The sequence below is a fragment of the Gossypium hirsutum genome, chromosome D05 (assembly GCF_007990345.1).
Source record: "Gossypium hirsutum isolate 1008001.06 chromosome D05, Gossypium_hirsutum_v2.1, whole genome shotgun sequence".
Taxonomy (NCBI): Eukaryota; Viridiplantae; Streptophyta; class Magnoliopsida; order Malvales; family Malvaceae; genus Gossypium; species Gossypium hirsutum.
The window spans coordinates 58,851,233-58,923,321 of record NC_053441.1 but is presented as its reverse complement, the minus strand read 5'-3'; the positions used below and the strand labels follow the sequence as shown (position 1 = coordinate 58,923,321).

At 33.2% G+C, this 72,089-nt stretch overlaps 6 protein-coding genes across 7 annotated transcripts in view; all 6 read left to right on the top strand.

Annotated features, from left to right (window-relative positions):
• The window catches only part of LOC107902263 (probable disease resistance protein At1g61300), a 3,945-nt gene extending 563 nt beyond the window's left edge, over positions 1-3,382 (top strand). The window contains exons 2-3 of one of the 2 annotated variants that reach the window (XM_041092322.1): positions 54-3,014; positions 3,104-3,382. In XM_041092322.1, the coding sequence (XP_040948256.1) occupies positions 64-3,014; positions 3,104-3,107 (2,955 nt within the window). In that variant the 5' untranslated portion in view covers positions 54-63 and the 3' untranslated portion in view covers positions 3,108-3,382. The remainder of the gene's footprint in view (positions 1-53; positions 3,015-3,103) is intronic. The other variant, XM_041092321.1, reaches the window with a different exon arrangement.
• A 24,870-nt stretch (positions 3,383-28,252) lies between these two features.
• LOC107903618 (probable disease resistance protein At4g27220) lies at positions 28,253-31,933 on the top strand. The gene is made up of 2 exons (XM_016829710.2): positions 28,253-28,320; positions 28,960-31,933. The coding sequence occupies exon 2, from the start codon at positions 28,970-28,972 to the stop codon at positions 31,931-31,933; it is 2,964 nt and encodes a 987-aa protein (XP_016685199.1). The 5' UTR covers positions 28,253-28,320; positions 28,960-28,969.
• Positions 31,934-34,624: 2,691 nt separating this feature from the next.
• Positions 34,625-40,839, top strand: LOC107903619 (probable disease resistance protein At1g61300). Its single transcript, XM_016829711.2, has 4 exons — positions 34,625-34,803; positions 35,192-38,171; positions 38,269-38,356; positions 40,592-40,839. The coding sequence occupies exon 2, from the start codon at positions 35,202-35,204 to the stop codon at positions 38,157-38,159; it is 2,958 nt and encodes a 985-aa protein (XP_016685200.1). The 5' UTR covers positions 34,625-34,803; positions 35,192-35,201; the 3' UTR covers positions 38,160-38,171; positions 38,269-38,356; positions 40,592-40,839.
• A 4,775-nt stretch (positions 40,840-45,614) lies between these two features.
• On the top strand, positions 45,615-59,768 carry LOC121217253 (disease resistance protein At4g27190). Its single transcript, XM_041092779.1, has 5 exons — positions 45,615-47,192; positions 52,749-53,193; positions 53,297-53,310; positions 55,493-55,620; positions 59,555-59,768. The coding sequence occupies exons 1-5, from the start codon at positions 45,615-45,617 to the stop codon at positions 59,766-59,768; spliced, it is 2,379 nt and encodes a 792-aa protein (XP_040948713.1).
• Positions 59,769-59,793: 25 nt separating this feature from the next.
• Positions 59,794-60,426, top strand: LOC107902265 (disease resistance protein RFL1-like). Its single transcript, XM_016828480.1, has one exon. It carries the CDS (start codon positions 59,794-59,796, stop codon positions 60,424-60,426), a length of 633 nt encoding a protein of 210 aa, XP_016683969.1.
• Positions 60,427-60,519: 93 nt separating this feature from the next.
• LOC107902266 (disease resistance protein At4g27190) lies at positions 60,520-66,338 on the top strand. Its single transcript, XM_041092778.1, has 3 exons — positions 60,520-61,271; positions 63,172-66,149; positions 66,238-66,338. Exons 1-3 carry the CDS (start codon positions 60,520-60,522, stop codon positions 66,336-66,338), a joined length of 3,831 nt encoding a protein of 1,276 aa, XP_040948712.1.
• The last annotated feature ends 5,751 nt before the right edge of the window (positions 66,339-72,089 follow it).

Genomic DNA, 72,089 nt, shown 5'->3' with positions numbered 1-72,089 from the left:
ATTCATTCACAGATTTTCATTCTCTGCTACTGGTTTATATGATTGCATTGCAGGGACATAGCAATGGAGCACGTAGAGCCTGTTGTTGGCATTGCAAATTGTCTCGGCACCCCTGTGTGTAAATATTTGCAATATCACAGAAAGCTGAACGATTATGTGAGAAACTTCAAGAGGATGAGAGATGAATTGAATTGCAAAATGGAAGATATAGAGCTGCAATTGAAAGCAGAGCTTCTTCGTCCTCTGGGGAAGATACCAAAGAAGGGAGTTGAAAATTGGTTGAAAGCTGTGAAACAGATGATTAGGGAAGCACAAGTTGTTGAAAACAAAGTCAGTAATGGGAGGTATCTCTGTCGTGCTTGCAACGGGAAGCTGGTTGATGAAAAGACTCGAGAAATGAAGGAATTTCTTGATAATGCTCCTAATGCCTCTGAAGGTCTTGCCATGGATGGTCCAAGTGCTGGGTTGCCACTGCCAACATCAGAACTAGTTGGAGAGGAAGCTGTCAGAAATGAGATTTGGGCATGTTTGATGCAGGAGGAGGTGAGCAAGATTGGGGTTTGGGGGATGGGCGGTGTGGGTAAAACCACTATCATGAAGCATATCCACAATGATCTTTTGAAAGAACAAAGATTCGAAAGAGTAATCTGGGTTACCATATCAAAGGAGTTGAATGTAATGAAGGTACAAGATGATATTGCAAGTGCTTTGAAGTTGAAGGAAGATTTGGCCATAGAAGGAGACAAGCTCAGACGAGCTGCAATCTTGTCAGAAATGCTGAAGAAAGTAGGAAAGCATGTTCTAATCCTAGATGATGTGTGGGATGAAGTCTCTCTAGAAGAAGTTGGGATCCCTGAGCCGAGTGACAGCAATGGCTGCAAGTTGGTGTTGACAACCCGTTCAGAGCATGTCTGTAAGTATATGGTTTGCACGGTGATAAAAGTGAAGCCCCTTTCAGCACAACGGGCATTGACACTATTCTTAAGTAAAGCTGGGCCTAACATAGTGCAAAATCAAACTTTAATGCCAATTTTGAGGCCCGTTGTCGAAGAATGTGCGGGTCTGCCTCTTACAATTGTTGTCGTAGCTAGTACACTGAAAGGAGAAGAAGACCCTCTTATTTGGAAAAACGCACTTAGGGAATTGAAAGAGAGAATAGAAAAAGTGGAAGGAGTGGAAGCTAAAGTGATAGAGCGTTTGAAATTTAGCTTCGATCACTTAAAGGACGAGAAAGAGAAATACTGTTTCGTACATTGCGCATTATTTCCTGAAGATTTTGAAATTCGGAAGGATGTGTTAATTGAGTGCTTGATTGAAGAGGGATTCATAGATGATATGGGTACAAGACAGGAAATGAAAGACAAAGGCCATGTTATTTTGAAGAAGTTAGAAGACAATTGCTTGTTGGAAAATATTACCAATGTACGTGGTCAACCTTGCATAAAGATGCATGATGCACTGAGAGAGATGGCATTGTCGATCACAAGAATGAATCCTCGATATATGATACAAGCAGGTTTGCAATTAGAAGAGTTACCAGAAAAGGAGCAATGGAGTCCGGATATTGAGAAAGTGTCACTTATGTATAACTCCATATCAGAAATTTCCATAGATGTGCTGCCCACAAAATGTCAACTGCTCACAACCTTGTTATTGCAGGCGAACCCTATAAAGAAGATCTCAATTTCTTTCTTCACAAACATGCCTTGTCTTAGTGTTCTCAATTTGTCCTCTACGAAGATCAAAAGTTTACCAAATTCCATCTCTGAACTAAAGAACCTCACAACATTGTTGCTTTGTGGTTGTTCAGAATTAAGAGATCTACCATGTTTTTCGATGCTTCAAGAATTGAAGAAGTTGGATCTAAGTTGGACTAAAATTGAGGAAGTACCTGGAGGCATGGATGTGCTGATAAAGCTAAGATATCTTGATGTTCAAGTGTTCACTCTGAAAGAGATACCCGCTGGACTTTTACCAAAACTCGTTCACCTTCAGCACTTGGCTTTTCATGAGAACAATATAAGAACAAGTCTAAAAGCAGAGGAGATGGAACCATTGAAGAAGTTGGAGTGCTTAACCGGACATTTCGAAGACATCAGTGAATTCAATAAGTTCATCTCCTCAATGCAACAAAGTAAGAAAAATCTCATCAAGTACCAGTTACAGGTGGGCTCATCTTTTATGCTTGCTACAAGAGATAAAACAGTAACAATTGGAGGAGTCCAGAATTGGGAAGGTAAGTTAATTATGCACCCAATTGAAATTCAAGAGTTGAATATTTTAAAGTGCCACTATTTGAGAAGCTTAGTCGATGATAATTCTTCCTTCAAAAATGCTATTTACTTGAGGATTCATGATTGTAAAGGGATAGAGTGTGTTGTTTCCTTGTCCTCTTTTGCCTCTTCTTCCGCTCACCCATTTCAGAGCCTCGAGGTGTTGTATCTTCATGATCTGCCAAAGTTGAGTGCCCTTATTATGATAGATGAAGGAATTTGTTCAGCAACAACATCAACATTGGCTCCGTCTGCGACCTTTTCCCATCTTAAGGAAATTAAGATAGACCGCTGCTCAAGTATGAAGACGTTGCTTCCACATTGGTTGCTTCCAAACCTCCAAAACCTGGAAGAAATATCAGTGGATCATTGTGGTGAGTTAGTAGAAATATTGGGAGTAGAAACATCAGAAGTTGAAGAAAAAGGGAGTGACGCATTAATAAAATTCCATCTTCCCAAATTGAGACTGCTGACATGCTGGGAATTACCAAATTTGAAGAGCATATGCGGCAAAAGTGGAGTGATGGTTTGTGATTCTCTCCAAGTTATAGAAGTTTATGGAGATTGTGATAAACTGAAGAGAATTCCTCCATTTGTTCCCCTCGTTGGCAATGGGCAGCCATTTGCATATGCTCCACCTTCTCTTACCATCAGGTCATGGAAAAAATGGTGGGAATCGTTGGAGTGGGATAACGATCCAAACTTTAAAAATGTTCTTCAACCCCTTTGGAAGCTTTTAAGGTATGAACCATTTATAGTTTAGTTTAGTTTATAAATCTAATTTCTCCATTTTAGTACCATTTCATGTTTTATTTTATATTTGTTTTAAGATGATGTGGCCTCCATTGGTGCCAAAGAAGTAGAAGAGAGTAGCAGGGCGGAAGATGGTGCAAAAGAGAGGATAAAAAAGGTGGGAATAAAAGGAATGATGGAGGATTGAGGAGCTTGAACTAAAGCCCAAACATAAGTCTAGATTTCAAATTGAATTGATGTAACTTGTTAATTGGATTTTAATATTATTTTCATAAAATAACAAATATTATTTTGAGAATATTTTTATTTTTTTACATATTAAAATTTAAATCTAAAACAACACATCCTTTAATACCTCAATTCTATTATTTATATTAATCTATTGGCATAATCTTAATTAGATATGTTTGTATTGATTCTAAACTGAAATTATTTTTCTTAACCTTTATAATTGATTAATATTAAAATATTTGAAATTTTAAATAAATTACTAAAAAATAATTTAAATAAAAGTTAGATTTAAAATGGAATTGAAATTATTACTATAGAATTTATTGGATAAACTACACCGTAGGTAATTCTAAAATAACATTATTTCTATTTTGGTCGCTCTATTTTTTTTTGTCAATTTAGTCACTCTAATTAAAATAATTACTCGAATTAGACATTGGCATGACTTTTTTTTTTTTTTTACTTTTGACTAAAGCTAGGGACTTTTCTATTAGCCCAAAACATTTATTTTTGTTTATTTGCAACACAAGAACCACATATCCTTGTCACCACTTATCCCCTGCTTTCCATCTCTATTGCTCCTCACTGCACCATAAGAACCACGTTTCATTACAATGGTGTACAAAGAGTGTTGGTTGTGTTTTGACTATCGTACAAATTAGTGTAGAAATACAACCGGACAAACTTTCGAGTGGATACTATTGGGAAACTATAGGTGAAGTTGGAGCGAAAAGCACAAGCCGTCATGTAAGGACCTATGGCTATCTTTGGATCTTGCATATCCTTACATGGCGACTGGGGAGATAGATGGATTTTTTCGACAAGGAACTTGGATCCGATATCTAGAGTCCATTTCCACTTATCGTTATTGAATAGCTCAGATTTTTTACCGAGAATCTTCTTGGTTAGAACATAGTCAATAGCTAAACAAGGTGAAAGAGAAGCAACAAGGAAGCTAAAACAATAACAAGCTTGCGAAAGGATTGAGTAGAAACTGACTTCTTCATGGACTCAGTTCGGGATCCAGGGAAGGGAAAAAATCTATCTTTAAGAACAAACGAAAAAAACCAATGGAACCCAAAATTTCTTAGCTAGAAAAGATCAAATAAAGGAGCTTTGAAATAAATTTACCCTTGAGGCTTTGCTACAAGAAAGCATTTTGGACTAATTATAGAGAGGTTCCTAATTTTAGTCAAAAATTAAAAAGAAATGTCATGTCAATAATCAATTAGTGGGTTAACAAAAAATTAAACAGAAGTGACCAATTCAAATTATTATCTAAATTATAGTGACTAAATTAACCAAAAAAATGCAGTGAGTAAAATATTTCAGAATAACTTGTTATGTAGTTTACCATAGAGGTGATCATGGTTGGGTGGCCCGGCCCGGCCCAATGGCCCTCCCAAAATATGGAAGGTTCAGGTAAAAATATAGGTTTGAAATATGTGTTTGGGCAAAAAACGAGACCCGTTTAGAAAATGGGTCGGGCCTCAGGCAAAACTTTTTTGGCCCGGGCCTGGCCTGAATATATAATAAATATATATTTTTATTTTTTTAATTTTAAAGTATTTTTTAAAAAAAATTATTTTTTATTTTTAAAATACAATTTTAGTGTTTATTAAAAAAAATGGGTCGGGCTTAAGAATTTTTTCCCGAGCTGGGCCAGGATAAAATTTTGGGCCCATATTTCAGGCCGGGCCTAGGACGCAAGCCAAAATTTTTTTTCTAAACCTAGCCCGGCCCATGATCACCTCTAGTTTACCGTTATTTATTTACTCATGAATGTGACGTTAAAAGCCAAATGGGCATGGGTCCAACAAATGATTTTGATGATGTGTTGGGTTTTTTATTTTTAATTTTTGGGTAAATCACATCACAAACTATCCTACTATTACCTTCTTCTTTTTTTTCATCCAACTATCAACTTTTTTAATGTGGTCACTATTAATTTTTCTTTTTTGTCATCTAACTATTCTTTTTTAAATTTAATCACCCAACTGATCAGTATTATTTTTTTGGTCTATTTCCATTAAATGGCATTAAATTTCTAATGAAAGGATGATATGGCAATTAAAAAATTAGTATAATAAAAAATTTTACTCTTAACTTTTACATATTATATCAATTATCATAAATTTTTTTTTAAAAAACCTTCAAAATTACAAATGATTTCAATTTGATCATCAAATTTTACCTACCTCTTCCGCTTCCCCACGATCACTACTATGGTTTCCTCCATATCCTCCTCCACCCTTCTCAAAACAAAACAAAAAAAAAAACTTCTCTTTTTTCTTATATGAACCTAATTTATCGTTCAATAGTAGCAGATATGTTCTGTTTGTATGATTTCTGGGTTGACATATTCTTCTCAGCTGAATGCTAATAATAACAATAATATGATGAAACAGTGGAGTAATTTCTGATGTGATGGCCTTCATTTCACTCACTAGTTGCATGTTTATTGTTCATGCACTGATTAAACAAGATTTGAAAAAGGCTAAAAGCATGAGCATGCAACACTGAATTGTCAAATACTCAATACTATAAGATTGAAATGGTGTTATTTTGCAGGAAGAATGAGTGATTTGCAGAATAAAACACAAAACAGGCGAGAAGAAAAGTGGGGTAGCTGCAGCGCAAGGACAAGGCTCTCTCTTGGAACTTTCTTCAATATCTTCAACACCAAAGCAACAACTTGCTTTCGTCCACTGCTTGAAATCCCAATTCCGTTGTTAGAATCTCAAGCTCAAACTTCAGTGCAGGCTGCCCCCAATTCTTTTATAGAAAATGGCCTGAAAAAAGCCTAATAAACCCTGTTATGTATTCAACTAATGGGTTGCAACCCTCCTTTCCAGCCACTCCCACCACTGATAAATTGAAATTATTTGTAAATTTTGAAAGCTAATTTTTTAAAATTATGATTAAATTGATATAATATGTAAAAATTGAGAAATAAATTTATTATTATATTAATTTTTTAACTAACATATCATCCTCCCATTAGAGAGGTTTAAGGCACTTAACCGAAATAGATAAAAAAATATCACGATTAATTGAATGATCAAATTAAAAAAAAATTAATAATTGAATGATTGAAAGGAAAAGAGATAATAACTAGATGTAATTTACCCATAATTTTAAAAAGCGTATAAAAAATACAGAGGAATGGGCTGGTACTTTGAATGGTCCAATGAGAGTAGCAATTGGTGGCTCCGATGCTAATTTAACATGGAATTTTGCACTAAAGCTGATCCCACGGTCATCTCAAAATAATGTTGATCATATTTTAATTTGTCACACTTGGAATAACAAGGCTGCACATTCATAAGATAAATTTTTAAGAATATGAAATGTTATCATTAAGTAACTAAATTTAAGTAAATCAAAATATTTAATATAAAAATTATAAAATTATAATGTCACCAAATTTGTCAGAAGTGTATTACATTTATGGGATATTTTTAATCTTTTTGAGATAAAATTGTTTTTTCAATATGATCCCATTTTTCTCATGGTAATTTTTTTATCTTTATTCTTGAAAAGTCAATTACTATCAACTAGTAATTAAACCGTTTATCACAAAGACAAGTGATCCATGACCGTATTTACTTTTCATTTATCATGTAATGCTGATGAGAGAATATCATTTACCTTTTAGTTGAGCTATGAATTCCATTGCTGAGGAATGATGCTACATACTATAAAAGTCATATACCTAATGTACCAACTTTCAGTTCCTTATCTATTTAAACTCAAATTTTCATTTATATCAAAGTATACGAATCACACATACATAGTCCATCATCTACTCAAGATTAAGGTATGTCACAATGAACGTCACAAATGAATAAATCTACAAGTGAGTTACATCTATATCTCTATTTTCTAAAACTCAATCTCTCCAATACCGAAGATAAAGTATTTCCTTAATTGGATTGGATAGATAACATGTTATCCTTTCAATCAGTTTGCTTATTTTTTTATCAGACTAAAAACATGTTTAGATTATCTATTAATATAAATTATTTTTCCATATTATGATCCAACCATGTAATACCGTTTAGTATTAGTTAAATGTTAGATAATTATTGGGTCAATATTTGCTTTGCGTGCAAAAATCATAAAGAATAATATACAAAGGATATTAATGTAATGAATGAATATTTTATTAAATCAATTTGTTCGAAAAATATAAGTATATATTGACGAAAATACTAAAATAAAGACACTAGATCCAACAATCTCCCATTTGACCTAGTGAAGTAGATAAGTCATATTTCGCATTCCCATATTTTCTACATGTTTCTCAAAACTCCTGTTATAAATTGGTCACTAATGTTTTCGAAATTGTTTATTTTCTTCACTCGTCTGTTAAGTGGCACTTGTTTTAATTGATATAATAATAATTTTAGTCCTCAATTTTTATATTTTCTATCAATTTGACATTGATTTTATACAAAAATTATAAAAAAAATCTCAAAATTATGTATAAAATCTCGAGTAGTTATATCTTTGGCAACTGTTCTTGACGCCATTCGACTTCTAAGATCAAAATTTCTAGTGTACTTTAAAGGAAAACCCACTATCGACGTCACACAGCCGTGTGCCAGGTTATGTGGGTCAAGTCACTTGCAACAATTTTTTCCCATATTTTCAAGTCACTTGCAACAAATTTTTTTTACTCTAACTTAGACTTCACACCAAACCAAACTAATTGATTTGAAACCTTTTTGGAATAATTGGTTGCATTACTACTCGAACAAATAATGTTTTTAATGTCTTTATTTTATTTTGGCCCTTAAATTTTTTTGTGTTTTATCCCGACTTTTTAGAGTTCTTTTGTAAGTGACTTGAAAGGGGGTACTCTTTTTCTCATTTTAATCTCACATGGGTTAGCCGATGGGTTATACGTACAAGACTAAAAATGATTGTTTTTTAAAAATTATATGTTTAATTTTTAGAGTTAGAATTAAATTCACAAATTTTGTAAATTTTGAGGGTCAAATTTTTTGAAATTTTTAGAATTAGAACTAAAATGACAAAATTTGTAAACATTGAGGGATAAATTTGTTGAATTTTTTATATTTAGGATCAAATTGATCAAATGTGTAAACATTAGAGGGCTAATTTTGTTACTAGACCAATAGAAAAGCCCACATTAGTTTAAAGTGACTAAAATATTTAATTTTGAAAAGTTTAGCAACTAAATTAAAAAAACTTAATAGTTCGGTGACCGAAATAGAATAAAAAGCATAGTTGGACAACCATTTTTACAGTTTACGCATAAAAAATAATTTTCAACGTGTTCACATAATCTTTTAATAGATAAAATTTAATGGAGAAACTAATTTACACATTTTAAAATAAATAAGGGTTAATTTACTCGTTTTTTCAATAAAGAAATGGAAAAGCAATCCGCCCTAAGCACATCAATCTTCCTAATACTTTTACCTTTGAGATCCCTTATATTGTTCTAACTTTCAAGTATGCAAATCCAACTTTTTCCCCCTTTTAGGATTTCTTAAAATTTGTTTCCCACATTCAAGGATGCAATTGTAAACATTTCTCCTCTTAGGATCCTTAAAATTTATTTCCCCTTTAAATAAACAATTTCTTATTCTTCCCTAAAAAATAACTTGATTTATTTTAATATATATATATATATACTTCAAAAAGTAACCTTCTAAAATATTTATTTTTAAAATATTTTAATTAATATATATAAAACAATTACATTATAAACTTATTTTGATATGATGTTGAATAAAATATTATCATGATCCTTTACCACTTTCAACAACAGTGTTTTATTTCGTAAACTTTATGTTAAGTAAACTTCAAATTTTATCAAAAAAAAAACATATGTATGGTCCAAATGTAGTATGTGTTTAGATATGATAGATTGGTTGGATGAAAGTGTAATTACTACTGTAATAATTTCACCCTCTTTTAATTACAAAGAATAATAATTTTCCAGACATATTTGGGTGACAGAGTGTAATTTCATATTGTAATAGCCCATTTTTTGCCCGGGCCCAGTACACTCAAAACCCCAGACCCAATCTAAAAACAAAGGCCCGATTACAATGTGGCCCAAATGCCCAAAACAGTTTCTGAAACCCTAAGACAGCAACAGTGGCATTTGGCGCCGCAACCTGAGTCCTTCCCCGCGAGTGCTGTGCCTCCACACGTGTGCGCTCCTCCAAGCATGTACTTGCAAAAGGCAACAAACAGTATAGGCAAGAAAATCAGAAAAATCGCAAATCAAGCAGAGAATAGAATGATTTTTTCCTTTATTTTCTTATTTCATTTTGGTTATAAAAGGCATCTTAACATACTGTAATACGGGAAGAAAGAGGAGATTGATAAAAAATAAATCAAATATCAGTTTCTTTTTAAAGTGATTATTAGAGCTTTTTTTTTCTTTCTTCGATTTATGACTCATTTTCTATATATGCGAAAAAATAAAAAAAAAAGAAGGGAAAGGGATGCTTACCTTTGCCCTCGGATCTGTTTCAAAACGGGTTAAAAACCCAACTCAGAGCATTTTCGGTCGCTGGTCACAGTGGAACTGTGGTGGAAGGGTGGTGGCCAAGGCTAGGGTCGAAACCCTAGCAGAGAAACATCAATTTTTTTTTTATTTTTAGGGCTGCAACTAACGATTTTGAGGGAAAAATTGATTTAAATAGTGGTACCATATGGTACCGTTTTGAACAAGGGTTATAGGCGTTGAAACTACGTCGTATTGGCCCTAACTAGCACAACCCAACCCAATCCAAAAGCAGATCCGCGTGTTTTTGAAGCCTGAATGGGAAATTTATGGTTTTGGTCCTCTCACTTCCATAACAGATTCAATTTGATTTTTTTTATTTTTAATTTTGACCCTGCAATTGTTTTTTTTTGTTTCATTTTAACCCAGATTGCAGCGCTGCGTTTTAGGGGAAAAGGGAATATTTCCCACTAAGTCCCCCATGTTACCCGCGCGTTGCATTTTGCCCCTAAATTTTATTTTATTTATAGATTTTCCTTTAAATTTGTTTTTAAAATTCGATTTAATCCTTATTTCAATTTACTCATTTTTTACTGAAATTTTGTTTAGATTTTTTTTGTTTTAATGTATTTAGTTTTAAATCTAATGTTATTATTATTATTATTTTAATTTTCATTTGTAATTATCTTTTTAATCTATATATATGTATATTTATTTTTTATGTATATATTTATATTTTTTTTCAAGTAATGTTTTTCTCATATTTATATATATATACATATTTATTTTTTTATTTTGATAATGTAGATATTATTTAACTATTTTTAATCTATATACATATATTTTATATATACACATATACATACTTTTTTTTCCTAATGAATATTCTTTTATATTTATATATATATACGCACATATCTATTTTTTTATTTTCCAAAATGCTTAAATATCTACTTATATTTTAACACATATTTTATAATTATATATTTATGTATATATTTCTATACTCTTCTTTATTTTTACAAATATTTGTGTATATAACTTTTTATAATCTAAACTTTATATATAAATTCATGTGTATTCTTCATAGTTTTAATGTATATGTCATATACCTTTATTCTTTATATTTTTTGTTTTTTATTTATTTATGTTTTCATTAATTTTTTTTATCTTGCTCGTTTATTTAATACTTGGTATGTCATTAACTTTTCCTCCATTATGTATATTTGTTTTACTCGCTTTTAAAAAATAGAACTTTTCAAAATAGGGATAATACTCGTATTTAGGATTTTCAAGAAAATTGAGCCCTAACGTATTGGGTTTCGATTTTTTTGTAAAATCTAACAATCGAGGATTGCTCTTTAATCAAACAAAATAAAACTTATCATCGGGAATTCAGTATGTTGTGTCCTAACGTATTGGATGTGACACGTTGATTTGTCGAGATAAAGATTTTTTTTAAAAAAATAAAGGAAATATTGAATGTTTGGGATTTTAAGAAATCGTGCCCTAATGTATTGGGCTGCGATTTCTTTATAAATTTTAAACAATTAGATATTTTCTTAAATTTTATTACACGAGTTTTTGACTAATTCATCGTGAAGAGAATAAAATGTTGTGCCCTAACGCATTGGGTGTGATATTTTTTCTTTTTTCATAATGAGAAGGTCTTAATAAATAATTTAATTTAATTAAGGATCGCATTTTTTTAAACTCTCAACTTCAAGACATTAATTAATCAATTTGGTACCAATTTTTGGGCGTTACGAAGGTGCTAATCCTTCCTCGTACGTAACTGACTCCCGAATCCATTTTTCTAAAACACTTAGACCGAAGCCGTTTTTCAGGTGCTCCAATCACACCGTAATAAAAGATTGGTGGCGACTCTCAATTTTTCCATTTTGAAAAATCGACAACTAAATTTTTGTTCTCAAAAAAATGGTTTCGACAGCTTGGCGACTCCACTAGGGACATTTTTTAAAAAAAAATAAGAGAGTCGAGCCGCAAAGTTGATTAATTTTTGTATTATGGTCGAGAAAGTATTTGTTTTAAAAAAAATTTCATGATATCTTTTTGCATTCATTATCTTCTTGCTTAATGTATTTAAGTATTGTTTGCACTACACATTACATGAGTTGAATGATTTTTACCCTTTAAGTGGGAGCGAGAAACTAGTCCTTCGTGAGGTTTTCACCTCCGTGCAGGGTAGTGGACCGCTTCCGGGATACATCTGTACCTATGTCTTCGTGAGATTTTCATCTCCGTGCAGCCATAGGGAAATGTATTCCCCTAAACTGAACTCGGTCCATATGAGCCTATAATGGGTGAGGATTGAGGAATCTGCTAGTTCGGGTACCCTTGCTCTAGAAGCCAAACCTCATATAATGAACCTTAGGAACTTGCCCTAGGTAGAACTATGCCAAACCCCTAGAGGTCACCCGAGTAGGTACTTTATTTATTTGTTTTTACTTTGTACTAACTTGTTTTTTATGTTGTTTTTATTATGATTGCATTGCATTTTCTTTTTGAAAAAGAGGTGTTGATTCACGTTCAGTTACTAAATAGAGAGCTTTTCATAAGAAAACGGGTTTCTTGATAAAGTGGATGACAATATGGTTGTCCGAATATGGTCCAAGAACACGTGATAAGAGAAGGATGATAATTTAATGGAGGACTACACAACTATGGCTCTGTTGCCCAAGGATTCAAGATGGCAAAGATTATTCGAGAGCTGCTGAACCTTCTTAAAGAGAAGCCAACGAGCATCACGAGGATGAGTGAGTAACAAGTTATGGCCCGGATCAAGCAAAAAGGAGATATAAGAGACGTTTTTTGAAGAGTTCGTGAGATTTATCTTAACGCTCGAATAAAGAAGAGGATTGAATATCTCCGCCTATGAGGGCAAGGCCGTATAAATATCCATTTTATGTAAAGAGATTTGTTTTCTAGTAAAGTGTTCTAAATGGAATTGAATCAGAATCAACATCTCTTTATGCATTCATTGCATGCATTCGCATTGCATGACATCATAAACATTAAAGTCCACTAAAAGAGCCTAATTGATTAAAATCATTCCTTAGTTAATCTGGAAACCAACCAACTTGCCAAACACTGATGCGGTACTCGATCAAAGACTAAAGACATGGACCAAAGGCTAGAACAGTTCAAAAAAGAAATGCAGGATCAGCTTCAACAACAAATGAATGAGCAGCTTGAGAAGATTCAACAAAAATTGATAGATAAAATAATGGAATCTCAGGGGAGTATGATGGTAAAGTTAACCCAACTGTTGACTGAAGGAAGTGATAAGGGAAAGGGTCCCATGGCTGATGTCGAAGAGGGTAATGAGGATGAACCACTCTATCCCCCAAGCTTGACCCCTCAGCATGGGCAGACCTAAGTAGAGGTATATCCACACAAATCCTCTGTCACCATCAAGCCTCAACAGTTTCAGGCCGGTGCTATAACACCAATGAATTTTCAAGCTAGATCAGGCCCTAACCCCGGAGACGACCTTGTTAATCCTAATATCCTTAACTTCAAAAAAATAGCTGAAAAAAAGAAAATGAATGGTGAATTGCCAAAACAGCTCGAAGAAAAGTATAAATGGCTGGAGGAAAAACTTAGAGCGGTGGAAAGTACTGAGAGCTACCATGGAATTGACGCTAAAGAATTGAGCTTGGTTCTGGATTTAGTACTCCCTTATAAATTCAAAATGCCTGAGTTTGAGAAGTACAACAGAACTAGTAGCCCCGAAGCTCATATTACCATGTTTTGTAGGCGGATGACTGGGTATGTTAATAATGACCAACTACTAATACATTGTTTTCAGGATAGCCTCACAGGGGTAGCGTCCAAGTGGTACAATCAATTGAGCCGTACCAAGATTAATTCATGGAGAGATTTAGCACAGGCATTCATAAAGCAGTACAGTCATGTAACTGACATGGTATCTGATAGAATCACTCTACAGAACATGGAAAAGAAATCGGGTGAAAGTTTTAGGCAGTACGCACAGAGGTGGAGAGAGATCACCGTCCAAGTTTAGCCACCGCTCCTGGAAAGGGAAATGACAATGCTATTCATAAATACATTGAAAGCTCCGTTCATCACACATATGTTAGGGAGTGCCAAAAAAAGCTTTTCTGACATAGTCATGAATGGTGAAATGATTGAAAGCACCATAAGGAGCGAAAAGATTGATGCTGGAGGAAATAACAGAAGGCAAGCCTTAAAAGAAAAAAATGAGGTGAACAGCGTGAATACGTATAGCAAATCGGTTATTAATCAGCAGGGTTCGTCAAAACAAGAATCATGTATGAAGTAAGGTACTAAAAAAATCCAGTTCACACCAATTCTAATGTCGTACAAGGAGCTGTATCAAAGCTTATTCGATATGCATGTTGTTTCTCCTTTACATGTGAAGCCTCCACAGCCTCCGTATCCCAAATGGTACGACGCAAGTGCACAATGCGATTATCATGCGGGAATTACGGGACACTCAATAGAGAATTGCATTACCTTCAAAAAGCTAGTTGAAAAATTCATCAACATGGGTATTGTCAAGTTGGATGGCTCATTTAATGCAGAAAATTTGCTACCCAATCATGATTGACAATGGGGTGAATGCAATATATGAAGAGGTGTTGATAAGTGTTCACATACGAAGACACAATTGATAAGGGACCTTGTTAGATGTCTGCCCTTATAATTTGGGAGTGTTCTAAGTAATTGGATTGCGGAAGAAATCTCTGTAGTCTTTAGAGCTTATTTAGAGTAATGTTCAGAACATTCTTGTTGTTTTTAGCCTAAAAATGATAGGAATTCCTTTGTGAAATAGGCTCATGTCTGAACATCATTATTCTAATAAAATACATCTTTGCATTTATTTTTGAGCCAATATTATTTCATTCTTTGTGAGTAATTATACTTTCATTCTTTTGGATTTTCTTCCATATTCATAATTCTATTGCACAAATAATTATTTGTAAATTCACACATTCTTTTGTATATTCTTTTGCACTTACTATGGGTCCCCAAATATCAATGACATGAGTGACGCTGCTACAAACTTAGAACTTTCTTTTCAGCGAGGCATGTGTTTAGAGGGATCTCATGACTTTGAAGATGACATAGATTGTAGCCTATTTTCAGACTTGTTGAGGATGGTAGAACAGGAATGAAATCTTACCTCATGATGAGACAATGGAGATTGTGACCTTAAGGGAACTTGCATAACCGAAGAAACAAAGCAAGACCTTGTTGAGTTACTTCAAAGAGTTCAAAGATGTCTTCGTATGGTCATATCAGGATATGCTTGGGTAAGCACTGACATTGTAATCTGAACAACAATACGATATCAAAAATTTCAAGATTAACATCATGAATGATGCATTTAGAACTCTACTGGGGCAATATCTTTCTTTTGGGCTCATCGCAGCTTGAAGATAAGATTCATTCTCTCTGAGTTTTTAGATTAATTCCGATTGAAAAGAATGTTCAAAGTTATCCATCATGGTCAAATGCGCCAAAAGCAAATGATACGAGCTCATAAAAAGGTTCGCCTTAGAGAATTATTTGAGAGGGACCTGGTATTGAAGAAGATCCTTCCCATACAAAAAGAACTTCATTCCAAGCTGGAAAGGACCTTATGTGGAATGCATTATCTGGAAAAGTGTTGATTTTGATCAGAAGGGATAATAAGGACATGCCTAATCTTATGAGTTCAGATTCAATCAAAAAATATTTCAAAAAAAAAGAAAAAAGAAAAGGAAAAAAGAAAAAGAAAAAGCAAAGTGAGAGGCCAAGGTGAAAATCCACAAAGGACGGCTTGAGACCAAAGGGAATTTGAGTTGAAAACCCGAAAAGGGCGGCTCAAATATTGATCAAAATGGGGCATGGGGTGATCAGAGCAATTCGAATCTTGATCAGATTGGGGCATGTGGTGATCTAGTTATATCTGAATCAACAGGAAAGGGTAGGCGACATCTTGGGGCATCGACAAAGTATTGCAGATCTCCTAAACACATGTTAAACTCGAAATGGTTCTTAGTTGTGCAGAGAAGTTCAAGTTGCGATATCTGGGGCACCCAATTTTCATACTATTGAATTTCTTTTTCTTGGAATACTTCATTCTTTTCCAAGATACATATTCCCAATCAATTTCTTTGTTACCCTTCTTTACTATTTTTGATAATTTATTCCTTTCGAGCTATACTCAGAACTAACTTTATTCTTATCCGAGGTTATGACCTTTTTGCAAGCATGTTGCATTGGAATAATGAATAATCGACTAATAAAACTTTCACAAGGGAAGTTTTGCATATTACTTTAGAAGTATCTAAATAATACAGGAACCTGAAACAGGACTATTGTTTAGAACGCACCATGTTTAAAGGTTGGAAATCTGAAAAGAAAGAGTCTAAATTAGGACTTTCTCTTTGGATTTTGTTGTTAAAAACATTGATTGAACAAAATGACAAAGCTTAAATAAACAAGTAAGCAATGATCACCGACAGTAAGAAAAGGTTTCCTCAGAGAAGAAAGCCTTCATTTATTCATGAGCCTTTGGTACGATACCCTGGGAATGGTGTAAGGGACCAGAGAGATTTAGATCCTGTATCCTTGAATTGTGATAGGAGAGGATCGAGAAAAAGCCATATATTCCTACCTTTGGGTTATAGTGGGAGAATACTGGTACAAATTTTGTGCCCTAATGGATTGAACTTTGAGGTTTACAGTGAGGGGCAAATTGACTAAATGTTTCTTCAGAAAAGACAGTTAAGCAAGAAGACGTCGTAGTACATCAGTGATAAAGCCTTAATAAACTTCAAACAATGACAACCTAAGTGGGAACATTCTTAAAAAAAATTACACATTCGTGCAAACACCATTCACACATGTCTAGTTAGGAGCATTTGATTCATTTTATGTCATCCTAGTCATTAGGCATAATTAGGTTCATTATATAGGTCATGTTCCCCAGAGATCAGATCAGTGAAGATAACAGATCTTACCTTCCTGCACCGACAGCGAAGCAGATCGAAGTCACTCGCTTTGCCTCCCTGGGTTACAGTGGAGCAGTTTAAAAATAGCAGATCTTGCCTTCTTGCACCGACAGCGAAGCAGATCGAAGACACCAGCCTTGCCTCCCTGGGTTGCAGATAAGCAGGTTAAAAATAGCAGATCTTGCCTTCTTGCACCGACAGTGAAGCAGATCGAAGATATCAGCCTTGCCTCCCTGGGCTGCGGCGGAGCAGGTTAAAAATAGCAGATCTTGCCTTCTTGCACCGACAGCGAAGCAGATCGAAGACACCAGCCTTGCCTCCCTGGGTTACGGCAGAGCAGGTTAAAAATAGCAGATATTGCCTTCCTGCACCGACAGCGAAGCAGATCGAAGACACCAGCCTTGCCTCCCTGGGTTGCAGCAAAGCAGGTTAAAAATAGCAGATCTTGCCTTCTTGCACCGACAGCGAAGCAGATCGAAGACACCAGCCTTGCCTCCCTGGGTTACGGCGGAGCAGGTTAAAAATAGCAGATCTTGCCTTCCTACACCGACAGCGAAGAAGATCGAAGACACTAGCCTTGCCTCCCTGGGTTGCAGCGGAGCAGGTTAAAAATAGCAAATCTTGCCTTCCTGCACCGACAACGAAGCAGATTGAAGACACCAGCATTGCCTCCCTGGGTTGCGGCAGAGCAGGTTAAAAATAGCAGATCTTGCCTTCCTGCACCGACAGCGTAGCAGATCGAAGACACCAGCCTTGCCTCCCTGGGTTGTAGCGGAACAGGTTGAAAATAGCAGATATTACCTTCCTGTATTGACAACGAAGCAGATCGAAATCACAAAGCCTTACCTCCCTGGGTTACAGCGGAGCAGGTTGAAAACGCCAGTCTTGCCTTCCTGTACTGACAGTGGAGCAGACTGAAGATAGCATATCTTGCCTTCCTGTACTAACAGCGAAGTAGATCAAAGAGACCAGCCTATCTCCCTGAGCAGCAGTGGAGTAGGTTGGAAATTACAGATCTTATCTCCCTAAGCAGTAGTGGAGCAGATCGAAGTCTCCAGCCTTATCTCCTTGAGCAGCAGTGGAGTAGGTTGAAAATTACAGATCTTATCTCCCTAAGCAGTAGTGGAGCAGATCGAAGTCCCCAACCTTATCTCCCTGAGCAGCAGTGGAGTAGGTTGAAAATTACAGATCTTATCTCCCTAAGCAGGAGTGGAGCATATCGAAGTCCCCAGCCTTATCTCACTGAGCAGCAGTGGAGTAGGTTGAAAATTACATATCTTATCTCCCTAAGCAGTAGTGGAGCAGATCGAAGACCCCAGCCTTGTCTCCCTGAGCAGCAGTGGAGTAGGTTGAAAATTACAGATCTTATCTCCCTAAACAATAGTGGAGCAGATCGAAGATAGTAAATCTTGTTCTCTTGAGAAATTACATCTCCTTAATATTGTAGTGGAGTAGATTGAAGCACTAGCTCCTATACTTCTGAAGATGCAGTAGGAAGGAATGAGGCTACTTAAAGAAGAAGAGTTCCAAGGTCCAGCAAGACCGGGCAAAATTGGGCATTTTTAAAGTCTTTGCTCTGTTCCTGTTACACAACAACAAGCAAAGAGGGGCAGCTGTAATAGCCCATTTTTGCCCGGGCCCAGTACACTCTAAACCCCAGACCCAATCTAAAAACAAAGGCCCGATTACAATGTGGCCCAAATGCCCAAAACAGTTTTTGAAACCCTAGGACAGCAACAGTGGCATTTGGCACCGCAACCTGAGTCCTTCCCCGCGAGTGCTGTGCCTCCGCGCGCATGCGCTCCTCCAAGCATGTACCTGCAAAAGGCAACAAACAGTATAGGCAAGAAAATTAGAAAAATCGCAAATCAAGCAGAGAATAGAATGATTTTTTTCCTTTATTTTCTTGTTTCATTTCGATTATAAAAGCCATCTTAACGTACTGTAATATGGGAAGAAAGAGGAGATTGATACAAAATAAATCAAATATCAGTTTCCTTTTAAGGTGATTATTAGAGCTTTTTTTTCTTTCTTCGATTTATGACTCATTTTCTATATATGCGGAAAAATAAAAAAAAAGAAGGGAAATGGATGCTTACCTTTGCCCTCAGATCTGTTTCAAAAGGGCTTAAAAACCCAACTCAGAGCATTTCCGGTCGCTGGTCACAGTGGAACTATGGCGGAAGGGTGGCGGCCAAGGCTAGGGTCGAAACCCTAGCAGAGAAACATCAAATTTTTTTTTATTTTTAGGGCTGCAAATAACGATTTTGGGGGAAATTTTGATTTAAATAGTGGTACCATACGGTACCGTTTTGAACAAGGACTATAGGTGTTGAAACTACGTCGTATTGGCCCTAACTAGCGCAACCCGACCTGTCCGCGTGTTTTTGAAGCCTGAATGGGAAATTTACGGTTTTGGTCCTCTCACTTCCATAACAGATTCAATTTGATTTTTTTATTTTTAATTTTGACCCTGCAATTGGTTTTTTGTTTCATTTTAACCCAGATTGCAACGCTGCGTTTTAGGGGAAAAGGGAATATTTCCCACTAAGTCCCCCATGTTACCCGCGCGCTGCATTTTGCCCCTAAATTTTATTTTATTTATAGATTTTCCTTTAAATTTGTTTTTAAAATTCGATTTAATCCTTATTTCAATTTACTCATTTTTTACTGAAATTTTGTTTAGATATTTTATTTTGTTGTTTTTAATGTATTTAGTTTTAAATCTAATGTAATTATTTTTATTTTTATTTTTTTAATTTTCATATGTAATTATCTTTTTAATCTATATATATATGTATATTTATTTTTTATGTATATATTTATATTTTTTTCAAGTAATATTTTTCTCATATTTATATATATACATATTTATTTATTTTTATTTTGATAATGTAGATATTATTTAACTATTTTTAATCTATATACATATATTTTATATATACACGTATACATACTCTTTTTTTCCTAATGAATATTCTTTTATATATATATATATACGCACATATCTATTTTTTTATTTTCAAAAATGCTTAAATATCTACTTATATTTTAACACATATTTTATAATTATAAATATATTTCTATACTCTTCTTTATTTTCACAAATATGTATTTTGTGTATATAAATTTTTATAATCTAAATTTTATATATAAATTCATGTGTATTCTTCATAGTTTTAATGTATATGTCATATACCTTTATTCTTTATATTCTTTGTTTTTTTATTTATTTATGTTTTCTTTAATTTTTTTATCTTGCTCGTTTATTTAATACTTGGCATGTCATTAACTTTTCCTCCCTTATGTATATTTGTTTCGTTTATTTATTTGTTTATATTATTTCAATGCCATTATCGTATTATTATTGTTGTATTTGTTATTTTGATATTTATACATACAACATAACATTACATCATCTTTTTACTCGATTTTAAAAAATAGAACTTTTCAAAATAGGGATAATACTCGTATTTAGGATTTTCAAGAAAATTGAGCCCTAACATATTGGGTTCCGATTTTTTTGTAAAATCTAACAATCGAGGATTGCTCTTTAATCAAACAAAATAAAACTTATCATCGGGAATTCAATATGTTGTGTCCTAACGTATTGGATGTGACACGTTGATTTCTCGAGATAAAGATTTTTTTAAAAATAAAGGAAATATTGAATGTTTGAGATTTTAAGAAATCGTGCCCTAATGTATAGGGGCTGCGATTTCTTCATAAATTTTAAACAATTAGATATTTTCTTAAATTTTATTACACGAGTTTTTGACTAACTCATCGTGAAGAGAATAAAATGTTGTGCCCTAACGCATTGGGTGTGATATTTTTTCTTTTTTCAAAATGAGAATGTCTTAATAAATAATTTAATTTAATTAAGGATCACATTTTTTTAAACTCTCGACTTCAAGACATTAATTACTCAATTTGGTACCAATTTTTGGGCATTACGAAGGTGCTAATCCTTCCTCGTACCTAACTGACTCCCGAATCCATTTTTTTTAAAACTCGTAGATCGAAGCCGTTTTTCAGGTGCTCCAATCACACCGTAATAAAAGATTGGTGGCGACTTCCAATTTTTCCATTTTTAAAAATCGACAACTAAATTTTTGTTCTCAAAAAAATGGTTTCGACACATATGAGATTACAACGTCAAAATGAATATCAAAAATTAAAATAAAATAATCATATGCAATATGTTATTCCAAGAAGGTAGTTGATAATACGATTAAATATCAAGGAAAAATAAATTTCATATGCAATTTTATCTAATTTCTCTAGTATTTATTGTTGGGTTATAGGGACAAGCCAAAAGTTTTATCTTTGTGAGGCCAATTAAATTACAAACCTTTAAATGAGTCAAATTACAATTTTATCTTTGTTAATGCTTGTTATTTTAGAAAGGTAAAGGGTTTAAACTAGAATTTTTTTCATCTTTGGAAGGCCAAACTGTATTTTACCATTAAACTAACTTATAGTTTTAAAAATTTTAAGGGACTAAAATGATATTTTTTTTATTTTAAGGGGATAGGGCCTTTACCTACCCCCCTTGGCACTATCCCTATTGGGTTATTTGATCTTTTAACATTTAACATATACTCTATTACTCTTTTTCATCAACAATTGGCCGCTTACTCTTTTTCATCAACAATTGGTCGCTGAGTTTATTGTCATCTAAATCTGAATTCGTATTTGTGTCATTAAGATTATCACGATCTAATTCTATTTACTTTTTAATGGATCGTCTCAATTCCACCTACGAATGAGGTTATGAGATATGCAACATGCTAATGTAATCCAACCTTATTTTTTTATACTATATCGAAACAATGTTATTAATATAAAAATCTTTTTTAGAATAATATTATATCTCTACTTCAACTTCGATCCAGTTGGACCCTCCAATAGGCCACTGATCAAGGCTTAACAAGTAACATAATTAGGTAAGGATCTTCACTTAGCTATAAATGCCCAAAGGTACCAACATTATTATAGTGGTCTTCTCTAGACTCAAAATTTGAAATATGCTAAACATTCATATTGATCAGGCCCCCTACTTGACTGATTCTTGCATGGTCCTAGAATGGGTGAATTGGTCTTCCTCGACACTACCTCTTCCTCCTTCTCCACTCCCATTAATACTGTGTACCAACAATGATAGAGGTGGCGGTGGATCGAACATGCGCAAAACCCTAGAAATTCACCCTCTCAATATACAAATGAAAAAAAAAACAAATTTTATGTTCAAAGAGCTTGTATTCGTTGCCAAAAGATTTGGAGATTGAAAGATACATAGCTTTTGACACGATTCATGGTAGTTGGATATTTGTGGGCAATCTATTTTTATTTCGGTAGCATATGGTATGTGCTTGCATTTTTCTTTTTCTTTTCGGTTGTGGTGCATTGGTCTTTGAGTGGGGTTTTAGAATACATAATTTTCTCTCTGTACGAATTTTAGTGGAATTTGGGGTTTGATTCTTTGATCATGGTTTTCCTGTTGTGATAGTTGATGGGGTTCAAGTGTATTGTTGCATAGTAAGAATTTCATGATGTTTGCTTGTGGTTATTCTCTTGTTTTATTATAATTCAATGGTTGACTTTGTCATTCAAGGGCTGGATCCCAGTTTGTTTCATTGATTGAACTTCTTGTTGATTCTTAGAGAGCTCGTATGTTTGTATAACAAATGTATTGCCTCTATAGTACATAAAATAAAAGCATAATAGGGGGATGTTAGACATGGTCATGCTGATTCCACTCAATTATACATTAAAGTAGAACATGTCCTAAATACACAAACATAACGTTTGTTAAGTACTTATCAAAACATGTATAAATGAAGAATATCCTGAAAATAGAAATTACAAGAGTTGCCAGGTTCGGAAGATAGGGAATAATGAGCTTCTTTCTGATAACATGCTCTTTGACTTCAACATAAGTTAGCGTGGCTTGCAAATAATGCACCAGACTTGTTAAAATTGCTTATTGCTTTTAATGTAATTCACCACTATTCTATGGTACATGCAAATGCAAAATATGGTTTGCTTGTTACTTGTTCATAGCTTCTCGGCTAACCTTTACAACCATCATTAATTTTTTTTAATTTCCTTTTTACATTGTTGGCTTTTATATTATTGAATGTTGTCACTGAATGTCAAATGTTAGACTGTTTTAAGTTATAATTCGAAGTTGTTGTTGTTTTGTGTGTGCTTTAAATATGTTTGGCTCATTTTCTCCGGTATGATTGTTAGTCTAGAAGAATTAATTGAAGCTATGCTTGTTTATGCGTCTCACTGTGACCAATATCACTGCAGTTTAAATTGCCTATAGCTTGTGTTTTTTTGGTCATCTACAGCCTTTGGTGACTATCAACTAAGACATGATACACAATAACATTATTGCAACTCTTTATCCCAGAGGTGTAATCCCCTGTGTATGTATGTATATCAGCAGAGTGCAACACCCATGCATGTGTATGTTTATTATAAAAAAGAAAAATCGATGGTGGTGAATTAGAGGGACCCGCGAAGGTTCCCACAAGGTTTCTTGCATATGTGTTATTAACAATAAGAAAATGAATGGAAGGGGGACCCTCCCACGAGCATAACCCCGCCTATGTATATATATATATATATATTATATTTTATTAAAAAGAGAGAGAATGATGATTGAAAGTTTTTCATGGACAATTACACTTCACGAACAGTTATTACTCGACATCTTTTCTTTCACACTAACAGGCGATTATACCTCCGTAGACAGTAAACACTCGGTATGCTTATTTGTACTTATCTATACATGAAAATCTATACGAGTTTCAGAAAGGGAACCTATGAGGGGTTCCTACGAGTGGTTCTACCACCTAGCATATATATGTATAGTCATATAGTATATATGATACACAAAGGAAACCCACAAAAGACTCCTACGAATGATTACTTGTTGTCTACATTTATGTAATTCTACTTCCATTATGTAAACCCAAGTCGAGTAAACTTGGTCGAAGGTTGTGATTTGACGTGGCAGGGCCTTACACTCCACGTAATTCTGATCTTCGAGAGCCACAGTAATGTGATCGACTTGTGATTCTTACCGTAAGTCTCCCCCTATGTGTTTAGGAGCAGGATCTATCATAAGCCTTCTGCTCTAAGTGGAGAAAGCACCACCATTTTTCCATAAGTCTCCCCCCATGCATATTGGAACAGAGCCTTTATTACCACTTTTCGTAACCTCCCTTGATGCGTCTTGGAGTAGGACATTAGGGCCCTTCTGTGAATCTTTTGGGCTCTCGATGGAGGTAAGACATATCTTCTCCATTTCAGCCCTTTAGTGAACTCCTTGGGCTCTCGACAGAGGTGAGACATAACTTCTACATTCGGCCCCTTCTGTGAACCCTATAATGACTCAATTTTTAGTGGTGTCAAATTTCCATAAATTGAGTCCATAACTATTAAATATGGATATTTACAGAGTTAGTATAGATGTATTAAAATTTAGTTAGTATATAGATGTATTGAAATTTAGTTAAATAATTTAGTTGAAAATGTGGTTAATTAAGGCCTAGAGACTAAATTGTAAAAGTTAAATCGCTATAGAGTTTTAATTTGATAAAAGTTTGGGGGCTTAGATAAAAATTATCCAAAGGACTAAAATGGTTAATAGACCAATTTTAAATAGATGATAGTGGGGTGTGATCTTGAATATCATTAGATAATATTAATTAAAGATTAATGTTAATTAAACACGATTAAAGTAATTAATTAAGCTTAATTATAAACTAACCTAGCTATATAAACCAAATTTAGTGGAAGGAGAGATGAATATTCATCTTTTTCAACTGGCCAAGGGAGTAAAGCCAAGTAAAAATGCCATTTTTGAAACCTTGTTCATTCGACCAACATTTACAAGTAAGTCTCTAGCCATTTTGTTTTTTTTTTATAGATTTTTTTTTATAATGAGAGCTTGATTAAGCTAGCTCATGTATCAATTTGTTCAATTGGTGAAATTTCGATAAGTTACCATTGTTGAGAATTGAATGAATTAGGCTTGAAATTGATAGAAATTAAGCTTAGGTTATCAAAAGGACTAAATTATAAAACTTGATTGTTAGCCTTTTATATTAGGGACAAAATTGAATAAAATAAATTTTTTTATAAAATTGTGGTAGGAATAGAAAGTATAAGGTCCCTAATGAATACATGTGAAATCAAATTTTATTCCGAAGCTTTAAATCGAAAGTTTTTCTTATCTCAGGTTTAGAACTAAATTGAATAAATTGTAAAATAGGCATGATTAAACTTTAAGAATGTTATTCAACCCCATTGGCATAAATTGTGTAATGTCAACATTTTTATTTATTTGTACTTTATAATCTCATTTCTCTATTTTAATGCAAATTCTTGTATTGTTTTAAGGTGGTGATGAGAAAGTTGCTCCATTGCAGCTTCATTCGGATACCTCTCAAGTTGTTTAGGATGGAGATAACGTGGGGGATAGTGTTAAGGTCACCTTGGATGGTGCTCAAGGGAGTTCCTGGTTTATCTTGCCAGGAGGGTCTTAATTGTTGGATCTACAAAACTCAAGGGAAAACTGCTAGCATAGGGCGTATGAACAATTATAAAGCTCATCATGGGTACGGAGACTCGAATCACCAACTTAAAGCTTATACTGCTTAGCTACATCCATAATACCAGTTGGGATATGTACCAAATACTGGCTCTCGGCAGAGTATGAGAGACAAAACCCTCACCGGGGACAATACGAGCCTATTAATAGGGATTATAAATGGTAAACTTGGTAAATGATATCAAAATGCAATGGTATGATGATATGGAACCACTTGTGTACTGATGTAAATCAAAATGAAGAATTATGTAAATGGTTATGCGTAACAGTTGAATACGAGCCTTGGGGGGCGAAGCAATTGTGAATGACTCAATAGACCTCAAAAAAGTTTTATATGCATGGTGTCCTTGGTTCAAATTTCATTATAGATAATTTTTTATTGATTTATACAGATATGAAAATACGAAAACACCATCGTAATCATATATCTTACTTTACAAATAAAATTATTTTTTCGTATTTTTCTTACTGAGTTGGGACCGATTGATGGGTTAAACCAACTCAGTAAAAGACTTAATACATAATATAGATTCTTATAACGTAAATTATATTCGGAATTTTATAGTTTCTTATAATGTAAAAACTACGTCAAGAAATAGAAGAGGTAAAAAAATAGAGACATGTCATTTTTCTTAAATTTTTTTATATATTCTTTTTAAAGAATGGGTATTGGATATTTTGATATTACAAAGGCTTATGAAATTGACCTTGATGCCATTTTTTTTTAATCAAAAGAATACAAATTAAACATACCACAAAAAAAAATCATTTTTCAAACTCAATTCAAATTTTCATTACATTTAAATTATGTAAAAGCTACGTCAAGAAATAGAAGAGGTAAAAAACAGAGACATATAATTTTTTTAATTTTTTTATATATATATTATTTTTAAAGAATGGGTATTGGATATTTTGATATAAATAATATAGAGAAATTTTGAAGGGTTTAAAAGAAATTACCCTCATTTTCACTCGCTTTATTTAATTTTAAAAATTTTATCTATTTTTATTTAATTTTTAATTTTATAATGTTTTAAAATTTTAAAAATAATTTAAGTCAAATTAACTGAAAATATAAAAAAATTAAGGACTAAAATTATTATTATTTCAATTTAAAAAGTACCATATGTAAGAAATTGTCCAGAGTTGGATCCAAAATTGAATACTGACAACTTCAACAACGCAAATAATTTAGTAATGGGGTGCGAATAACTCTACCTAATACAACCCATTTACTTATATATTTAATTTCAAGGTGTAACATATAATTATGCCTTCTTATACCTATTATTATTAAATATTATTCATTGCCAACTTCAATGATTTTGTTTTGATCTCCAAGGTCTATCACCAAATTTCAAGCATCCTGCCAAGGTAATTTTCTTTCATTTGCTTAACCCATGAAATTGTTTTTCCAACTGTACACCAAACAGCTCCAATCCAACGCGCACTTTTTGAATTGAAATTGAATTAACTTTAAGGGATGATTGTAACTATCCCATATTCAGAAGAGATAATGAATATTGTGTTGTAAGATTTTAACGTTGGTTCATTTCTCATGTTTCCCTTGGTTCAAATCTCGTTATGGATAAATTTTTATTGATTTATAAATATATGAAAAGACGAAAACACCCTCATAATCATATATCTTACTTTGCAAATAAAATCTTGAATATATTGTTGAATAACTAAATAAAGGAAATTATCATTCAATAGAATCCACTAACAAAACAAAACCAAATTAGTAATATTATCAAGTTGAGTTTCATGTCTTTAAAGTAATTGATATGACAAAAGCTTATGATAAATTGAACTTGATGCCATTTTATAGTATAAAGAATACAAAATATACCACCAAATTTTCTTTTTCAAACTCAATTCAAAATTCCATTACATTTAAATTATTTTTCAAAACTCAAATTGTAAAAATAAATTATATTTAGAATTTTATCTTTTTACATCTTGTAATGTAAAAGTTATGTTAAGGAACATAAGAGGTAAAAAACAAAAAACAAATGATTTTGCTTAATGTTTTTTTCTTTTCTATATTTCTTTTAAAGAATGGATATTAGATATTTCGATATGGATAATAAAGAGAAATTTTAGAGGGTTTAAAAATAATTATCCCTCAATTTATTTATTTTTGAAATGTTTATCTACTGTTATTTAATTTTTAATTTTATAATATTCTAAAATTTTAAAACAATTTCAGTACAATGACAATTTGAATTTCAACTATTTTTAAAATACCCAATATGAGATATTTCAAGTTGTAACATATAGTTAGGCCTTCTTATACCATACTTTCCCATTATGATGCTGCTGCTGATGTTGTTGTTACAACTGAGCACCAAGATGACCGCAAAACTTACCCAATAAGATAATTACATGTAAAAAATATTAAAATAAATAATACATTAAATTAAAAAAATATTAATTTAAAGAAAATAAATGTAATTATTTAAAAAATTTTAACTCAGTAAAAAAACTTCTCAGTAAACAAACATATGAAAGATTGAAAACTTTTGAAAGAAAAGAAATATTGAAACAAAGGTTGATGGTAAAGAAATGCTCAAAAATAGAATTAGGGTCATTTTGACAAAACAAGCAAAAATTAGTGATCAAATTTATCATTAAACCTAATTATTATTATTTTTTTGAAGGGACCTAATTATTATTATTTAATGCGAATTATAATGGGTGACAGCAAAGAAAAAAGTAAAAAAAGATGGATCTCTTACTCATGTAATTATTAATTATTTTCGTCTTTTTATACATGTAATTATTAATTATTTTCTCTTTCTTCTTCTGCTTCACATACTTTCCCAGTAATTCCTATCATAATTTGGCTTATTTCTGTTTTCACCTTCTTCTTCACTCTTTTTAATTTCTTTTGATGTCCAAGGTCTATCACTAATTTTCAAGCATCCAGTCAAGGTAATTTTCTGCCATTTGCTTAATGCATGACTATACAATGATTGTTTTTTATTATCAGCTTCTGTTATAGCAGCTAGCTTTGTAAAATAGTCAAGGTAATAAGATCTGAAGCAATGGTTTCCTCTAGTGATTATCAACAGTTTTAGATTTTAAGACAGGATGATCAGCAGCCATAATCTACTATAGATACAAATTAATACGAAAACAGCTATGCTTTGTAAGATAGTCAAGATAATACGATCTGAAGCAATGATTTCCTCTACTGATTATCAATTTTAAGACAGGATGATCAGCAGACATAGTCTACTAGATACAAATTAATACGAAAAGAGCTACCCAGAAGCAATATAATGTTGAAATCTCATGCTGTTGAACATTTTACCTCTTAATATTCTGTAATGAACTCTTGCACATTTGAATCTAGCATGTTATATAGTTTGAGAGATTGATTCTGGATCTACAATGGTGACCAGAATTTCATCATGTTTCTGTCTGCCACTCATCCATAGCTCCATCTAATAGACGCCATTGCTTGAAACTTGCATTCATGCTGACACTGACATATCAATACTTACTAAAATATCCAATTCATTCACAGATTTTCATTCTCTGCTACTTTTTTATATGATTGCATTGCAGGGACATAGCAATGGAGTACGTAGAGCCTGTTGTCGGCATTGCAAGTTGTCTCGGAACTCCTGTTTGTAAATATTTGCAATATCACAGAAAGCTGAACGATTATGTGAGAAACTTAAAGAGGATCAGAGATGAATTGAATTGCAGAATGGAAGATATAGAGCTGCAGTTGAAAGCAGAGCTTCTTCGTCCTCTGGGGAAGATACCGAAGAAGGGAGTTGAAAATTGGTTGAAAGATGTGAAAGAGATGATTAGGGAAGCACAAGTTGTTGAAAACAAAGTCAGTAATGGGAGATATCTCTGTCGTGCTTGCAACGGGAAGCTGGTTGATGAAAAGTCTCGAGAAATGCAGGAATATCTTGATAAAGCTCCTAAAGCCTCTGAAGGTCTTGCCATGGATGGTCCAAGTGCTGGGTTGCCACTGGAAACATCAGAACTAGTTGGAGAGGAAGCTGTCAGAAAAGAGATTTTGGCATGTTTGATGCAGGAGGAGGTAAGCAAGATTGGTGTTTGGGGGATGGGCGGCGTGGGTAAATCAACCATCATGAAGCACATCCACAATGATCTTTTGAAAGAACAACGATTTGAAAGGGTTGTTTGGGTTACTATATCAAAGGAGTTCAATATTGTGAAGTTACAAAATGATATTGCAAGTGCATTGAATGGAAAGATTCTCGAAGAAGCAAACAAGGTCAGTCGAGCAGCAATCTTGTCCGAAATGCTGAAGAGAGCAGGAAAACATGTTCTAATCCTAGATGATGTGTGGACTGAAGTCTCGTTTGAAGAAATTGGGATCCCTAAGCCAAGTAGCAGCAATGGGTACAAGTTGGTGTTGACAACCCGTGTGGAGCAAGTTTGTAAGTCTATGGGCTGTAAGGTGATAAAAGTAAAGCCCCTTTCAGAAGAAGAGGCCTTGATACTATTCTTGAGTGAAGTTGGACCTAACATAGTGCAAAATCAAACTTTAATGCCAACTTTGAAGCTTGTTGTCAACGAATGTGTAGGTCTGCCTCTTACAATTGTCGTCATAGCTGGTACATTGAGAGGAGAAGATGACCCTCTTGTTTGGAAAAACACACTCAGGGAATTGAAAGAGAGAATAGGGAAAGTGAAAGAAGGGGAAGATAAAGTGATCGAGAGTTTGAAAGTTAGCTTCAATCACTTAAAAGACGAGAAAATGAAGCATTGTTTCTTACATTGCGCATTATACCCTGAAGATTTTCAAATTTGGAAGGATGGGCTAATTGAGTGCTGGATTGAAGAGGGATTCATAGATGATATGAGTACAAGACAAGAAATGAAAGATAAGGGCCATGTTATTTTGAAGGAATTAGAAGATAATTGCTTGTTGGAAAATGTCTCGAGTGAAAGAGTGAAAATGCATGATGCAGTGAGAGACATGGCATTGTCGATCACAAGAACGAATCCTCGATATATGATACAAGCAGGTTTGCAATTAGAAGAGTTACCAGAAAAGGAGCAATGGGGTCCGGATATCGAGAAAGTGTCACTTATGTATAACTCCATATCAGAAATTTCCATAGATGTGCTGCCCACAAAATGTCAACTGCTCACAACCTTGTTATTTCAGGGTAATCCTATAAAGAAGATCCCATATTCTTTCTTCATAAACATGCCCTGTCTTTGTGTTCTCAATTTGTCTTTTACAAAGATCGAGAGTTTACCAAATTCCATCTCTGAACTAAAGAACCTCACAACATTGTTGCTTCGTGGCTGTTCTGAATTAAGAGATCTACCATGTCTTTCGATGCTTCAAGAATTGAAGAAGTTGGATCTTTGTGGGACTAAAATTGAGGAAGTCCCTGAAGGAATGGATATGCTGATAAAGCTAAGATATCTTGATCTTCCACTTCTCACTCTGAAAGAGACACCCGCTGGACTTTTACCAAAACTCATTCACCTTCAGCACTTGGGTTTTCATGAGAACAATGAAAAAACGAGTCTAAAAGCAGAGGAGATGGAACCATTGAAGAAGTTGGAGTGCTTTACTGGACGTTTCGAAGACATCAATGAATTCAATAAGTTCATCTCCTCAATGCAACAAAGTAAGAAAAATCTCATCAAGTACTCGTTACAGTTGGGCTCATCTTTTATGCGTGCAACAAGAGATAAAACAGTAACAATTGAAGGAGTCCAGAATTGGGAAGGCGATTTAATTATGCACCCAATTGAAATTCAAGAGTTGATTATTTTAAAGTGCGACTATTTGAGAAGCTTAGTCGATGACAAGTCTTCCTTCAAAAATGCGATTGACTTGAGGGTTTGTTGGATTTGGTGGTGTGAAGGGATAGAGTGTGTTGTTTCCCTGTTCTCTTTTGCCTCTTCTTCCGCTCATCCATTTCAGAGCCTCGAGGTGTTGTATCTTCAATATCTGCCAAAGTTGAGCGCCCTTATTATGAAAGATGAAGAAATTGGTTCAGCAACAGCATCAACTTTGGCTCCGTCTGCGACCTTTTCCCATCTTAAGGAAATTAAGATAGACAGCTGCTCAAGTATGAAGACGTTGCTTCCACATTGGTTGCTTCCAAACCTCCAAAACCTGGAAGAAATACACGTGGAGGCTTGTAGACAGCTAGTAGAAATATTGGGAGCAACAACATCAGAAGTTGAAGAAAAAGGGAGTGATGCATTAATCAAATTCCATCTTCCCAAATTGAGAGAGTTGTCATTCTGGGAATTACCAAATTTGAAGAGCATATGCAGCAAAAGTGGAGTGATGGTTTGTGATTCTCTCCAACTTATCCAAGTTGATGGAGATTGTGATAAACTGAAGAGAATTCCTCCATTTGTTCCCCTTGTTGGCAATGGACAGCCATTTGCATATGCTCCACCTTCTCTTACCATCAGGTCAAGCACAGAATGGTGGGAATGGTTGGAGTGGGATGACCATCCAAACTATAAAAATGTTCTTCAACCCCTTTGGAAGGATAAAAGGTATGAACCATTTATAGTTTAGTTTATTTTTTTTATTTTTATAAATCTAATTTCTCCATTTTAATAAAATTTCAGGTATATTTTGTGATGATGTTGAAGAGAAAGATAAAAGTGGGGGTGGGAAAGAAGGAGGGGGAAGGATAGTGCAAAAGAGAGGAGAAAAGGAATGATGGAAGGAAGAGGTTAAGAGCATAAATAAGAAATCAAACAGCCTCCACTTTTTAAACATTTTCCCTCTCTTATTCTCTTATTCTTCTCTAATATATATATATATATAGTTTCCAAAATAACCTTCTAAATTTTCATACTTATATTTAAAACATTTAAGTTATAAACTTATTTTGATATTATTATAATCTTTTATCTCATTTAACACTAATATATTATTTCGTAAATTTTAATAAATATCAAATTTTATATAATGATATATATTCGAGTAAACTACAAAAATAGTCACTTTTGTTTGTCTCAAATTACATTTTAGTCACTTATGTTTGAAATGTTACGTTTTAGTCACTTACGTTATGACTTTGTTACGAAGTAATCACTTTATCATTAAACTTCATTACCTCCCTAACGTTAGTCTTACATGGCAATACAAATGGGTTTTAAATGTCAACTTGGATGTCCATTTGCTGGGATGAAAATAAGTTTTTAATTAAAAATTTTAATTTGGACTGTCATGTAGAACATCCAAGTTGGCATTTAAAACCCATTTGGACTACCACATAGGACTGTTGTTAGGGAGGTAAAAAGCTTAACGGTAGAGTGACCGCTTCGTAACAAAACGATAACGTAAATGACTAAAATGTAATATGAGGTAAACAAAAGTGACTATTTTTACAATTTTTCCTATATATTCGCTTCAAATTTTAAAGTAAAAAAAATATGGTATAGAAGTTGGCTATCAACCCCTCCATGTCTTGAGACGGTACAGCTCGAATTCAATTTAAATAATAAAAATATTTTATTATTTTTGAACAGTAAAATGAGTCATTTTTTGGATTGACCGAGCTAGGCCAAAAATGGGTTTAGATTTAGAAAAAAATGTAGATTGTTTTTAAGAGTATATCAAGAGTCTAATAATTAAAAATTTTATTGTCTGAAAGGTTCAAATAACGCTAGAAATCTTATCACACGAATATGCGTGTGGAAGTCACGTATTATTTTAATATGAAGTGTTTACCCTTTTTATATTAACAAAGTACAAAATGTTATCTCTTTTATATAATTAATTTATAATTATTTGTCTTTAAAATGATTATGCTATCAATCATTTAAGCATTTTTTTACTAATAATTCTAATAAAAGTTTTAACATTGAAAAGCATATAAGTTAGAAATAATTATAAATTAACTTTTTTAATTTTTTTTAATTTCAAAATATGCAATTTTAAAAATTAACCCATTAGATATCATATTATAGAACTTGTAGTATAATTATATTTTAGTTTATGCAATAGGGTATGTAATCAATAATTTATTTGTATGCTATCAGTGATTATTATTATATCATATTTACATAATGCTGTCATGTCACATCCCAAAAATCGGGATAGTAAATCGGGAGTTAGTGAATTAAAAATCGCAATTAAGTTTTAGAATTAAAACTAAAATGATAAATTTTGTGAGCATTGAGGCTAGATTTATTGAATTTTTTATATTTAAGATCAAATTAATAGAACGTGTAACTATTAGAGGACTAATTTAGTTACTAGACCAATAAAAGAAAGCCCAATCAGCTTGGAATGATTAAAATATTTAATTCCGAAAAGTTTAATGACTAAATCGAAAAAAATTAATAGTTGGATGAACAACATAAAATGAAAAGCATAGATAAGCATTTTTATAGTTTTATAAAAAATAATTGTCAACATGCGCATGATGTGAAATGTTAGAATGTTTTGAGTTTTAATTGGTTATCATCAACCACTCAGTAACTATCAAGTAAGACATTCGCAGTAACGTTATTGCAACCCTCGATCACATGGGGTGCAACACCCCCTCCCAGGCATGTGTATGTTTATTATAAAAATAAAAATAAAAAGAAATTGAACTAGCAATTGAAGGGAATCTCACGAGAGGTGCAACACCCCCTCCCAGGCATGTCTATGTTTATTACAAAAATAAAAAATTGAAATTGAAATAGCAACAGGAGGGTATCCCATAGTTTAATGCCAACTATAATGGCGAACAGCAAAGGAAAAAAAAACTAAAAGAAAGATGGGATTTCTTAATCATAATTCTGCCTTCGTGGAACCTATTACACTTTTGCTTATTTCTATTTTATATATTATCAAGATCAAATTGAGTGAAAGTATAAAATTTAAAAACTAAAATTGTTATTATACCAATTTAAAAAGTACCACTCAACAGTTAAATGACAAAAAAATTAATTTTAAAACCAACTTAGATTCAATGATATAGCATATCGAGAAATTTGTATGTAATTAAAAATTTATTTTAAGTTGAATAAACTTACTTATATAAAAAGTTTAAATAGATTTATTCACATCTTACTAATGTCCATATGTAAGAAATTGTCCAAAATTGAATTCTGACAACTTCAACAATGCAAATAATTTACTAATAGGGTGCGAATAACTATACATAATAATTATGCATTCTTATACCATGCCAACTATTATTATTAAATATTATTTCTTGACAACTACAATGATTTTGTTTTGATGTCCAACGTCTATCACCAAATTTCAAGCTAATTTTCTTTCATTTGCTTAATCCATCACATGCTTTTCTTTGCTTCATTCATGACTTTGCAATGGTTGTTTCTGATTATCTACTACTCTTAGCAGCTAGCTTTGTACGACAGTCAACTTCACCGCTTCAATTTCAGTTCTATTCTCTCAACACTTTTCAGCCACTAAGTCAGGTAATAAGATCTGAAGCTATGATTTCATCTACTGATTATCAACAGTTTTAGATTTTAAGAGTGGATGACCAGCACACATAATCTACTCTAGATAGAAATTAATACAAAAAGAGCTTCCCAGAAGCAATATAATGTTGAAATCTCAAACTATTGAACATTTTACCTCTTCATATTCTGTTGCACACTTGAATCTAGCATTTTCTATTAATTGAGAGGTTAATTCTGGATATACAAATTTCATCATGTTTCTGTCTGCCACCCATCCATAGCTCCATCTAATAAACGCCATTGCTTGAAACTTGCATTAATGTTTACACTGACATATCAAAAAGCCAATACATTCACAGATTTTCATTATCTGTTACTGTTATATATGATTGCGTTGCAGGGACATAGCAATGGAGTATGTAGAGCCTGTTCTCGGCATTGCAAATTGTCTTGGAACTCCTGCTTGTAAATACTTGCAATATCACAGAAAGCTCAATGATTATGTGAGAAACTTCAAGAGAATGAGAGATGAGTTGAATTGCAAAATGGAAGATATAGAGCTGCAATTGAAAGCAGAGCTTCTTCGTCCTCTAGGGAAGATACCGAAGAAGGGAGTTGAAAATTGGTTGAAAGCTGTGAAAGAGATGATTAGGGAAGCACAAGTTGTTGAAAACAAAGTCGGTAACGGGAGATATCTCTGTCGTGCTTGCAACGGGAAGCTGGTTGATGAAAAGACTCGAGAAATGAAGGAATTTCTTGATAACGCTCCTAATGCCTCTGAAGGTCTTGCCATGGATGGTCCAAGTGCTGGGTTGCCACTGCCAACATCAGAACTAGTTGGAGAGGAAGCTGTCAGAAAAGAGATTTGGGCATGTTTGATGCTGGAGGAGGTGAGCAAGATTGGGGTTTGGGGGATGGGCGGTGTGGGTAAAACCACTATCATGAAGCACATCCACAATGATCTTTTAAAAGAACAAAGATTCGAAAGGGTAATATGGGTTACCATATCAAAGGAGTTCAATGTCATGAAGGTACAAGATGATATTGCAGCTGCTTTGAAGTTGAAGGAAGATTGGCCCAGAGAAGGAGACAAGCTCAGACGAGCAGCAATCTTGTCAGAAATGCTGAAGAACGCAGGAAAGCATGTTCTAATCCTAGATGATGTGTGGGATAAAGTCTCTCTAGAGGAAGTTGGGATCCCCGAGCCGTGTGGCAGCAATGGCTGCAAGTTGGTGTTGACAACCCGTTCGGAGCATGTCTGTAAGTATATGGGTTGTAAGGTGATAAAAGTGAAGCCCCTTTCAGAAGAAGAGGCATTGATACTATTCTTGAATAAAGCTGGACCTAACATAGTTCAAAGTCCAACTATAATGCCTACTCTGAAGCTTGTTGTCAAGGAATGTGCGGGTCTACCTCTTACAATTGTCGTCGTAGCTGGTACATTGAAAGGAGAAGAGGACCCTCTTATTTGGAAAAACGCACTCAGGGAATTGAAAGAGAGAATAGAAAAAGAGGAAGAAGTGGAAGCTAAAGTGATAGAGCGTTTGAAATTTAGCTTCAATCACTTAAAGGACGAGAAAGTGAAATATTGTTTCTTACATTGCGCATTATATCCTGAAGATTATGAAATTGGAAAAGATGAGCTAATTGAGTGTTGGATTGAGGAGGGATTCATAGATGATATGGGTACGAGACAAGAAATGAAAGAAAAGGGCCATGTTGTTTTGAAGAAGTTAGCAGAGAATTGCTTGCTGGAAAATATTACCGATGGATGTGGTCAACCTTGCATAAAGATGCATGATGCAGTAAGAGACATGGCATTGTCGATCACAAGAATGAATCCTCGATATATGATACAAGCAGGTTTGCAATTAGAAGAATTACCAGAAAAGGAGCGATGGAGTCGGGATATTGAGAAAGTGTCACTTATGAATAACTCCATATCAGAAATTTCCATAGATGTGCTGCCCACAAAATGTCAACTGCTCACAACCTTGTTATTGCAAGAGAACCCTATAAAGAAGATCTCAAGTTCTTTCTTCATAAACATGCCTTATCTTAGTGTTCTCAATTTGTCCTCTACGAAGATCAAAAGTTTACCAAATTCCATCTCTGAACTAAAGAACCTCACAACATTGTTGCTTTGTGGTTGTTCTGAATTAAGAGATCTACCATGTCTTTCCATGCTTCAAGAATTGAAGAAGTTGGATCTTTCTGGGACAGAAATTGAGGAAGTCCCTGAAGGAATAGATATGCTGCTAAAGCTAAGATATCTTGATCTTAGTGTGCGCACTCTGAAGGAGATACCCGCTGGACTTTTGCCAAAACTCGTTCACCTTCAGCACTTGGGTTTTAATAGACAAATAAGTCTAAAAGCAGAGCAGATGGAACCATTGAAGAAGTTGGAGTGTTTTACCGGACGTTTCGAAGACATCAAGGAATTGAATAAGTTCATCTCGTCAATGCAACAAAGTAAAAAAAATCTCATCAAGTACTCTTTACAAGTGGGCTCATATAGGGTGGGCCCAGCTTTTATTCCTCGTAGAAGAGATAAAACAGTAACAATTGGAGGAGTCCAGAATTGGGAAGGTGAGTTAATTATGCACCCAATTAAAATTAAAGAGTTGTATATTTTAAAGTGCGACTATTTGAGAAACTTAGTCGATGATAATTCTTCCTTCAAAAATGCGATTGACTTGAGGGTTTGTAGGATTTATGATTGTGAAGGGATAGAGTGTGTTGTTTCCTTGTCCTCTTTTGCCTCTTCTTCCGCTCATCCATTTCAGAGCCTCGAGGTGTTGGATCTTCAATTTCTGCCAAAGTTGAGTGCCCTTATTATGAAAGATTCAGGAATTGGTTCAGCAACAACATCAACAGTGGCTCCGTCTGCCACCTTTTCCCATCTTAAGCGAATTGAAGTATACAGGTGCTCAAGTATGAAGACGTTGCTTCCACATTGGTTGCTTCCAAACCTCCAAAACCTGGAAGATATTAGGGTGGGTGCTTGTAGTCAGCTAGTAGAAATATTGGTAGCAGCAACATCAGAAGTTGAAGAAAAAGGGAATGATGCATTAATCAAATTCCATCTTCCCAAATTGAGAGAATTGAGACTAAATAACTTACCAAATTTGAAGAGCATATGCAGCAAAAGTGGAGTGATGGTTTGTGATTCTCTCCAACTTATCCAAGTTGTTGAATATTGTGATAAACTGAAGAGAATTCCTCCATTTGTTCCCCTTGTTGGCAATGGGCAGCCATTTGCATATGCTCCACCTTTTCTTACCATCTGGTCAGACATAGAATGGTGGGAATCGTTGGAGTGGGATGACCATCCAAACTTTAAAAATGTTCTTCGCTTCAGCCCCTGAGGAGGATAAGAGGTATGAACCATTTATGGTTTTGTTTATTTTTTTATTTTGATAAATCTAATTTCTCCATATTAATAAAATTTGATGTATATTTTTGATGTTGGCGAAGAGAAAGATGAAAGGGTTGGTGGAGGGGGGAGGATAGTGCAAAAGAGAGGAGAAAAGGAATGATGGAAGGAAGAGGTTAAGAAGCAAAGGTAAATAAGAAATCAAACTGCCTCCACTTTTTAAACATTTTCCCTCTCTTACCATTTCTTCTATTCTCTTTTTCTTCTCATATATATATATATGTACTTCCCAAAATAATCTTCTAAATTTTTATATTTATAATTAAAACGTTTAAGTTATAAACTTATTTTGATATTATTATGATCTTTTATCACATTTAACACTAATATATTATTTCGTAAATTTTTATAAATTTCAATTTTATATAATAATATATATTCGCTTCAAATTTTAAAACTAAAAAAAAATATATATGGTATAGAAGTTGGCTATAGACCCTTCCATGTCTTGAGACGGTACAACTCGAATTCAATTTAAATAATAAAAATATTTTTAAATTTATATTTAAATATAAAAATATTAATATAAAATTATTTTATTATTTTTGAACAGGAAAATGAGTTATTTTTTGGATTGACCGAACTAGGCCAAAAATGGGTCTAGATTTAGAAAAAAAATGTAGATTGTTTTTAAGAGTATATCAAGAGTCTAATAATTAAAAATTTTATTGTCTGAAAGGTTCAAATAACGCTAGAAATCTTATCAGACGCATATGCGTGTGGAAGTCATGTATTTAATGTCTAAAAATAACATATAATAAATAATAAATAAGATCATGTATTAATTAAAATATATTCCATTTTTATTAATATATTAATAAAATATAAACATATTTTAATCAAAATGATTTAAGGTGAAACAAAACTATCATCATGGTTTTATTTATAATATTATAATTTTTTTATTAATTAAAATGATGTATATACGATTAGGCATTAAAAATAATGATATTTATATATTTTATTACTATATTATATTATATTATTAATTATTTAATTTTATACTATATTATTTCTTATTATTTTATCCATAATTTACTATGTTATGAAGTGTTTACCCTTTTTATATTAACAAAGTACAAAATGTTATCTCTTTTATATAATTAATTTATAATTATTTGTCTTTAAAATGATTATGCTATCAATCATTTATGCATTTTTTTACTAATAATTCTAATAAAAGTTTTAACATTGAAAAGCATATAAGTTAGAAATAATTATAAATTAACATTTTTTTAATTTTTTAATTTTAAAATATGCAATTTTAAAAACTAACCCATTAGATATCATATTATAGAACTTGCAGTGATTATTATTATATCATATTTACATAATGTTGTCATGTCACATCCCAAAAATTGGGATAGTAAATCGGGGGTTAATGAATCGAAAATCGTAATTAAGTTAGATTATTACAATAATTAGGAATTAATTAAATAAAATATTAAAATTAATATAATTAATAATTTTATGTTAAGAAATTAAAATTGGGTGTTCGAGAATTAATTTTGTTAAAATGGATTTTTTTAAAATATTGAGTTTGAAAATAATTGAGAAAAATGTATTTTAATTAAACTAAGGTCTGAATTGAAAAATAAAGGAAAACTGGAAGTTTTTAAATTGCAATTTTTCCTTATTTAAAAAAAAAAAAAAAGCTACTCATCTTCCCCGTTTCTTTATGAACCCAACGATCCTTCCCTCTATTGAATTTCACAATCAAAATTTCCCCAAATTCAACTCTAATATTTTCTTTCAAAATTAACTCATCCTTAATGATTTTCTAGCTATCCAAACACATCCACACTGTCCAATTTTCAAGAGTAAGTGTTCCTACCTAAACTAATGATGATTTGCAAATGATGCTTAAATGTGATATGTTATGTGTTGTATATTGAGATGACAATAAAAATGTTATGTGTTTATAACTGAATATGATATGAGTCTTGCTGATTTTATATACACTATATGAGATCTATATGTTGTGACTATTTGAGCATAATGTGAGCACTTGTAAGTGCATGATATGAGACTTGAATATGTGATATGAACATGAGTTGTGTGATATGTGAAAGTGTGCATAAAACAATAAGTATACATGTTTAAGTGGATGTGTTTGGACGGTGATAGCTTTACGCTACACATTATATTGGTTGTATTTGGAAATCTGGTTACCCAATGCAATATATTTTGTACATATGCTTCATAATCACATTCTGGCAACATATTAATGTGAATGCTATGAATTATGCTTCATTGCTCACCGTGATTAATTGTGATTGTATGCTTTCTTTTAACTTTGGATATCGTGATTACTTGTGGCAATCTCTAAGCTTGAAAAAGCTCACACTCTTTTATATTTAACAGTGCAGAGATATAGCTTAAACGAGGAGGAGAAGTGAGCTGCCAAGTGATCCAAAGCAAGACATTTTAACTTGACTACGTTTGGTGTGTTTTTAAATCAATAAGGAAGGCAATGTGGGACTAATCTAGAGGGTTTTAGACTTTGAACTGTTAATGATTTATTAATGGACAATATGGGTTGTTTAAAATGGTTTTTAGAACTTTTAAAATTGGTTCGAATGAATGCTTTCAATGGAAGATTTGAGAATGAATGTTATTGGTTGAATTAGTAAGGTGTTGTGTACTTGTTTATTGGCTAACATGTAAATTGCAGGTGGATTGGCTTGTTGCGTATTGAGGTAAGTCCAAAATGACCATATAGTATGTTATGTATCAATTATGCACTTAGAAATGCTTAAAATACAAAATTTACATTTTGAGTAATTGAATTGTGACTTTAGGGTTGCATGACAGCATAGTCATTTACTTGAGATGTCAAAACATGTTAATGTAAGTTATATGACATGTTAAAATAGGGAGAATAGCATGAAATCTCGATTTGGTATGTGTATGAGGGTGTCAAAGTGTCCAACACAAGTACTTGAAAATTTGCAATACCGATATTGGGCCGATGTTGCCACATGGGAATCATGAGGTCGCAACACGGTAATTAAAGAGTTTTGGGCATATTTTGAAACTTTTGCAAATAGGTTTTTATTTTTACACAATAAAATTAGAAGCCTTAAACAACATGAAATGCTTTAAAAATTTACATGACTTGGTTTTGTATATTGAATTTTAATATGGTAACTTCAATTTCTTAAAATAGTTTTACTGGATATTTTGAATAAAATAAAATAAAATAAAATAGAAAGAGAGGAAATTTTTTGCGGAAAAGAAGAATAAAATTAAAATTAAAAAATTAAAAATAAAATTTTAATAAAATATCACTAATTTCCCCCAACTCTCCACTAACCCACTAATCAACCTAATCCCACCAAATCCGACACTTCAATCCACATCCAATTCACATTTATACAGAGTTTTGAACACAAGACCTCAAGACAAGCTAACACCTTACTGCTCAAACATAGAAGCTCATTCTAATATAACTTGACTTGCAATAGAATATAAGCCAAACCGCCAATGAATAGGCTAGGATCACAAATAGCAAAAATTTCTAAAAGTAGGACTTGAACTCAAGACATCAAACACACAATCAAAACACTTAGCCATTGAAGCAAATACATATTTGTGATAAAATTCACAGAAACAAAGTTAAATAATCAGGGCGTTACAATGTCGGTATTGGAATTAAAATCTGAAGGTAACTCCGATTCCATAGAGGAAGGATTAGGTATCCAAATTTAGGTTCATTCTCTCTTGTTTTTTCTTGAAGGTGGAACATGGAGGAGACTAAAAGAATTGAAATCTGAGGCAACATGAAATGTTGCATTATAAATCATAAGACTGCTATTTGCTCTAATTTAGATACATATGATTTATAAATATTATATTTTATAATCATAGTAGAGAACAATGGGGCCAACAATAATGGAAGACAGCAAAGGAAAAAACTAATAATAAGAAAAGATGGAATTTACTTTACCTTTGTGGAACTTAAAAATAAAAGTTGCCCCGAACACCATAAAAATTGACTCATAATATTGCTTGTTTTCTTTGATTATTGTTCCCATAACTGCTATTGTTAGTGTGTGGTGATACAAATGAATTTATGAGAAATTAAAAAAAGGTTTCAATACGTGTATCGATACCACTATTTTAAAGTTCTATTTACTCCCACCTATTTATTGCTGTGCAAAAGAGTTACTCATAAATTGACCTTGAGGATACAATAAAACCTAATGATTGTCAACGTTTTGCACTAACAAAAAGAATTCACTGAGCATTGAATGGAGCATAGCAAGAATACCGATTTCTATAAAGAAGTAATTTTTCATAAAACAATCTAGGAATATTAGAAGATGGAGAATAGATTTCGATAACAAATTAAAAAGAGAACAAAACCAAAAAAAAAAAAGAGTTAGAACATTACATGATTCCTCAATATTTCTCAAAACCGAATCATTACTATTATCAAGTTGAGTTTCATGGTCTTAAACGACATCTAGAATTGGTATTATAGAGGCTTATAAAATTGACCCTAATGCTATTTTTTTTATTTAGAAGAATACAAAATATACCACAATTTTTTTTCAAACTCAATTCAAAATTTCATTACCTATAAATTATTTTTCAAAACCCAAATTGTAAAAGTAAATTATATTCAGAATTTTATCTTTTCTTACAATGTAAAAGTTATGTCAAGAAACAGAAGAGGTAAAAAACAGAGATCAAATAATTTTGCTTAATGTTTTTCTTTTCTATTTTTAAAAGAATTTTAGGGTAAATTAAACCATTAGTGATTCAATTATGGGTAAGTTTTTATTTTTATCACTTAACTAGAAAAAATTACAATTTCGTCACTAATGTTTTTGAAATTTTGTTTTCACCCAACTGTTAAGTGGAATTTGTTTCAATTGGTATAATAATTATAGCTCTCAATTTTTATATTTTTATCAATTTGACCTTGATTTTTTATAAAGATTATAAAAAAAACTCAAAATTATTTATAAAATAAAAAATGTATATAAAAATTGTAGAAAAATAAAATCTTGAATATGTTGCTGAAGAACTAAATTGTATGAAAAATAAAGAAAATTACCATTCAATAGAATCCATTAACAAATTAAAAACAAAACAAAACCAAAACAAGTTAAATCATTACATGCTTTCTCAATGTTTCTCGAAACTAAAATAGTAATATTATCAAGTTGAGTATCATGCCCTTGAAGAACATCTAGAACTCATATTACAGAGGCTTATAAAATTTAACCGGATGCCATTTTTTAGTAAAAAGAATACAAAATATACCAAAAAATTATCTTTTTCAAACTCAATTCAAAATTTCATTACATTTAAATTATTTTTCAAAAACCAAATTGTAAAAATAAATTTTATATAAAATTTTATCTTTTCTTATAATGTAAAAGCTATGTCAAGAAATAGAAGAGGTAAAAAACAGAAAACAAATGATTTTGCTTAATTTTTTTTTATAGGATGCCGACTAGTATATTTAATTTCAAGTTGTGACATATAATTAGGCATTCTTATACCATACTTTCCCATTATTATGATGCTGCTGCTGCTGCTGATGTTGTTACAATTAAGCACCAAGATGACTGCAAAACTTGTTAGTAATGTCCAGAATGAATGGAGAGGACATGGCAGATTAGAGGTTTTATTATCAAGTAGTGAATTATTACAGATTTAAAGAAGAATCAAATTGTAAATCAGCTGATAGACACAACTGCTGAGAATCAAATACCCAAAATGCCAACTACAATGGCAGAAGCAAAGGAAAAGTACAAAAAGATGGGATTCCTTACTTAATACTTCTGCCTTCCTACCCACAACATTCTTTCTTCTTTCACAAAATTTCAACCATCCACTCTACCTACTTTCCTTTCATTTGCTTCTTCCATGACATGCTTTTCTTTGCTTAATCGTTCTGCCTTTCTACCCACAACATTCTTTCTTCTTCACTGTTTTTATTTTGTTTTGATCTCCAAGGTCTATCACCAAATTTCAAGCATTCCGTCAAAGGTAATTTTCTTTCATTTGCTTCATTCATGACATGCTTTTCCTTGCTTCATTCATGACTATGCAATGATTGTTTTTTTATTATCTGTTAGCTTTGTAAGATAGTCAAGGAAGTCAACTTCATTGCTTCATTTTCAGTTCTAATCTCTCAACACATTTCAGCCACTAAGTCAGGTAATAAGGCAATGATTTCCTCTACTGATTATCAACAGTTTTAGATTTTAAGACAGGATAGGATGACCGGCAAACATAATCTATCATAGATAGAAATCTCAGACTGTTGAACATTTTAGCTCTTAGTATTCCGTAATGAACTGTTGCAAACTTGAATCTAGCATTTTATATACATTGAGAGGTTAACTCTGGTGACCAGAATTTCATCATGTTTCTGTCTGCCACCTATCCATAGCTCTATCTAATAAACGCCATTGCATTTATGCTTCCTTTTCATGCTTACACTAACATATAAAAAATTATTCAAAAATCCTATACACTAACATATATGATTGCGTTGCAGGGGCAGAGCAATGGAATACGTAGAGCCCGGTGTTGGCATTGCAAATTGTCTTGGACCTCCTGTTTGTAAATATTTGCAATATCACAGAAAGCTGAACGATTATGTGATTAACTTCAAGAGGATCAGAGATGAATTGAATTGCAAAATGGAAGATATAGAGCTGCAATTGAAAGCAGAGCTTCTTCGTCCTCGGGGGAAGATACCAAAGAAAGGAGTTGAAAATTGGTTGAAAGCTGTAAAAGAGATGATTAGGGAAGCACAAGTTGTTGAAAACAAAGTCAGTAACGGGAGTTATCTCTGTCGTGCTTGCAACGGGAAGCTGGCTGATGAAAAAACTCGAGAAATAAAGGAATTTCTTGATAAAGCTCCTAATGCCTCTGAAGCTCTTGCCATGGATGGTCCAAGTGGTGGGTTGCCACTGCCAACATCAGAACTAGTTGGGGAGGCAGCTGCCATAAAAGAGATTCGGGCATGTTTGATGCAAGAGGTGGTAAAAAAGATTGGGGTTTGGGGGATGGGCGGTGTGGGTAAAACCACGATCATGAAGCACATCCACAATGATCTTTTGAAAGAACAAAGATTCGAAACAGTAATCTGGGTTACCATATCAAAGGAGTTCAATGTAATGAAGGTACAAGATGATATTGCAAGTGCTTTGAAGTTGAAGGAAGATTTGGCCATAGAAGGAGACAAGCTCAGACGAGCTGCAATCTTGTCAGAAATGCTGAAGAAAGTAGGAAAGCATGTTCTAATCCTAGATGATGTGTGGGATGAAGTCTCTCTAGAAGAAGTTGGGATCCCTGAGCCGAGTACAGCAATGGCTGCAAGTTGGTGTTGACAACCCGTTCGGAGCATGTCTGTAAGTATATGGGTTGCACGGTGATAAAAGTGAAGCCCCTTTCAGAACAACAGGCATTGACACTATTCTTGAGTAAAGTTGGGCCTAACATAGTGCAAAATCAAACTATAATGCCTACTCTAAAGCTTGTTGTCAAGGAATGTGCGGGTCTACCTCTTACAATTGTCGTCGTAGCTGGTACATTGAAAGGAGAAGAGGACCCTCTTATTTGGAAAAACGCACTCAGGGAATTGAAAGAAAGAATAGAAAAAGTGGAAGGAGTGGAAGCTAAAGTGATAGAGCGTTTGAAATTTAGCTTCGATCACTTAAAGGACGAGAAAGTGAAATCTTGTTTCTTATATTGCGCATTATATCCCGAAGATTTTGAAATTGAAAAGGATAAACTAATTGGGTGCTGGATTGACGAGGGATTCATAGATGATATGGATACAAGACAAGAAAAGGAAGAAAAGGGCCATGTTATTTTGAAGAAGTTAGAAGAGAATTGCTTGTTGGAAAATATTACCAATGTACTTGGTCAACCTTGCATAAAGATGCATGATGCAGTGAGAGAGATGGCATTGTCGATCGCAAGAATGAATCCTCGATATATGATAAAAGCAGGTTTGCAATTAGAAGAGTTACCAGAAAAGGAGCAATGGAGTCCGGATATTGAGAAAGTGTCACTTATGTATAACTCCATATCAGAAATTTCCATAGATGTATTGCCCACAAAATGTCAACTGCTCACAACCTTGTTATTGCAGAACAACCCTATAAAGAATATCTCAATTTCTTTCTTCACAAACATGCCTTGTCTTAGTGTTCTCAATTTGTCTTTTACAAAGATCGAGAGTTTACCAAATTCCATCTCTGAACTAAAGAACCTCACAACATTGTTGCTTCGTGGCTGTTATCAAATAAGAGATCTGCCATGTCTTTCGATGCTTCAAGAATTGAAGAAGTTGGATCTTTGTGGGACTAAAATTGAGGAAGTCCTTGAAGGAATGGATATGCTGATAAAGCTAAGATATCTTGATCTTCAAGTGGGCACTCTGAAAGAGATACCCGCTGGACTTTTACCAAAACTCGTTCACCTTCAGCACTTGAGTTTTAATGTGGTCAATGAAAAAACAAGTCTAAAAGCAGAGGAGATGGAACCATTGAAGAAGTTGGAATGCTTCATCGGACGTTTCGAATACATCAGTGAATTCAATAAGTTCATCTCCTCAGTGCAAAAAAGTAAGAAAAATCTCATCAAGTACCATTTACATATGACCTCATCTATTATGCCTGCTGCAAGAGATAAAACAGTAACAATTGGGGGAGTCCAGAATTGGGAAGGTGATTTAATTATGCACCCAATTGAAATTCAACAGTTGAACATTGTAAAGTGCCACTATTTGAGAAACTTAGTCGATGATAATTCTTCCTTGAAAAATGCGATTGACTTGAGGATTTATGATTGTAAAGGGATAGAGTGTGTTGTTTCCCTGTCCGCTTTTGCCTCTTCTTCCGCTCATCCACTTCAGAGCCTCGAGATATTGGATCTTCGTGATCTGCCAAAGTTGAGTGCCCTTATTATGAAAGATGCAGGAATTGGTTCAGTAACAACATCAACATTGGCTTCGTCTACCACCTTTTTGTTGGGAAGAAACCGAACAACCGAAACAAAGCGAAAGCACAACCGGTGTTCTTTCTCTCTTTTTAACTCCTGTCAAAAATTATGGCAAGCACAATAGCACAAGATATGTTCTCTAGCAACCTTAATCAACCACAAATCAACTAATGCAACCACAACAAAAATAAATAGAGACACCGATATTTTTACGTGGAAAACCCCTCTAAATTAAGGGTAAAAACCACGGGACTTTAGAGTCCGATAAAGAGCTCCACTATCATCAAATGTTCAACTACAAGATCACAATATCAAGCCTACAACAAGCATTCAACTCCGACAAGGCTAACAACATGTAATCTTTAGCAAAAGAGAGAAAAATGAGAGAACATCACCAAAAAACGTAGCTGCTGAAAAATGGGTATTTCCGACGCTACAAGACTCGGATGAAAAATCCGACCGTACAAAGTCAAGAACACCTTATCACCTAGCTGCTGTCCAAAAATCAGCTCAATCGAACCACGGATGGACCTTCGATCGAAGAGTTGATCACTGCTGCACCAAGCTTGAAAAACTGATTTTTCTATTCTCTTTCTCTCTATTTTTTTTTAGCTCTCTGCAGAAATTTCTGCACACTCCCACGTTAATAAGCCAAAAAATTGGCTTTTGACAAAACCAAAAGAAAAGGAAGGCAAAACATTGTGGCAGAAAATATGGGTTTCCCACATAGTGGGACCCATACCCAACAAATCTCCCCTTCCAACTATGTGGGGAATGCCTCCATGCCGGAGGTCAAACAACATGCTTTAAACTTTCCTCTTGGTAAGGCCTTCGTCAACATATCAGCACCATTATCATTAGTGTGTATCTTATCAAGCTCTAACAGCTTAGTTTCAAGAACATCTCGTATCCAATGGTACCTCACATCAATATGCTTAGATCTAGCATGAAAAGTTGAGTTCTTACCAAGATGAATAGCACTCTGGCTATCACAGTACATGACATACTTCTCCTGAGTAAAACCAAGCTCATGCACAAACTTCTTCATCCAAAGCATCTCCTTACATGCTTCGGTTGCTGCAATGAACTCTGATTCGGTAGTGGACAATGCAACATACTTTTGCAGTCTCGATTGCCATGCCACAGCTCCCCCTGCATAAGTGATTAAGTAACCTGAAGTAGATCTCCTCGAGTCAATGTCTCCGGCCATGTCTGAATCTGTATACCCAACAAGAACAGGTTTCTCATTGCCGAAACAAATTTTCATGTTGGAAGTGCCACGAAGATATCTCATAATCCACTTCACTGCATTCCAATGCTCTCTGCCTAGATTAGAAAGAAACCGACTAACTGTACCAACGGCATAAGCCAAGTCTGGTCTCGTGCAAACCATTGCGTACATCAAACTACCCACTGCTGAAGAGTAAGGAATTTTCTGCATCTCTTCCTTCTCCTTTTCTGTGGAAGGACTATGCTTAACACTCAATCTAAAGTGCATAGCAAAGGGAGTATTCACCGCTTTAGCTTTGTCCATACTAAACCTTTAAAGTACTTTCTCAATGTACCTCTCTTGTGATAACCATAATTTCTTGGCCTTTCTATCACGTGTCAGTCTTATGCCAAGAATTTGCTTTGCTGGCCCCAAATCCTTCATTGCAAAGGATTTACTCAACTCTTGTTTCAACTTCTCAATTCTAGAAGCATTCTGACCAACAATAAGCATATCATCAACATAGAGCAAAACAATAATAAAATCATCACCAGAGAATCTCTTAACAAACACACAATGATCAGAAGTAGTCTTCTTGTAGCCTTGCTCCCCCATAACAGACTCAAACTTCTTGTACCATTGCCTTGGAGCTTGCTTCAAACCATACAAGCTCTTCTTCAATCTGCACACATAGTCCTCTTTCCCTTGTGCAACAAAACCCTCTGGCTGCTCCATGTAAAGCTCTTCTTCCAAGTCACCATGAAGAAAAGCAGTTTTCACATCCATTTGTTCAACCTCTAGGTCATAACAAGCTACCAAACTCAGTATAGTTCTGATAGAGGACATCTTTACAACCGGAGAAAATATTTCTTCAAAATCAACCCCTTTTTTCTGAGTATAACCCTTGACGACCAATCTAGCTTTGTATCGTGGAGATGAAGACTTCTCTTCTTGCTTCAACCTGTAAACCCACCGATTATTCAAAGCTCTTTTGCCCTTAGGCAGTTTCACCAATTCAAAAGCATGGTTCTCATGCAAGGATTGAAGTTCGTCTTTCATCGCTTCAACCCACTGATCTTTGCATTCACTCTCCATAGCCTCTTCATAACATTCAGGTTCTCCCCCGTCAGTCAAAAGAACATATTCATCAGGAGAATACCTGACAGAAGATCGTCGATCTCTAGAAGACCTTCGAAGTGGAACTGCTGGTGGAGCTATAGGTGCTTGTTGTTGATCATTCACAACATCATCCATGGGAGTATCAAAGTCACCTATAGTCTGATGGTTACCACTAACATCACCATGCACATCATCCTGGATAGGATCTGGTGAAGAGTCTAGGGGAACCGGATTCACATCGATCAAGTCACCACTACCTTGTGAATCCACTTTCTCCGTCTTATCAATGTCATCAATGGTCTGATCCTCAATGAAGACAACATCTCTGTTTCTCACGAGTTTCTTCTGAACTGGATCATAGAGTCTATAACCAAACTCACCATCTAGACCATAACCAATAAAAATGCATTGTCGAGCCTTGGCATCCAACTTGGATCTTTCATCCTTTGGAACATGAACAAATGCTTTACAACCGAACACACGTAGGTGATCATATGACACGTCTTTACCAAACCAAACTCTATCTGGCACATCACCTTTCAAAGGAACACTAGGAGACAGATTTATCACATGTGTCACTGTATTCAAAGCTTCAGCCCAAAATGATCTTGGTAACTTTGCATCTGACAACAAACATCTGACTCTCTCAATCAATGTTCGGTTCATTCTTTCAGCTAACCTATTTAACTGTGGAGTCTTTGGTGGTGTTCTCTGATGTCTGATTCCCTGTCACAGACAATACTCATGAAACGACCCTGTGTACTCGCCACCATTATCAGTACGAATGCACTTCAACTTTTTCCCAGTTTCCCTTTCAACTGATGCTTGAAACTGTTTAAACACCTCAAAGACTTGATTTTTAGACTTCAAAGTGTAAACCCATAGCTTTCTTGAACAATCATCAATGAAAGTCACAAAGTAAAGTGCACCACCATGTGATCTTACTTTTATCGGACCACAAACATCTGAATGGACCAACTCTAGCAACTCTGATTTCCTATGAGGAGGATGGCTTCTAAATGAAACTCTTTTCTGCTTTCCTGCTAGACAATGAGCACAATTCTTCAGTGTAGCATTCTTTAAACCCGAAAGTTGATTCTTCTTCGCTAAACAGCTAAGCCCCTTCTCACTCATGTGACTGAGTCGTTTATGCCACAACTCAATTGAGCTGTCATTCAGTGTCACATTCACCATCTCTCGAGAAGTCAAAGCTTGCATCAAGTACAAATTTGAGCTCTTCTTTCCTCGAGCCACAACTAAGGAGCCTTTAGTCAGCTTCCACTGCCCTTCACTGAAGGTGTGACAAAATCCCTCATCATCAAGTTTTTCTGTAGAAATCAAATTCAAACGGACATCCGGTGCATGTCTGACATCCTTGAGAGTTAAATTTGTTCCATTGTTACTTACCAAGCTAACATCTCCCATACCAATAACCGAAACCAAACCATCATTACCCATCTTCAATACCCCAAAATCACCAGGAGTATAAGATGTGAAGAATTCCTTCCTCGACGTGACATGAAGTGATGCACCAGTATCAATCACCCAACTAGTCTCGTCGCATGCTAGGTTGACCAAATTCTCATCACAAATAACTAACAAATCTTCACGAGTAACAGTAGCAACACGCTCGGATTTTTCATCGTCATTCCGGTCGTGTTTATCACCACCACCTTTGTTCTCTTTCTTCCACTTGAAGCAATATTTCTTGATATGACCTTTCTTACCACAATGATGACACTCAAGATTCTTGTATCTCGATCTTGACTTGCTTCGGCTTTTATCTCTACCCTTTCCATCTTTGTCTCTATTTCTTCCCCTGTTCTCGATAACCAACACCTCGGACTGTGATGTAGAACCCTGAGATCTTCTTCTAACCTCTTCATTCAACACACCACTCTTAGCCAAATCCAAAGTAATAATACCCTGTGGGCAGAATTAATGAGTGAGACTCGAAAGGTCTCCCAAGAGTCTGGTAGAGTAGCAAGCAACCAAAGTCCTAAAATCTCGTCATCAAATTTGACACCCATACCAAGCAACTGATTCATCATACTCTGAAATTCACTAACATGGTCAGCTATAGACATTCCTTCTTTATATTTCAGCGCCATCATTTTCTTCAGCAAAAATAACTTGTTATTGCCCGACCTCGAAGCATACAAGCTTTCAAGCTTCTCCCACAATGTTCGAGCATGTGTTTCCTGATCAATGTGATTGTAAACATTTTCTTCAACAAATTGCCGAATAAAGCCACACACTTGTTGATGCTCAAATTCCCATTCTTCATCACTTTTCGAATCGGGTTTTTGAGTAGTAAAGACCGGAAGATGCAAAGCCTTCACAAACAACAAGTCTTTCATTTTATTCCGCCAAAGTTGATAATTTGTGCCATTCAACATAATCATCTTGCTCGTATTAATTTCCATAATTATCTGACACAATAACCTAGCTCTGGTACCAGTTTGTTGGGAAGAAACCGAACAACCGAAACAAAGCGAAAGCACAACCGGTGTTCTTTCTCTCCTTATAACTCCTGTCAAAAATTATGGCAAGCACAATAGCACAAGATATGTTCTCTAGCAACCTTAATCAACCACAAATCAACTAATGCAACCACAACAAAAATAAATAGAGACACCGATATTTTTACGTGGAAAACCCCTCAAAATTAAGGGTAAAAACCACGGGACTTTAGAGTCCGATAAAGAGCTCCACTATCATCAAATGTTCAACTACAAGATCACAATATCAAGCCTACAACAAGCATTCAACTCCGACAAGGCTAACAACATGTAATCTTTAGCAAAAGAGAGAAAAATGAGAGAACATCACCAAAAAACATTGCTGCTGAAAAATGGGTATTTCCGACGCTACAAGACTCGGATGAAAAATCCGACCGTACAAAGTCAAGAACACCTTATCACCTAGCTGCTGTCCAAAAATCAGCTCAATCGAACCACGGATGGACCTTCGATCGAAGAGTTGATCACTGCTGCACCAAGCTTGAAAAACTGATTTTTCTATTCTCTTTCTCTCTATTTTTTTTTAGCTCTCTACAGAAATTTCTGCCCACTCCCACGTTAATAAGCCAAAAAATTGGCTTTTGACAAAACCAAAAGAAAAGGAAGGCAAAACATTGTGGCAGAAAATATGGGTTTCCCACATAGTGGGACCCATACCCAACACTTTTCCCATCTTAAGGAAATTGATGTACAGAGATGCTCAAGTATGAAGACGTTGCTTCCACATTGGTTGCTTCCAAACCTCCAAAACCTGGAACAAATTTGGGTGTCAGAATGTGATGAGATAGTAGAAATATTGGGACCAGCAACATTAGAAGTTGAAGAAAAAAGGGGTGATGCATTAATCCAATTCCATCTTCCCAAATTGAGAGTGTTGGCATTCCGGAAATTACCAAATTTGAAGAGCATTTGTAGCAAAAGTGGAGTGATGATTTGTGATTCTCTCAAGTTAATCGCTGTTATTAGATGTGATAAACTGAAGAGAATTCCTCCATTTGTTCCCCTTGCTGGCAATGGGCAGCCATTTGCATATGCTCCACCTTCTCTTACCATCACGTCAAACACAGAATGGTGGGAATCGTTGGAGTGGGATGACCATCCAAACTTTAAAAATGTTCTTCGCTTCGACCTGATAAAAGGTATGTGTATGTACCGTGTATGGTATACTTTATTTTTTCATATTGATAAATCTAATTTCTCAATATGAATAAAATTGGAAGTATAATTGTGATGATGTTGAAGAGAAAGATGAAAGTGTAGGTGGGAAAGAAGGATAGTGCAAAAGAGAGGAGAAAAGGAATGATGGAAGGAAGAGGTTAAGAGGCAAAGGTAAATAAGAAATCAAACTGCCTCCACTTTTTAAACATTTTCCCTCTCTTATCATTCCTTCTATTTTCTTTTTCTTCTCTTAAAATTAACTTTATTTCTTTTAAAATATATATGTAATTCCCAAAATAACCTTCTATATATTTCATATTTACAATTAAAACATTTAAGTTATAAACTTATTTTGATATGATATCGAATCAAATATTATTATGGTCTTTTATTACATTCAACACTAGTCTATTATTTCGTAAATTTATATACGCTTCCACTTTTAAAGTAAATAATATGGAATAGAAGTTGACTACAGACCTCACCATATCTCGAGTCGGTCCAACTCGAATTTAATTTAAATAATATAAAATTATAAATTAACTATTTATAATTATAGAACTTGTAGTACAATTATATTTTAGTTTATAAAATAGGGATTGTAATCAATAAATTATTTTTATGCTATAGTCATTACTATTATATCATATTTACACAAAGTTGCCTATTTTATATATTTGAATTTGATGACCCAAATATTAAAATTATATATTTAGACATCAATACTAATGATTAGCCACCCAATAGTTAGTGACTAAGATGACATGGCAATACCAAACACTTGTCAATAACTTGTGAAATTGCCATGTCATCTTATACATTACATAGCATTGTACATTTTTATTATTTTTAAATTAAAAAAAAGATAAACTATAATTTTAACCATTAAGTTTTCAAGAAGTTATATTTTAGTTATCAAACTTTGAAATTCAAATTTTAGTTTAGCAGTCTTTTAGATTTCTCAACTTTTCATATTTAGGCACCTTTAGGCCCCTCCGTGAACCATTCAATGGCTCTTCTTGGAGGTGAAACATATCTCCAAAAATTGATAGTTGGGTCTTTCAGTGAACCGTTCTACGACTTTCCACGAAGGTGAGACATATCTCCAAAAATTAGCAGTCAAGGCCCTTCATGAACTGTCCAACAGCTCTCCATAGAGGTGAGGCATAACACCAAAAATTGACAATCAAGCCCCCCATAAACCGTTTAATCACTCTCCATAGAGATGAAGCATATCTCCAAAAAACGACAGTAGGGCCCCTTTGTGAACCATTTAGTAGCTCTCTACAAAAGTGAGACATATGTATCTCCAAAAATATAACTCTAGATCATTCAATCAACAACTATACAACTCGTGATAATATGCATTATATATTCCTCGATTGTTGGGCCAATAGACACACTACTCACTAAATCACAAAGTGAAATTTATACAAGTCAACTATGAATAAAAACACTATCGCCTTAAAAAAGTTAAAAAGGCATGAATTTCAAAAATCTCATTAGTCATTGTATATTGTCAAGTCAATGACTACCATCCATCAAACTACAAAGTAAAGTTCATATAAGCCAGACGAAAGCACTATCCATCAATATACCAATAAAAAAAATTTTAAGTCAAGACTTGGATTCAGTTCAGTAGTACAATCCACGGTATGACTCATAAAGGCATTTATCCACAGTAAAGGCACCCTTCCAGCAAGGGTTCATTTCCAATTCACTAAAGATCATTTATCGAACAGTAGCTCGCTTTATTACATTAGCGTAGTCTTAAATAGTTTCTATTGCCTCTGAGATTAGCTTGATTTCAAACGATTGCTTTACCTTCAACGTTATAATAATTTAAACACTAATGAACAATTGCAGTGCCCCAACACAATTCTAAATATTTGTAAATTACCACAATTTTTATAAGAAAAATACAACCAAATAGTTCTCGTCCACGACACATGTAAGATCTGATTTTACCTCAGATTTTTGAAAAACAGAGAATGATTTAAACTAAATGAAAAAAAAAAAACTGGAGATAATGATTTTTTTTATTTAAGATGAGAGGAAGTAATTATCCGACAACTTAACAACACTAATAGTTAATTAAGAATTTAGGTATAGGTATAGGTAGTTGACTGCTAGGATTTATTAAATTAATGTTATCTTACATCTGTTTCTTTTTGGATTAAATCCTAAACTGCATAAAGAAAAAACGTGAGACAAATTAATGTTAGCTTGTGGTCCTTCGACTTTTTCCACTTCCATCTTACTCTGATTTCAACATTTCAGTACCACTCTCCATTATCTATATCTCCTTCTCCTGCAATGGAAGCTGCAGGTTTCAGAGCTGCCATAAATAAGGATTTCATAGCTCAAGAACTTGACAATGACAGGGAAGATGACCAAGAAGAAGAAGGGTTGCTATGGGAAGGTAGGGTTCAGTGATGGCTTGTCACAGCCTTCTTCTCAAGTCGAAAAATCCAAGCTCAGTTTATCGGATGCATTTGCCCGCAATCGAAAGGGAGTCATTGCAGACATAATCAGCTTATGTTACCAATCTTAAGAACCAAAACATCAACTTACTATACTATGATGAAGGATTTTATAACGACGTCAGGTATCGGAATTAAAATTCAATTATCCAAGGGAATCTAAGGGATAACATCTGAAGGAAATTCAGATTGTTCAAGAACAAATTTGAAATTTCATGGCAGATTAGGTATCCAATCAGCTGAACCGCTAAAGTGATTGAAAGAATATTTTGCGCATTACATACGACTTTACAATGGAATTCTCTTTTTTTCTTTCATCGAAAAAAGAAAAAGAGAAAATATAGAGAGCGTCTATTAGACCCAGATCACTAAATAATTCAATTACTACCCTTCTTTTTTTATTCGGACAAGTTCAAAAATACTATGATGGCTCCGTTGCTTTATATATTTATTTCGTCTATGATTCAACAATCCCAAAATTTCTTTTTATTTTTTTGAAAAAAGAAAGAAAGAAAGAAATAGTCTTTTTTTTTATACTCTTTTATTTATAACATAAATATTGTTAATAGCCTTTGGTGTGAGAAGAAAAAAAAAGGTTTGTGACGCTGAGATGAGCCCACGACAGCTAAGATAAAATTGGAAATGCCCTTTCTCTCATACTACTCTTTTGATACATAATTTATTATTTTGAAAAAAAATAAAAATTTCATATCGAACTCGAAGTGCCAAGATATTATTACTTACTATTTCATATTTTATATGTCAAAGGTATAAACTTATTTTTCCTTTTCATCACATAAAGAACTCATTGGCACTGAGTGTGAGGGAATGCTAGACGTTTGGTAATTTTTCCTCCGACCAACAGAAACAATCCCATTGAAGCAGCCAATCCCATGCACATTCTATGCACATCTGGTTGCACAAATTGCATAGTATCATAAATAGCTACTCTGGGTATTACCTATCCACCAGGAGAGTTTATAAACAAATATAGATCTTTGGTATCGTTCTCTATACTAAGATATACCATAAGACGCCAATATGTTGACTCGAGATCTCGCTATCAAACTCTAGGCCTAAAAAAAGTAATTTTTATCGATAAAGTTAGTTGATTAGGATAAAATTGTATCTCTTAGTAGCTGTACAGGCATCTTTTGATGCATACGATTCAATAAAAATTGTGAAAAAAAAAATCAAAGTGTAGATTCTAGCCATCCTTAGTTTTTTCTAGTGTGCCTTTTCTAACTTTTAATTTTTGATGAAGGGACTTTTTCTTACATTTTTTAAATAAACTGAAATTCAAAATGAAATTAAAGAAAGCTAAGTTTTGGCTCGTTTTCCTATAATCTATAATATAGAAAAAAATTCATATAGAAAAAAATTCGCTAAATTTATCGTACAAACTTTTCATTGATCTATTTTTTTCATTGGGATTCAATCCAAATCTCAATGTCATTTTCTTGTTCCTGGATGGGTTCCATCAATTTTTTATTCAATTTTTTTAGGTTTATGCTCTACTCCGAATAAAGATTCGCCAGATTTTGATTTGCGAATATAAGACAAATGACCCAATACCACATCTTTTTGCTATGATTTCATTTCCTTTTTTATTTTAATTTAATTCCTTTTTCTTTCATGTTTTCCACAAGATATTCAACGTATTTCTTATATTATTTGATTGATTAGTAGTATTATTTGATTGATTAGTAGTTTGAAATCATTCTTATTTCTATTTAGAACTTGTCATAAAAAAGATTTATGATTATGATATAGGTGTGGTAATCATAAATGTATTACCAATTGGATTTTTTTTTAAACGGAGCCTGGATGCTTCATTTTATCGGTTCAACCAAGCCAACCATAAATCATTCTAAATGAAAATATTAATCTGGATAGCCCAAAAAAATGAAATGAATCTCTAATTGCACTTCACACTGCAAATTACTTGAATACCACTCCCAACCCGAACAGTCTATATCCAAATTGTAAAATGGACAAGGACACTTTGTGATTTATAAAAAAAAAATTAAAAATTTTAGATAAATATAAAGTATAAAGACTTAATCAAGATTTATTTATGGAATAATGAACATGTTTAAATGTTTTATGATAACTAATTGTAGGAACAAAAACTTTTAAAATTATGGTATAATGATAAATTTAATATTTAACGTTTATATTTTTTTCAATTTGACTCTTATTCTTTTTTTTAAAAAAGCTAAATTTGGCATTCTTCCTTTTAAAAAGAGTCAATTTTGATTATTAACATTTCAAAAAGAGTCGAATTGTTATTTTTTAATGGAAATACTACCTAAAATGTTAAAATTTTAAACATGATAGCCCGTATAGCAATTCACGTGTACTTTATGCTATTTTTAAAAATTTTCATGAACCTTATATATATATTTTTTGAATTTTGAAATTTGAAATTTTTGTTTTTGTATATTTTTATAATTTTTAAATTATTTATTGATGTGACATTTGCTATGTCAACATGAAATACACATGTACTGTCATGCGGTTTGCCACACCACATTGTTAAAAATTAATATTTTAGTCAGCATTTTCATTAGGAAAAAATAAATTTGATTTTTTTTTGAAAGCTTAATGACAAATTTTAACTAAAAAAAAGAATAAAGGTCAAATTTACAAAAAATAAATAAATGTTAAGATTTAAATTTATAATCATGAAAAAAAGTATTAGAAATTTTTGAATAAATAAATGTTTACTTTTAAATACATATATGATGAACATGTCATAAGAAATCACCAAATATTTTAAATTGATGCCTTTAAAAGAAATAAAATCCATATAAAAAATATTTAACACGCTTATATATAAATAATATAAAATCACGAGTTTAGAAATTGTTTTTAATAGAGGAGAATATTTTTTTGTTTTTCATCATATTAAAAAAATATATTTAAAAATAAAAAATTGAATTAAAATAGAAGTCGTGATAATTACACATTTAAAAATAATTACAATTTTTAGTTAAAAAGTTGCGCTAATTTTAAAATAGAGTTATTACTTGAAACACTAAACATATAATATATAAAAAATATGATCATTACAATTATAATTATAATCAATAATTACAATTATTAGTTAAAAAACTTTAGACGTAAAAAAGTTTGTGCTAATTTTATTGATATAAAATAGAGTTATTATTGTGAGTAATGTTACTTTGCATTAATCACATAAAGTAAAGTTATATTATATGTTGAATATGATAAAAATAATTTAATTATAATTTGAACATTTTCTATTATAATAGTTGAATTAATATATGTTAAAAATAAAATATTTAAAAATGAACTGAATATTAAATACTTCAAATCATATTCAATTCATGTTACATTAGAATCTAATAAATTTAAAAATCTCCACCAAATGCTATATGAAATAATAAATAAATAAAGACAAATTATTTTCTAAATGTGAAGGCATGGCCTAATTTTAGACCCAAACCCAAGCCTATGAGCCAAAACCTAAAGTCCATCCCTTAATTGAACGGTAGGCAACCCATAAAAGCATTACCAATGAATTCATTATAATTATAAGTAATTATATTATATTAATTTGCAAATAAATATGAAAGCAGAAGACTACCCTTAAGTTGTTGTTGTTGTTGTTTTATTAAATGATTTTATAGATTTAAATTTTTTTATTAATTATTGATTCGGTAAACGATATATAATGGTGACCAGAGTTTCATCATGCTTCTGTCTGCCATTGCTTGAAAGTTGCATTCATGTTTCCTTTTCATGCTTACACTGACATATCTAAACTTCATAAAAAATCCAATACATTCACGGTTTTTATTATCTGCTACTGTTGTATATGATTGCTTTGCAGGGACATAGCAATGGAGTACGTAGAGCCTGTTCTTGGCATTGCAAATTGTCTCAGAACTCCTGTGTGTAAATACTTGCAATATCACAGAAAGCTGAATGATTATGTGAGAAACTTCAAGAGGATCACAGATGAATTGAATTGCAAAATGGAAGATATAGAGCTGCAATTGAAAGCAGAGCTTCGTCCTCCCGGGAAGATACCAAAAGGGGGTTGAAAATTGGTTGAAAGATGTGAAAGAGATGATTAGGGAAGCACAAGTTGTTGAAAACAAAGTCAGTAACGGGAGATATCTCTGTCTTGCTTGCTACGGGAAGCTGGTTGACGAAAAGACTCGAGAAATGAAGGAATTTCTTGATAAAGCTCCTAATGCCTCTGAAGGTCTTGCCATTGATGGTCCAAGTGGTGGGTTGCGACTGGAAACATCAGAACTAGTTGGTGAGAAAACTGTGAGAGATGAGATTTGGTTATGTTTGATGCAGGAGGTGGTGAGCAAGATTGGGGTTTGGGGAATGGGCGGTGTGGGTAAAACCACTATCATGAAGCACATCCACAATGATCTTTTGAAAGAACAAAGATTCGAAAGCGTAATCTGGGTTACTATATCAAAGGATTTTAATGTTATCAAGTTACAAGATGACATTGCAAGTGCCTTGAACTTGAAGGAAGATTTGGCCAAAGAAGGAAACAAGGTTAGACGAGCAGCAATCTTATCGGAAATGCTGAAGAGAGCTGGAAAACATGCTCTAATCCAAGATGATGTGTGGGATAAAGTCTCTCCAGAGGAAGTTGGGATCCCCGAGCCGAGTGGCCGCAATGGCTGCAAGTTGGTGCTGACAACCCATTCAGAGCATGTCCGTAAGTATATGGGTTGAAAGGTGATAAAAGTAAAGCCCCTTTCAGAAGAAGAGGCATTGATACTATTCTTGAATAAAGTTGGACCTAACATAGTTCAAAATCCAACTATAATGCCAACTTTGAAGCTTGTTGTCAACGAATGTGCGGGTCTACCTCTTCCAATTGTTGTGGTAGCTGGGACCATGAAAGGAGAAGATGACCCTCGCATTTGGAAAAATGCATTCAAGGGATTGAAAGAGAGAATAGCGAAAGTGGAAGAAGTGGAAGCTGAGGTAGTCGAGCATTTGAAATTTAGTTTTGATCACTTGAAAGATGGGAAAGTAAAATCTTGCTTCTTGTATTGTGCATTATATCCTGAAGATTTTGAAATTAGTAAGGATGAACTAATCGAGTGTTGGATTGATGAGAGATTCATAGATGAAATGGATAGAAGACAAGAAATGGAAGATAAGGGCCTTACTATTTTGAAAAAGTTGGAAGATAACTGCTTGTTGGAAAATGTCTCGAGTGCAAAAGTGAAAATGCATGATGCAGTGAGACGCATGGCATTGTCGATCACAAGTACAAATCCTCGATATATGATACAAGCAGGCTTGGAATTAGAAGAGTTACCAAAAAAGGAGCAATGGAGTCCGGATATTGAGAAAGTGTCGCTAATGCTTAACTCCATATTAGAAATTCCTATAGATGTGCTGCCCAAAAAATGTCAACTGCTCACAACCTTGTTATTGCAGCATAACCCTATAAAGAAGATCCCATATTCTTTCTTCAGAAAGATGCCTTACCTTTGTGTCAATTTGTCCTCTACGAATATCGAGAGTTTACCAAATTCCATCTCTGAACTAAGGAACCTCACGACATTGTTGCTTTAAATATTATTTAAAAACTAATGTATCATCCCTAACAAATCATACATCATTAACACATATTGGGGCATGGGAAAGCTTTTAAAAAATTGAACTCAAATAGTGCTCTACATGGTTCATCAAGGCATGACAAGTAAGTATTAGTTGAAACAATTCGTGCCATGATTGCCTGTACTTCTCTCATAATTTCTTTGTCACTCTGTACTCGTCACACACTGCAAAATCTCCTACGTTTCAAATTAACTGATGTGTCAAGTAAAACATTAAAGCAGAAGAGGATCAACTATTACCCTCACTATCTGTTTCAATGCTAAAATTCCACCTCTCCTCTCCAGCACCTCATGGTAGCCTTACTCATCATAACCAACACAACCCTTTCTTTTCCCAATACATTTCCAGAATGTACACTCTTATTATAAGAAAATATCCAAAAACATTTTACCAGAAGGCTGGGCTGGCGGGTTGGAAATGAAGGATTTTACACCTTCATCTTGGGGAAGCCCATATTTCTTCACTACTTTGACAAAACTCTCTTCTGGGTCGATTCTATAAAATGTTAAACAAAAACACAAAATTTTTTTAATTAAACCCTAAACGCTAATTAAGAAAACAAGAAACCCAGAAGTATTTATCCATTCATCTTTACCTATTCGCTGCATAACCTGAAAAATGATATCAACAAAATCACACAAAATTTCTCAACAAACCCAAAGAAGGGTAAAAGCAAAACAAAGGTTTATTTGGGAAGTCACATACCAAAACCTTCGCTTACGATTGTTGCTGAGTAATTATTTAAAAAAAAAACTAACTCGGTAGAATAACTTCTCAATAAACAAACATATGAAAGATTGAAAATTTTTTGAAAGAAAAGAAATATTGAAACAAAGGTAGATGGTAAATAAAAGCTCAAAAATAGAATTAGGGCCATTTTGACAAAACAAGCAAAAGTTAGTGATCAAATTTATCATTAAGCCTAATTATTATAATTATTATTATTTAATGCCAATTATAATGGGTGACAGCAAAGAAAAAAGTAAAAAAAAAGATGGATTTCTTACTCATATCCATGTAATGATGCTTTCCCATTAATTATTAATTATTTTCTCTATCTTCTTCTTCTTCACATACTTTCCCAGTAATTCCTATCACAATTTTGCTTATTTCTGTTTTCACCTTCTTCTTCACTCTTTTTAATTTCTTTTGATCTCCAACGTCTATCACTAATTTTCAAGCATCCAGTCAAGGTAGTTTTCTTTCATTTGCTTAATTCATGACTATACAATGTTTTTTTATTATCAGCTACTGTTATAGCAGCTAGCTTTGTAAGATAGTCAAGGTAATAAGATCTCAAGCAATGGTTTCCTCTAGTGATTATCAACAGTTTTGGATTTTAAGACAGGATGATCAGCAGACATAATCTACTATAGATACAAATTAATACGAAAAAAGCTATGCTTTGTTAGATAGTCAAGGTAATACGATCTGAAGCAATGATTTCCTCTACTGATTATCAATTTTAAGACAGGATGATCAGCAGACATAGTCTACTACAGATACAAATTAATACGAAAAGCGCTACCCAGAAGCAATATAATGTTGAAATCTCATGCTGTTGAACATTTTACCTCTTAATATTATGTAATGAACTCTTGCACACTTGAATCTAGCATGTTATATAGTTTGAGAGGTTGATTCTGGATATACAATGGTGACCAGAATTTCATCATGTTTCTGTCTGCCACCCATCCATAGCTCCATCTAATAAACGCCATTGCTTGGAACTTGCATTCATGTTTTCTTTTTCATGCTTACACTGACATATCAATACTTCATAAAATATCCAATTCATTCACAAATTTTCATTCTCTGCTACTGTTATATATGATTGCATTGCAGGGACATAGCAATGGAGTACGTAGAGCCTGTTGTCGGCATTGCAAATTGTCTCGGACCTCCTTTTTGTAAATATTTGCAATATCACAGAAAGCTGAACGATTATGTGAGAAACTTCAAGAGGATCACAGATGAATTGAATTGCAAAATGGAAGATATAGAGCTGCAACTGAAAGCAGAGCTTCTTCGTCCTCTGGGGAAGATACCGAAGAAGAGAGTTGAAAATTGGTTGAAAGATGTGAAAGAGATGATTACGGAAGCACAAGTTGTTGAAAACAAAGTCAGGAACGGGAGATATCTCTGCCGTGCTTGCAACGGGAAGCTGGTTGATGAAAAGACTCGAGAAATGAAGGGATTTCTTGATAAAGCTCCTAATGCCTCTGAAGGTCTTGCCATGGATGGTCCAAGTGCTGGGTTGCCACTAGAAACATCAGAACTAGTTGGACAGGAAGCTGTCAGAAAAGAGATTTGGGCATGTTTGATGCAGGAGGAGGTAAGCAAGATTGGGGTTTGGGGGATGGGCGGCGTGGGTAAATCGACCATCATGAAGCACATTCACAATGATCTTTTGAAAGAACAGCGATTTGAAAGGGTGGTTTGGGTTACTATATCAAAGGAGTTCAATATTGTGAAGTTACAAAATGATATTGCAAGTGCATTGAATGGAAAGATTCCCAAAGAGGCAAACAAGGTCAGACGAGCAGCAATCTTGTCCGAAATGCTGAAGAGAGCAGGAAAACATGTTCTAATCCTAGATGATGTGTGGAGTGAAGTCTTGTTGGAAGAAATTGGGATCCCTAAGCCAAGTAGCAGCAATGGGTACAAGTTGGTGTTGACAACCCGTGTGGAGCAAGTTTGTAAGTCTATGGGCTGTAAGGTGATAAAAGTGAAGCCCCTTTCAGAAGAAGAGGCATTGATACTATTCTTGAGTGAAGTTGGACCTAACATAGTGCAAAATCAAACTTTAATGCCAACTTTGAAGCTGGTTGTCAAGGAATGTGCAGGCCTGCCTCTTACAATTGTCGTCATATCTGGTACATTGAGAGGAGAAGATGACCCTCTTATTTGGAAAAACACACTCAGGGAATTGAAAGAGAGAATAGGGAAAGTGATAGAAGGGGAAGATAAAGTGATCGAGAGTATGAAAGTTAGCTTCAATCACTTAAAAGACGAGAAAATGAAGCATTGTTTCTTACATTGCGCATTATATCCTGAAGATTGTCAAATTTGGAAGAATGGGCTAATTGAGTGCTGGATTGATGAGGGATTCATAGATGATATGAGTACAAGACAAGAAATGAAAGATAAGGGTCATGTTATTTTGAAGAAATTAGAAGATAATTGCTTGTTGGAAAATGTCTCGAGTGTAACCGTGAAAATGCATGATGCAGTGAGAGACATGGCATTGTCGATCACAAGAATGAATCCTCGATATATGATACAAGCAGGTTTGCAATTAGAAGAGTTACCAGAAAAGGAGCAATGGAGTCCGGATATTGAGAGAGTGTCACTTATGTATAACTCCATATCAGAAATTTCCATAGATGTGCAGCCCACAAAATGTCAACTGCTCTCAACCTTGTTATTGCAGGGTAACCCTATAAAGAAGATCCCATATTCTTTCTTCACAAACATGCCCTGTCTTAGTGTTCTCAATTTGTCCTCTACGAAGATCAAAATTTTACCAAATTCCATCTCTGAACTAAAGAACCTCACAACATTGTTGCTTCGTGGTTGTTATGATTTAAGAGACCTGCCATGTCTTTCGATGCTTCAAGAATTGAAGAAGTTGGATCTTTCTGGGACTAAAATTGAGGAAGTCCCTGAAGGAATGGATATGCTGATAAAGCTAAGATATCTTGATCTTCAAGTGCGCACTCTGAAAGAGATACCCGCTGGACTTTTACCAAAACTCATTCACCTTCAGCACTTGGGTTTTGATAAACAAATTAGTCTAAAAGCAGAGGAGATGGAACCACTGAAGAAGTTGGAGTGCTTAACCGGACATTTCGAAGACATCAGTGAATTCAATAAGTTCATCTCCTCAATTCAACAAAGTAAGAAAAATCTCATCAAGTACTCTTTACAGGTGGGCTCATCTTTCATCAGGTCCTCTTTACAGCTGGGCCCATCTTTTATGCCTCCTACAAGAGATAAAACAGTAGCAATTGGAGGAGTCGACAATTGGGAAGGTGAGTTAATTATGTACCCAATTGAAATTCAAGAGTTGAATATTTTAAAGTGCGACTATTCGAGAAACTTAGTCGATGATAATTCTTCCTTCAAAAATGCGATTGACTTGAGGGTTTGTAGTATTTGGGGGTGTGAAGAGATAGAGTGTGTTGCTTCCCCGTCCTCTTTTGTCTCTTCTTCCACTCATCCATTTCAGAGCCTCGAGGTGTTAGATCTTGGAGATCTGCCAAAGTTGAGTGCCCTTATTATAAAAGATGCAGGAATTGGTTCAGCAACAACATCAACAGTGGCTCCGTCTGCCAGCTTTTCCCATCTTAAGGAAATTACGATATACAGCTGCTCAAGTATGAAGATGTTGCTTCCACATTGGTTGCTTCCAAACCTCCAAAACCTGGAAGAAATGTCAGTGGATCATTGTGATGAGTTAGTAGAAATATTGGGAGCAGAAACATCAGAAGTTGAAGAAAAAGTGAGTGATGCATTAATCAAATTCCATCTTCCCAAATTGAGAAAATTGTCGATCAGTGTATTACCAAATTTGAAGAGCATTTGCAGCAAAAGCGGAGTGATGGTTTGTGATTCTCTCCAACTTATCCATATTATTAGATGTGATAAACTGAAGAGAATTCCTCCATTTGTTCCCCTTGTTGGCAATGGGCAGCCATTTGCATATGCTCCACCTTCTCTTACCATCAGGTCATGGAAAGAATGGTGGGAATCGTTGGAGTGGGATGACCATCCAAACTATAAAAATGTTCTTCGCTTTAATCCCCCGTCGAGGATAAGAGGTATGAACCATTTATGGTTTTTTTTTTTTGATAAATCTAATTTCTCCATATTAATAAAATTTGATGTATATTTGTGATGATGTTGAAGAGAAAGATGGAGTGATGGAAGTAGGGTTGTTGGAAAGAAGTAGGGGGGAGGATAGTGCAAAAGAGAGGAGAAAAGGAATGATGGAAGAGCATGGAGGCTGAGAGGCAAAGGTAAATAAGAAATCAAACTTTCACTTTTTAAATATTTTCCCTCTCTTACCGTTCCTCCTATTCTCTCTCTTCTCTAATATATATATACACTTCCCAAAATAACCTTCTAAATTTTCATATTTATAATTAAAACATTTAAGTTATAAACTTATTTTGATATTATTATGACCTTTTATCACATTTAACACTAATCTATTATTTCGTAAATTTTAATAAATTTCAAATTTTATATAATAATATATAATCGCTTCAAATTTTAAAGTAAAAATATTTATAAATTTATATTTAAATATAAAAATATTAATATAAAATTATTTTATTATTTTTGAATAGGAAAATGAGTTATTTTTTGGATTGACCGAGCTAGGCCAAAAATGGGTCTAGATTTAGAAAAAATGTAGATTGTTTTTAAGAGTATATCAAGAGTTTAATAATTAAAAATTTTATTGTCTGAAAGGTTAAAATAATGCTAGAAATTTTATCTCACGCATATACCTTGGAAATCACGTATTTAATGTCTAAAAACAACATATTTTAATCAAAATGAATTAAGGTGAGACAAAACTATCATCATGGTATTATTTACAATATTATAAATTTTTATTAATTAAAATGATGTATATACGATTAGGCATTAAAAATAATGATATTTATAAATTTTATTACTATATTATATTATTAATTATTTAATTTTATACTATATTATTTCTTATTATTTATTCATGTATTATAAATTATTTATTACTATGTTATTAAGTGTTTACCCTTTTTTATATTAACAAAGTACAAAATGTTATCACTTACTTTTATATAATTAATTTATAATTATTTGTCTTTAAAATGATTATGCTATCAATCATTTATGCATTTTTTTACTAATAATTCTAATAAAAGTTGTAACATTGAAAAGCATATAAGTTAGGAATAATTATAAATTAACATTTTTATAATTTTTTTTAATTTTAAAATATGCAATTTTAAAAATTAACCCATTAGATATCATATTATAGAACTTGTAGTATAATTATATTTTAGTTTATACAATAGGGTATGTAATCAACAATTTATTTGTATGCTATCAGTAATTATTATTATATCATATTTACATAATGCTGTCATGTCGCATCCCAAAAATCGAGATAGTAAATCGGGGTTAGTGAATCAAAAATCATAATTAAGTTAGATCATTAAAATAATTAGGAATTAATTAAATAAAGTATTAAAATTAATATAATTAATAATTTTATGTTAAGAAATTAAAATTGGGTGTTCGGGAATTAATTTGGTTAAAATGGACCTTTTAAAAATATCGGATTTGAAAATAATTGAGAAAAATGCGTTTTAATTAAACTAAGGTCTGAATTGAAAAATAAAGGAAAACTGGAAGTTTTTAAACTGCAATTTTTCCTTATTAAAAAAAAAAAAACTACTCATCTTCCCCATTTCTTTAAGAACCCCTCCATTGAATTTCACATTCAAAATTTCCCCAAATTCAACTCTAATATTTTCTCTCAAAATTAACTCACCCTTAATGATTTTCTAGCTATCCAAACATATCCACACCGTCCAATTTTCAATAGTAAGTGTTTCTACCTAAACTAATGATGATTTGCAAATGATGCTTAAATGTGATATGTTATGTGTTGTATATTGAGATGACAATAAAAATGTTATGTGTTCATGACTGAATATGATATGAGTCTTGCTGATTTTATATACACTATATGAGATCTATATGTTGTGACTATTTGAGCATAATGTGAGCACTTGTAAGTGCATGATATGAGACTTGAATATGTGATATGAACATGAGTTGTGTGATATGTGAAAGTGTGCATAAAACAATAAGTATACATGTTTTAAGTGGATGTGTTTGGAGGGTGATAGCTTTACGCTACACATTATATTGGTTGTATTTGGAAATCTGGTTACCCAATGCAATATATTTTGTACATATGCTTCATAATCACATTCTGGCAACATATTAATGTGAATGCTATGAATTATGCTTTATTGCTTACCGTGATTAATTGTGATTGTATGCTTTCTTCTAACTTTGGATATTGTGATTACTTGTGGCAATCTCTAAGCACTTACTGAGCTTGAAAAAGCTCACACTCTTTTATATTTAACAGTGCAGAGATATAGCTGAAACGAGGAGGAGAAGTGAGCTGCCAAGTGATCCAAAGCAAGACAATTTAACTTGACTACGTTTGGTGTGTTTTTAAATCAATAAGGAAGGCAATGTGGGACTAATCTAGAGGGTTTTAGACTTTGAACTGTTAGTGATTTATTAATGGACAATATGGGTTGTTTAAAATGGTTTTTAGAACTTTTAAAATTGGTTCGAATGAATGCTTTCAATGGAAGATTTGAGAATGCATGTTATTGGTTGAATTAGTAAGGTGTTGTGTACTTGTTTATTGGCTAACATGTAAATTGCTGCTGGACTGGCTTGTTGCGTATTGAGGTAAGTCCAAAATGACCATATAGTATTTTATGTATCAATTATACACTTAGAAATGCTTAAAATACAAAAATTACATTTTGAGTAATTGAATTGTGACTTTAGGGTTGAATGATAGAATAGCAATTTACTTGAGACGTCAAAACATGTTAATGTAAGTTATATGACATGTTAAAATAGGGAGAATAGCATGAAATCTCGATTTGGTATGTGTACGAGGGTGTGAAAGTGTCCAACACAAGTACTGAAATTTTCCTGCAAGTTTTCAAGTCCATATCGCGATACTGATATTGGGTCGATGTTGCAACATGGGAATCATGAGGTCGCGACACGGTGATAAGAGAGTTTTGGGCATATTTTGAAACTTTTGCAAATAAGTTCTGATTTTTACACAATAAAATTAGAATCCTTAAACAACACAAAATGCTTTGAAAATTTACATAACTTGATTTTGTATATTAAATTTTAATATGGTAACTTCAATTTCTTAAAATGGTTTTAATGGATATTTTGAATAAAATAAAACTAAAAATAAAATAGTAAGATAGGAGATTTTTTTGTGAAAAGAAAATTAAAATTAAAATTAAATTTTTAATAAAATATCACTAATTTCCCCCAACTCCCCACTCATCTCATCAAATCCGACACTTCCATCCACATCCAACTACCTCAGAATTTAAACTCTACTGAACCCCTATCAGACACCTGCAACAAAAATTATCATTCACAATCATACAAATATTTGAACACAAGACCTCAGGGCAAGTTAACACCTTACCACTCAAACCAGCAAGCTCATTCTAATATGATCTGACTAGCAATAGAATATAAGTCAAACCGCCAAGGAATAGGCTAGAATCACAAATAGCAAAAATTTCAAAAAATGGGACTTGAACCCAAAACATCAAACACAATCAAAACACTTAGCCACTGAAGTAGACATATATTTATGAAAAAATTCACAGAAATAAAGTTAAATAATCAGGGCGTTACAATGTCGGTATTGGAATTAAAATCTGAAGGTAACTCTGATTTCATAGAGGAAGGATTAGGTATCCAAATTTAGGTTCATTCTCTCTTGTTTTTTCTTGAAGGTGGAACATGGAGGGGACTAAAAGAATTGGAATCTGAGGCAACATGAAATGTTGCATTAATGTAAATCATAAGACTGCTATTTGCTCTAATTTAGATACATATGATTAATTATAAATATTATATTTTAGAATCATTGTAGAGAACAATAGTGCCAACAATAATGGAATACTGCAAAGGAAAAAACTAATAATAAGAAAAGATGGAATTTACTTTACCTTTGTGGAACTTAAAAACGAAAGTTGCCCTGAACACCATAAAAATTGACTCATAATATTGTTTGTTTTCTTTGATTATTGTTCCCATAATTGCTATTGGTGATAAAAATGAATTTCAAAGAAATTAAAAAAGGTTTTATGATGCTACTATTTTAAAGTTCTATTCGCCCCCAATTATTTATTGTTGTGCAGAAGAGTTACTCGCAAATTGACCTTGAGGATACAATGAAACCTAATGATTGTCAATGTTTTGCACTGACAAAAACAATTCACTGAGCATTGAATGGAGCATAGCAAGAATACCAATTTCTATAAAGAACTTCTACAGTAATTTCTCATAAAACAATCTAGGAATATTAGAAGATGGAGAATAGAATTCGATAACAAATTAAAAAGAGAACAAAACCCCCAAAAAAAAAGAGTTAGATCATTACATGATTCCTCAATATTTCTTGAAATCAAATCATTACTATTATCAAGTTGAGTTTCATGGTCTTAAATGACATCTAGATTTGATATTTTTTGAGGCTTATAAAATTGACCCTAATGCCATTTTTTTATTTAGAAGAATACAAAATATACCACAATTTTTTTTTCAAACTCAATTCAAAATTTCATTACCTATAAATTATTTTTCAAAACCCAAATTGTAAAAATAAATTATATTCAGAAATTTATCTTTGCTTACAACGTAAAAGTTATGTCAAGAAACAGAAGAAGTAAAAAACAGAGATCAAATAATTTTGATTAATGTTTTTCTTTTCTATGTTTTTTTTAAAATAATGGGTATTGAATATTTTGATACAGATAATATAGAGAAATATTGGAGGGTTTAAAAACAATTACCCCTAATTTTCTCTCACTTTATTTATTTTTGAATTTTTAATCTATTTTTATTTAATTTTTAATTTTATAATTTTATAAAATTTTAAAAATAATTTTAATTTTTTTACCAATTTATATATTATCAACATCAAATTGACAAAGAGAATAACAACTCATTTTCTTAACTGTACACCAAGCAACTCAAATCCACACTTTTTGAGTTGAAATTGAATTAACTTTAAGGGATAATTGTAACTATCTCATATTACGGAAAGATAATGAATACCGTATTGTAAGGTTTTAGCGTGGGTTCATTTCTCATGTTTCTTGGTCGAAATGATAACCGGTCTAAAGCTAAACGAAGATTGGTTGAACATGAATTAATCATACTTGATTGGATTATGAGAGTGAATTTTAATGAAAGATAATAGGTGAAGAAAGGAGAGAACTAAAAGGGAAATTGCACCAAAACATAAAAAGAGAAAAACAATGGCAGATTGCTTCAAATGCAATAGACGCAAGAATGTGCTAAACTGTCTTTTTAAATTCAAAGTGTGTATTCGTGCCACAATTAAAAACCTTTATATACGGATCTCAAAGAATCAATTTCACATCATTTTACTCTTAGAATTATGCTTAACAAGCAACCACTAAATCAAATTTTTCTAAATATAGAATTAGTCAAAGTAAAAAATCTAATATTTTTTATCATCCCAAAATTAATTTTGCAACTTTCAATTCAGCTCCCCAACTTGTTTTTTGTTCCAATTTAGCTCAATTTGTTTGTTTTTGAACTTCGGCACTCCAATTGTGTCCATGATAAAATTTGGGCAATAAATCACAAGTTTAGTAGAATTCTATTAAAAAGGGTATATTAAATATATTAAAGTAACTTGCTATCAAATTTGGAACTAATTAATAATACCATATAAAATATGCACTATATTAAAATAAAAATTAGAATAAATTGTGAGTAAAACGAAATCTAAACAAAAAAAAACACATCAGATTAAAAATACTAAATAAATACAATTGATTATCATTGTTTTGTTTTCAATTCTGAGTTGGTGCCGTGTTCATTTGTGACACTAAATCAACAACATTTTTTATATACACAAATAAATAAAAATTTAGAACATA

Coding starts and splice junctions, on each gene's coding strand:
- LOC107903618 (XM_016829710.2), top strand. CDS start 28,970: ATGGAGTACGTAGAGCCTGTTGTCGGCATTGCAAGTTGTCTCGGAACT.
- LOC107903619 (XM_016829711.2), top strand. CDS start 35,202: ATGGAGTATGTAGAGCCTGTTCTCGGCATTGCAAATTGTCTTGGAACT.
- LOC121217253 (XM_041092779.1), top strand. CDS start 45,615: ATGGGTTGCACGGTGATAAAAGTGAAGCCCCTTTCAGAACAACAGGCA. Junction 47,193..52,748: donor AAGATGCAGGAATTGGTTCA/GTAACAACATCA, acceptor ATTGATGTACAG/AGATGCTCAAGTATGAAGAC. Junction 55,621..59,554: donor GATGACCAAGAAGAAGAAGG/GTTGCTATGGGA, acceptor ATTGCTTTGCAG/GGACATAGCAATGGAGTACG.
- LOC107902265 (XM_016828480.1), top strand. CDS start 59,794: ATGATTAGGGAAGCACAAGTTGTTGAAAACAAAGTCAGTAACGGGAGA.
- LOC107902266 (XM_041092778.1), top strand. CDS start 60,520: ATGCCAACTTTGAAGCTTGTTGTCAACGAATGTGCGGGTCTACCTCTT. Junction 61,272..63,171: donor CTAAGGAACCTCACGACATT/GTTGCTTTAAAT, acceptor ATTGCATTGCAG/GGACATAGCAATGGAGTACG. Junction 66,150..66,237: donor TCCCCCGTCGAGGATAAGAG/GTATGAACCATT, acceptor ATGATGTTGAAG/AGAAAGATGGAGTGATGGAA.